We start from the raw sequence: 72,089 nt of genomic DNA on the forward strand, positions 1-72,089 counted from the left end.
CTATAGTGACTGTGACGGAGAACCGTGATGTGCCTTGGTGAAACCAGGGTGGGGTGTAATAAAAGTGTCCATTCGGGACATGAGAGTTGGAGTTGGCAAACATGGCGTGAACAGCTGTACTCATTCGGTGCTGATCCAAGAATGTTTTGTCGGTATATGACAGATGTTACGTCGGTGCTGACGGGTGTTCTGTTGGTGCATGACATGTGGGGGAACATGTCCGGGAAACATACAAACAGGCCGTCTTATGGGTAGTTATTTCGGTGTTTGGTACATCGTTGTAATGATTGATGCCCTTTGGAGGTTAATGTGTAGTGTTTGCACTCGTGTGAGATGTGTACACAGGTAGCGAACGTAACAGTGTCGTTCGTAGCGGTATTGTATACTGCGTGACATTGCACGGTATGTGTAATGGGGCTGCGATATGCAGTGGTTGTGAATGAAGTGCGATTCGCGAAGCGATGCGAGGAGTATGTTTTGCGCACTTGTACTGGTCTTCTCGCTAGCTGAATACCAGGGTTGCAGCTTTGATTGCTGAAAAGGAAGGGTACGTATCATCGTTTCCTTTATGTCATTTTATCAGATTAGTGTGTCACTTTCTGGTTATTTTGATCAGCATCGTTAGATATGGCTTTACGAGGAAATTGGCCTCGAGATATACGAGTGTTTGTCAGGTCTGAATTGCTTAGACTATTCTCGTAGTTCGGTACGCAGCGGAGTGTACTGTAGGAAGTTGCGTTAGCGACGTAGTCTTGAAATCTAGTCGGATAGCTAGATGTGAATAAATCATGGCAGCCAAGTTCGATGCTGCAGAGTTTGTGAAAGACGTCACTCTTGGTAGACTGAGAGGGTTAGTGAAAGCCCAGTTGATTGAGGTTGCAACTCATGTAGATGCTGATATCAGAGAGTGTAGTCGAAAGAAAGAAATTTTTGCAGTTCTGGTGGAGAAGCTTGAACTGGGTGGTGTAGAATATGAACACACAGACCAGAGTGAGAGTACAGATGAGATTGAGAGTGCTGGTAGAAGAACTTCTCCAAGTACTACTACTACTACTAGACCTAGTGAGATGAGGGTAGATTCCACACAACTAGAACTGGCTAGATTGGAGTTAGAAAAAGAAAAAATGAAGGCAGAAAATCTGAGACTCGAACAAGGGTTAATGCAACGTCAAATCGAGTTGACTCAGGCACAGGCCAGTAGCGTCCCAGGGGATAGGCCTAATGTTACTATGTCGAGGCCAGAGACGCCCGACATTGCAAAAATGGCAAACACAGTCCCCCGCTTTGATGAAGAGGATGTAGACTCTTTCTTTTTCTCCTTTGGGAGAATAGCCAGGAATTTGGAGTGGGAGAAGAAATATTGGTCTATGATAGTACAACAAAAGCTCACAGGCAAGGCACATTCAGTAGTGTCTGCTCTCTCGGATGAGGAGGCAAATGACTATGACACAGTTAAGGAAGCAGTCCTTCTTGCCTATCAGTTAGTCCCAGAAGCCTACAGGCAAAAGTTTCGAGGATATAGGAGAGGTTCGGGACAGACCTACATAGAGTTTCAGAGAGAAAAAGAAATTATGTTTGATCGATGGGTTCGATCAATGAAAGTAGATCTCACTTATGACAATTTGAGAGGGATAGTGTTGATGGAGGAGTTCAAGAAATCGACACCTCCAGATCTGAGAACATACTTGGAAGATCGAAGAGTACATGATGTAAAGAGTGCAGCAGTCACCGCTGACCAGTATGAGTTGACACATAAAGTGAAAACAAAAAGTCCTGAGGGAAAGAGTAAGTTTGATCAGTTGAGAAATCCTGACAATCAAAAGTGGCACGGTAGTTATAGGGAAAAGACTGAATCACCGAAAGAGCGCCCAAAATCGCCACGGCCTCAATACAAAGAAGTGAGATGCTTTTTCTGTGGGAAAACAGGTCACATTAAGTCTGAATGTAGGCGATTGCTGGAACAAAATGAAGCAAAAGAAAAACAAAAGCAAAAAGCAACACATGGTTTAGTCCATGCACGTTCACAGAACATTTCAGATGCTGAAACAAAAGAGAAACCGAACCAGACAGCCACCAATGGTTTTGTTAAGTCAAGTGTAAGTGATGAACAGCGTCATCCAAATGTTGTGAAAAGCAGTGTCTCAAAAATGACAGATAGGTGTTCAAGTAGTCGTGTGGATGAAAAGTACAAGGACTTCATTTCAAATGGTACAGTTACCATTGCTGAATTTAGAGTACCGGTTGTCATCCTTCGTGATACTGGAGCTACACAGTCCCTCATGGTAGGAGATGTGAAGAGTATGCCCATAGATTGTAACACGGGTAGAAAGGTACTGATACATGATGTCAACGGAGGAACGCAGGCGGTCCCTCTATTCCGAGTGAATTTGGATAGTGGACTGATTTCAGGGGAAGTGATTGTTGGAATTGTTCCATTTCTCCCTATGGATGGAGTTTCCTTTTTGCTTGGTAATGACCTTGCAGGAGGTCGAGTGAGTGTCCTTCCGGTTGTTTCTGAAGTCCCAGTGTACGAGCGGGAAACCGAAAAACTGGTCGATGAATTCCCAGAAGTATTTCCAACATGTGCTATCACCAGGTTTCGAGCAAGTGAAGCAGAGCGTGAGAGAAAGAAGTCTGAAAGTGAAATTTCTCTTGATGACACATTCTTTGGTAAGGTGACTAGTGAAGGTGAAAGAGAACAAAGTTGGGAAGAAGGTGTGTTCAGTCAGCCAGCTTTAATCAAAGCACAAATGGAAGATGAGGAATTGTTGAAGTTGAGAGAGGGTGCATTGACTGTAGATGAGGCGAAGGGAGTGCCAGACTGTTTGTATGTAAAGTCTGGTGTTTTGATGAGGAAATGGCGTCCTCCAGATCGTCCCGCAGATGAGGACTGGACGGTTGTCTACCAGATAGTTGTTCCTCCGCCGTATCGAAAGGAAATTCTACGTCTTGCACATGAAATTCCAATGGCCGGACACATGGGTGTCAAGAAGACTTTGTGTAGAATTAGAACTCATTTCTTCTAGCCCAAGATGAGAAAGGATGTGTCTGAATTTTGTCGAACGTGTCATGAATGTCAAGTGGTAGGAAAACCACAACATGCCATTAGACCTGCGCCGTTGATTCCTATTCCGGCTTTTGAGGAGCTATTTAGCCGTGTGATGGTAGAAGAAGGAGGTGCAGTTGTGAGTGAGAGTGTCGTACACAGTGCTGAGAAAAGTGCAGAAGAGTTTGAACATGATGCTCCAGATTCTCAGAGTGTGAGTTTCAAGTCAGGAATGATTCCGCGAGTAGAGAACTCAAAGGCACTAGAAAATCCAGAGTTACTGCTCAGTCATCTGTCTGATTCGGAGAGGCAAGATGTTGTCGACATCTTCCTGGAATTTCTGGAGGTCTGCAGTGATAGATTGGGCTGTGCACACGATACTGTTCATACGGTAGATGTTGGTGACAATGCACCCATAAAGCAGCATCCATATCGGATTCATCCTGCTAAGAGAGAACAGGTTGATAGGGAGATAGATTTCATGCTTGCAAATGGAATCGTAGAGCCTAGTAACTCAAACTGGAGTTCCCCAGTAGTGCTAGTCCCAAAGGCAGACGGAACGTCCAGGTTTTGTATAGATTACAGGAAGGTCAATACCATAACCAAGACTGATTCATTTCCGCTTCCTTTGAGGAATGTATTGATCGGGTAGGAAGTGCTGAGTATGTCAGCAAATTGGATTTGATGAAAGGGTATTGGCAGGTGCCATTAGACAAGGATGCAAGAGAGATCTCGGCGTTTGTCACGCCCTCCGGGTTATGCCAGTGTCGTGTCATGCCCTTCGGGATGAAAAACTCCCCCGCCACTTTTCAACGGATGATGAATCGAGTTATTGCTGGTCATGATAACTGTGTTGTCTATATAGACGATGTGTTGGTTTTCAGCAATACGTGGGAGGAGCATGTTGCTCATCTTCGAGAGCTGTTCCGGAGGTTGTCACATGCAGGACTCGTGGTGAATCTGGCCAAATGTGAGTTTGGGAAAGCTTGTGTGACCTACCTAGGTCACAAGGTAGGCCGAGGAAGCGTCGCACCACGAGATGCAAAGGTCCGAGCCATCGTGGACTTCCCAGTGCCGGCATCGAAACGGGAGCTTCAGCGCTTCTTGGGAATGTGCGGATTTTACCGGAGGTTCGTTCCCAATTTCAGTCACTTGGTAATGCCCTTGACGGACCTGTTGAAAAAGGGTACAACGTTCCAGTGGTCGGCGAGCTGCCAGGGTGCGTTCCAGAAGCTGAAGGCCATCCTCATGAACGATCCCGTGCTCATCGCACCAAACTTCGAGAGGAGCTTCCAGCTAGCTACGGATGCTAGTGACCGAGGAGTAGGAGCCGTGCTACTTCAGGACGACGACAACGGACACAGCAAACCCGTGTGTTTCTTCTCCAAAAAACTGAATCGCCATCAGGAAAAGTATTCAACTGTGGAGAAGGAATGCCTCAGTGTCGTTCTAGCGGTGCAACATTTCGAAGCGTATTTGGACGGTGGAAGAGACATCGTGGTGTACACTGACCATAACCCATTGACATTCTTAGAACGCTTCAAACACAAAAATCAGCGTCTCTTCCGTTGGAGTTTGATTCTCCAGCCGTACCCACTGAGAATTGTGCACATAACAGGAAAGGACAACAAATTAGCAGACGCTTTGTCGCGAGTTTGAAACTGTGCACGCGCTGATAATGTTGCCGAACGATAACAATCTCAAATCTACAGTGAAACCTACATCAAGCAGAACATTTCAAACAAGACTCAAAACATACAAGAAACTGATGTTGACTTTTTGTGTGTACATAACAATGTATACATGTGTTTATGTATTCTCTTTCAGTTTTTTTTCCTTTCCCAAGGATCTGTGAAGGAGGAAAGTGTATTCATGTCAATCATGTTTGTTTTAAACGTCAACAGTATATATGAGTGATGCTAGGAAGTATGAGAAAGTACTAGTACACAATATTCTGTCTTTATAAGGAGACGTTACTTGAAAATTTCATGATGTGTTACACGCCAAGCATTGTATGATACATGTATTTTGAAAACCCAACATTACAGGAAGCGCCAGGATACAACATTTTTGGTGTGTAAGATTACAGTGAAAGTTGTGCTTCAGTGGCACACTTATATTTTGATTTCATTCAATTTACCCCAAAGAGTCAAAGGATTCAGTTTTGTATGTATACCGTTACGTTACAGAGTTAATGCTAGCAAATGCAAAAATAGTATAGCAAACACAAACGGCCAGTCACAGGAAAACTGTTGATCAAATTATGAGTTTTATGTCAACCGATTTGTGTTAAAACAAAAGAATTTGTGTTGTTTTGTATGAATGAAAAGGTGTTGAGTGACAGTGAGGCATAAAGAAGCCAAGATATAATGTCACTTCTGTACATTAATAACCTGTATATAAGTATTTCGTTACAGAATGACAGAGTCACATTTGTGTGTCGAGTATGATCTCGATATTTTCCAGAGTTTGCACATATGTTATAACATGCTAACGAGTAACAAAACATGTATGTGTGGAGTGACAAAAAGAAATGTCCGATGGTTAATTTTTGTTGTTGCTTTGGCTAACTTATGACGCAGAGTTGACATAAGTATAAGATTTATGAGCGAGTACATTGAGTAGATGTACACATGTGTCATAGTGTTTAAATACGATGTTGTTATAATCAAGAGATGCGTGCTATTACCTCATTCAGTGAAACTCCAGTGAAAGTTTGTGTTGGAGAAACAGACATATCTTTGCAACAGTCAGAACGATTTCAGGAAGAAAGTGTATGTTTGGTTTTCACATTTAAAGATGAAGTGTATGTGTTATCAAAAACAAAAATACTATACATGTTTGAAGTTATGTAAGTTTATTGGTGAAGCATATGAGGATATATTTACAGTCGAGACTACCAGAAAATACAGTCTCAGTCAAAATATCGATGCTACTGGAAATATGATTGATTACATTTGGTGTAATCTTTCCGGATTATGTGCACCCGTATGTGCACCCGTTGAAAACAGTTTCACATGTGTATTACTGTGGACACATTGCGTAATTATTGTATTTACATGTTTTGTAGGGGGCTTGTCAAGTTTTCATATATCGTTCTAAAAGTGGACAATTGATGCCGGAGTTAGCTGATTCTGATAAGGCTCAAAATCAGTAATTATAAGTATAATTGTAGTATGCCAGGTGATGTTTTAAGAAAACAACACAAAACTATTTGAGTTTGTAATCGTGTAAGCTTAATAGTAAGCAAGAACAGTGAAGTAAGCCTTACAACGAAGGTGTGTATAGTCGAAAAGTTGCATTCATAACTTTCCTCTTGCTGGGGGGAGGTGTGACGGAGAACCGTGATGTGCCTTGGTGTAACCAGGGTGGGGTGTAATAAAAGTGTCCATTCGGGACATGAGAGTTGGAGTTGGCAAACATGACGTGAACAGCTGTATTCATTCGGTGCTGATCCAAGAATGTTTTGTCGGTGTATGACAGATGTTATGTCGGTGCGGACGGGTGGTTCTGTAAATTTACAACAAAATCAAGGGAATTCTGTAAAGGGGGGAGGGAGGCGTAACTATTATTTTTGGTGCCATTTCCGAATTTAATTTCATTTTTTCCTTTTTATTTCTTTTGTTTTTACCGGTAAATAAAGGGGGGGGGGGCGTGCGCATCTTACGCCCCCCTCTGGATCCGCCACTGAAACCACTCACACACTAGTACTGCTTACTGTACTCGTTACAAAACCAGTTCGTGGCAAAGATTATGGTATATGTCAGGTACGTTCGCTGGGCAAGTTCAAGACTGATGGACTTTGACATTGTGATGAATGTGAGCATTGTTTAAATGCTTGCGTCAGAATAAGTAAACACTGTCATTGAGCAAACAAACTTTGACCGTAATTTTGCTCTATCAATAATCAGAAATTTCCATTGCAGAGTAATGCGATTGTATCCCCCGGCACTAAAAAGGGGACACAAACACTATCACCTTTGACCCTATAAAAGAAGGAACATTGGGAGCAGCATTTCCAAAATCAATAGACCTGTAGATTATACTGGGGTAGAGCTTCGTACTGAATCGAACAAAATCTGTCAAGAGATGTAGCCTATAGAGCGCACACAAACCGTCCATGAACGATATGACCTTTGAAACTTTTAAAAATGGAACAAGGGGGGCGGCACATCCGAAATCTTTAAACTTGTATCTCATAATCATTGTTAGACCTTCATACCAAATTTGAATAAAGGAACACATTGCCACGAAAAATACGTGAACAAAGCAAAAGATCTGCATTTCGTAAATGCCTTGCAGATTTCCTACTCTAATAGATATTGTACTGTATCAAGTACTAATAGTTTTTTTTTTTTATGTTAGGAATGAATGATGTGCATTGTGTAAATATTCACAGTCAATTCAACTAACCATGTTATAAGTTTTCTTTTGTATTTAGCTTTAAGTATGAAGATCAAATATTAGTGTATTGATAATTATTCGTGTATTATAAATATCGCAATCGCAATTTTGCATTTTCAGTTTTGAAATTGACAACTTTTACACAAGAAAAGTGTCTTTATTGTTCATTTTGGTCTTTGAATAAGTGAATTTAAAAACCCGTTTTGCCCCCCCCCGAAAACACTTTTATTTATTCTTTTTTTTTTGGGGGGGGGGGGGTGGGGGTTGGGGCAAGTGCCCCTCCTGCCCCCCCCCCGCTTCGTTTGTAGATTATATCATGGTAGACCACCTTCATACCAAATTTGAACAAAATCCGTCAAGAAATGTAGCCTATAGAGCGCACACAAACCATCCTCCAACAATATGACCTGTGACCCTATAAAAGACGGAACACTGGGGGCAGCACATCAAAATCTACAGGTTTGTAGATTGCATTATAATAAACCTCCATACAAAATTCGAACAAAATCCGTTAACAAATAAGACCACTAGAGCGCGAACAAACTGTGCACAAATATATATATATATTTTTTTTTCTTTATTCTATAAAGTACTGGGGGTAGCATCACCCAAAGTAATACATGTGGAGATATCACTATGAATATGAACCTCCATACAAAATTTCAAAGAAATCCGTCTATGTATAGAATCCGTCTATGTATTTATTTTTTAAATTTTTTTTTTGCGGATCGGAATCGAAGCGTCTATTCAGTGTGGCTAATCGTCTCCTGAATCGTAAGAAGTCATCACCCCTTCCAGCTCATGTGAATGCTCAATCCTTGGCACAGCTCTTCATCCAGTTCTTCAAGTCAAAGATTAGTAACATAATGTAGCAAATTTCATGTAGATATCACCCCTCAACCACCCGTGCAAGCAAGTGCATCTTTGTTACCATTTGAATCTACCACTCCAGCTGAGATTGAGAAACTTCTGCGCAACATAAATATCACCAAAGTCCTGCGAGTTAGATCCGATTCATACCATTTTAGTGAAAGAGTGTGCTACAGTTATTGCACCTATAATAGCCAGCATTGTAATTTGAGTCTTCAGCAGGCATCAGTCCCAGTCTCATTGAAGTTGGCTTAGATTTACCCTTTGTTAAAGAAGCCATCTCTTGATCCTGAGGCTCTGCAGCATTACCGGCCTGTATCGAACCTTCCATTTTTGTCCAAGATCCTTGAGCGTGCTGTCTTTTCACGATTATCAGACTATCTGCTGGAGAATAATCTCTTAGATAACCGTCAGTCAGCATATCGGCCGCATCATAGTGTTGAGACCTTACTAGTTAACTTACCCAATGATATTTTGAGAGATATGGATGATGGAAAGATTACTATTCTCTTACTGCTTGATTTATCATCCGCATTTGATACTGTTAATCATACGATTCTGGTGAATACTTTGAAGTCATTAGGTGTTGATGGTAAAGCTCTTGAGTGGTTCAAGTCATACTTATCTGAAAGGTTTCAGGTTGTTTGTGTTAATAATGCAAAATCCGATCCTGCTCTATAGCCTGTGGTGTCCCACAAGGATCTGTCGGGGGCCCAACGCTTTACTCGATTTATCTGACTTATACTGGTTTGAAAGAGATTTTACATTGTCACTCCTTTAACTATCATTGTTATGCTGATGGTATCCAGATAATCATATACAGCATTTCTACCTATCCAAACCAATGTCGTTGACATCATTCGGAAACTTGAAGCTTGCATCCATGATATCAAAAAGTAATGAGCTCGCATTCATTGAAGTTAAATCAGGAAAAGTCAGAGTTATTATTTAATGGTTCCAAAGTTCTACTTGACAAGGTTAGTCTTCCTTCTTGAACGGTTGACAATAATGTGGTTATTGCTCCATCTAAATCGTATAAAAATCTTGGAGTATTATTTGATTCTACAATGTCCATGTCTGTTCAGATCTCTGCTGTCTGTAAATCCGTGAGATATCAGTTACGCAATTTGGGCATTATTCGCAAGTATTCAACTCGTTCAGCCACAGAAAAAAATATTTCATGCTCTTACATCATCCCGACTTGACTTTATAATGCACTCCTCTTTCAGCTACCACAATCTCAACTTTCACGGTTACAAAAATTGCAAAATTCAGCATCCCGCATTGTTACCCTTACCAGGAGAAATACTCACATTACCCCTGTTTTGTCCTCATTGCATTGGTTACCTGTTGAATCTCGCATTGTATTTAAACTATTTATTGCATACACGGATCTGCCCCAGAGTACAATGTTAATCTGCTGACATTTTATAATCCTCCCAGATGTGTCATCCGATTGTAGATTGCTTGTTCCAAAAACGAAGAAATCATGGGGGGATCGGTCATTTGCACATGCTGGACCTTACCTGTGGAATCAAGCTATTCGTTACATTTCGAATGTTGACTCCTCTAAAGTTGCCCTCAAGACTCATTTGTTCATGACCATTTTCCAGTAGAATTGTATATTATGATATATATATTTTGTCATTATCATTATTGTGTCATTCATTTTCGTGTGCATGTTTGTGTAAGGATTTTTGTATTTCATAAGTTACTTCTTCTACTGCACCTTGAGCATGCTAGCTATGTGGAATTGGCGCATTATAAGTACCCTGTATTATTATTATTATTATATGTTTGTGGCCGCTAGAGCGCACGAGAGAATGTGATGCGGCGGCGGCGGCGGCGGCGTAACGATGCTGAATCCAAAGTTTCCTCCAGCATTACATGCCGGGGGATACAATTAATAGTTAAAATACGGTCAAAGTTTGTTTGCTTGTTGATGTTAACAAACAGATCTCTTCAGTCGTACAATTAAAAATTAGGCACGAGATGGAGTGGTAACCATGGCAAAGTGCCAGAAATGAATATCTGTCATTAAAGACTCTGTTAAGATTGTGATCTCTTGATTAAGAATACGAGTTATTCCTTATCTACCACCATTTTGATTGCTTCTCTCAAAGCACCTTAAATATGTTCGCAATGCGCGTATGCTTAGTACTAAAGATATTCCATTTCGAGAATTTTAGTAGGTGCTGTCTGCAGAGTTTTCACGCACCCGGGCTTTGCCAATGTTGTCCGAAAACTCATTTTATGGCCACAGCCCACAACAAATAGTTTTCGGACTAAAAATGTTTGTACAACAATTTCATAGACTTATTTTTATATTTACTTTAATTTAAATTTCATTATGTGATTTATGGGGGCAACAAATAAAATAATGACTGCAAAGTAAAATTGAGATTGTTTATATGAAATATGTGGACATCATTACAAAGACACGTCATTGTGTGGAAATGTAGCACAATATTTAATTTCTCATTGTAAATTGCAGGTAAGATATGTGTCGTCGTGTTGCTAGTGACTCTTCTTCCCGCTGCTGTGTTATCTTGTGAGGGGACCAGAATTACAGGAGAAGCTGGCCAACAAGCACACATACCATGCACCTTCACGGGTGATACGAGAAACTCGTATTGGTTCTATCAAGAAAACGAAGGAATGGAACGGAAAAAAGTCTTAACCTACTTCAAACAAGAACTCACATACCATGAAAACTACACCTCGGACCATGTCCAACTGGATGTCGAAACATCGACTCTGGTGATCATGTCTGTTTCCATCGCGGATGAAGGGATCTACACGTGTGACGTAGACAGGATAAACCAGACAGCAGTGTTGGATATCGTGTCTTGTCTCGACGTCTTTGGTATGATTTTCCCAACAAGTGACAATCAGTTAATTACTGTATTCCCAACTCTCCCTCTCCCTCAACCTCTCTCTCTCTCTCTCTCTCTCTCTCTGTCACACACACGTATAATAATATAAAATTTAATTACATTTGATTATACAGCTACATTCGTGGATATTGGTTTTTTTTTAAGGCAATCAAGTTTGTCTTTAGATAGTGCTCCTTGGAGTAACATGATGAGACCTTCCGGAATTTAAGAAAACCGAACCAGATTGACCATCTATTTCAGGACAATAGAAATGACTGACTTTCTTGTTTGGTTCATGAACCTGTCATTAGAGTAAATTGTATATTTTTCTTTACTTGGTATCGTTTCTTCTTCAGCGACACCATCCAAACCGTTTCCTCAGGTTACGGAATGCAACGCCTTTGGCCAGGACGAAACCTGCAACTTATTATCTGCAGAAACAGAAACTAATATCACGTGCATTTTGTCAGGATTCTACCCCGACGGCAAGGCGACACTAGAATGGCTTCATCAGGACCTTACTCCTGAGTCTTCGGTTCAAGAAGATGAAACGTACATTCTAACCATCAGAAGTACCGTGCCCCGTGAAGGAAATTACACTTGCGAAGCGTCATATGTATTACCTAATGGCACAGTGACCACAGGAAGAAAGCAAGTCTTCTTCAAAGAAATGGAAGGTGATGAAGAAGGTAATCCAAAGCAGGTTTCTTGTGATTTTCATTTTGATTTTGATTTGATTTGATTTGATTTATTCACGAAATGAATATACATCGGCCTACATTTTACACAAACATGTACTTAGTTTGTAAATGGAATAGGTTATATGTTTTGCGTGGATGGTCATAAGCTATGAAAAGCTTGGCTGGGACGTCCAGTAGGGTTACAACATATAATAATATGTAAATAAACATCGTTTAAAATGTATCATGCATGTTCTCTAATGAATTTATAGATAGAGAAATGAGAGAAGGAGAGAGAAAGGAAGAAAGACAGGGAGGTAAATAATACGACAGGTATACTCTATAGCTACACTCTACACGATGACAAACAAAAAACAACTTGTGAACTTGGGGTGTAGGCAAGAACCATGCAACTGGTATTGCTTAAACATTGCATAGACGGAGATTCTTTACTTGTTTTCTTAAAATATGACTTGTTTTAATAACATGCGATTAATAGTGGTGGGGATTTCATGTAACGAGGTGGGGGAGGGGTACGGAAACGAGTATGCTCTCGCCCGGGGGAAAACGCACATTTTACGGATAATTTTTTTTTTAAATTTAAAATGGGGGGGGGGGTAGGCAATAATGATAATGTTCAATATTCTTGGGAGCACACATGCGAGGGACAGAAAGGAGGGGAGGGGGTACGCGAAGGAGCTTTACCATTTTTACAATACAAAGATCTGGTGTACATTTCAGACAGACAATTTTAAATAAAAATCGACGAAAGATGTGTTCTGCACATCTCAAAATTATACTTGTCGCGTAATTCTTCGTAACTTGTCGTTAACGCACTGCCCTGCACATTGCGGACACTAATGACTGCATTACAAATTTCAAATTAATCACTCGAAAAATTTAAAAAGGTAAACTGATGGGCAGATTTGCAAAAGACCTGTAATACCTACCGACCGATAGTGATTCCCTCTACACACCCTTCCCTTGTTTGAGTGTTCCCCCAAAAGAACATTTAGTCCTGCGCCTCCATAGCTCAAAATATTTCTGCGTACGGCCATGGGCTGCACTAAAGAAGTCGTGCACATTATTACCTGGAAATTATATAAGTGAACGATGTGGTTGAAATTTTCAGCAACACAAATTCAAGAAGGATGATGATAGGCTAGTTATATGAAATTAGTTACATAGGCTAGTTACAGTCTAAACAATTAAGAACCAGGAAAATAAGTCAAGCTAAACTACGGAAGGTACAAATTTAACTGATTATTTTTTTTACGCTTGAAAATGTACTCCGTCCGTATCAAACCCGGGAGAAATATATTTTCATAGAAAAATTCCACTTTTTTTCGGATTTTGAATCCCCATAAAATTCCTAGTTCTGGATGGATAGTATATCCCCTTCAAACTTCTCGAAAGATATGGGGTGGGTGTCCTGTGATAAAAAAAAAAACAACAAAAAAAGAAGATAAGTATTAAAATATATTTGGAGAATACACTATCTGAATATTACAATAACAAATATCTAGGATGTATTTAACCTATGGAGTTCTAGAGTTTTAGGGTTTCACTTCTTAAATCATCCATCAGACATTCAATGAGTAGAAGACAATAAATCATATTTGTCACCAGGACATCATCATTTTATATCCGGAAGGTGATTGGGTAAATTAAGGTTTTATACACATTTTATTAGTGAATATGTTCCCAGGTAAAGAAAGTCCATCATGTAAATTATGTGCAAACAAATGGCAAAAAGAAAAAAAAAACCTTAGAATGGGGGGGGGGGAGCAGGGTGTGAAGAAGTCTCCTGTCCCTTTTCCCGTCGAGATCACCGCTGTGGTCTTGAAGTACTGGGGGAAGATACCATAAATACATTAACTACCATAAGTATGTATTATGTATAATTTTTCCTGAATTCGTGTTAATTAAATATTATTGCCAAGTTAATCGACTTTTCCGAGGTTCTCGCAAGACGTTGACTGTAACATTAATCATGGCTTCCATCTGCTTGAAAATTATATCATTGGGAAGACGAGCTGTCGGAGAGAATATTACATAACACACCATGGTTGAGATGTGATAAAACTTTCGTTGGCAGTATGGTTATCAGTGTGGAAACATAACGGGTGTATGCGGGATACCACTAGAACTGTTGGTAACGTGTTCGTGTGTATGCTTGCTCGCTTGAGGTTGTGTACGACATGGATAATCACAAATTCATTACTCCTGAAACGAGGCTAGCAACCGCCTGATTTGAACTATGCTTGTGTTTACATATTCAACGCCTAAATTGCGCAAGGTCAACAATCATACACAAAAAAGACCCCAACAACAAACCAATAAAACAAAAAACCTCGTCGGTAAGAGCTTGTATCACTCACTGATATTTGTATGTTAAAATTAGAATTGTCTACCTTTCGCATTTCATTTTTGATTATTTTAAAGAAATACGTCTCAAGAGGAGAAACAAGCCCTTTCATTTTGTACTAGAAAGGGAGAGAGAGGGAGAGAGAGAGAGAGAGAGAGAGAGGGGGGGGGGGGGGGGAGGAGACGCACCGATCCGTGCGGCAACTCATAAATAATTATTATTCATGACTGTAAAATCCCGTTCAGAAAAGTGGGAGTGTGCCTCAGCGGTTATTGGTTATAAACATATTATCATGAAACACACGAATATAAATACATAAGTGGTTTGTAATAGAACCATTCCCTCTTAAATGACCCCAGATAATTATTATGACACGTGTAAAGAATAACTACTAAAGAGAGATCTGTAAAAATTTCATTTTAAAAGAGCCTCAGCACTTAAAAAAAAATTGTTTGGGGTTCTCATAGTGAGTGCCCCATACTAGCATGCGATGGGAAGAATCTTGGGTCACAATCCTGGAAGAGTCTTCGATGTTTTTGCGCATTCTATATATTTTATTTTTTTTAGAAGCCAAAAGTCATTGTGTGTGAGTGTATATATATATATATATATATATATATATATATTATATCATATTATATACATGTTATGCCCTCGCTCTTCCAATAAAATACGTGATGACGAAAGGAAAAGTAAGTAACGGGTAACAAGTAATTTAAAACGCAATGATTTATTTGCATCGATTTGTTTTTCTACCAACACAAAGCTAGTTTTACACGCACCGATATCGTACATAACGCATTGGAAACTTTCTTTTCTGTCTTCGGTGTTTTGCTTTTCAGTCAAGAACGCCTGGATCATAATTGGACCAATCGCTGGAGTGTTCGTCGCTATTTTGACAGTCATCATCATCATCACCATATTGATACGCTGGAGGAAAAGAAGAAGAAAAGGTGTGTAACCAGAAGGTTTTTGGTTACAAAGTGATAGATACCGATGAAAAGCTGCTCTGTCATAGAATTTCTCGGCAACTGCACTGTTTTCATTCTATTTGACATAATATTGTTCACATTATACCAGTGAAGGGCCTATGCAATTGTAAGAATGATTCGTTGATATTAAATTCACGACGCAGGATACAATCGAATAACCAAGTAGTTGTATTTGACAGTGGCTAAACGGTATAGATTTTTGCCATGAACATTTTCTTTTTGAATTTATCACTTTGCTCCCTATGAGTTTCTTATGATCATGTTAGCGTGTTTAGACCTCATAGGCTCCATCTTATTACTCCTACTATACTTGATTATAGTATGAAAGTTCCCGATACTAGTGTTAATTGACCACTACGTTTATTATAAGTATCGAGATAGATGTAGGTTCAGATGAATGTTTCAAATAATTTGCACTGTATTATCTTCTTTATCGGATGATAGTATTTCTATGTCATTCTCATGAGAAGTATGAAGTGAATCAAAATCAAATGAAATGAAAGACCTGAGAGGGTATACCTCTCTGAATTTAAAGAATTCTGAATAGTTTCTGTGTAATGGATGTACTGGAAGGGGAAGACTTTAATATCAAGGTATTTCTTTGGACTCAATGAAATTAGGTAAATAGAAAAATCTATATCAAGTTCGTGGTCTACACATTGTAATAATTTTTGTGGGTAAATGCAATAATATTATGGACGAAGTGAAGCTGTTGCAGAGGAATCATTTAGGTAGTAAAATTAGTTAGATTAAAACAATAAGAGTGATCCGATGATTGCACACAAATTTCCATCGTCGACTCATAGCTGGCGAGAATTGTACTCTTTTATGGATGAGTCCGAACTGCATTGCATATTAGCATTACTTACACACTGTCTCATTTGCCATCACGAACCAGTGATACATCATCTTGTTCTATTCAAGCCTGTTTTTGTCATGAGTAGTTAAACTTTGTCTTGTACACTGTGGGCTTTATCAATTTCACAATCCTGTTGGCAGAGACTCCAACCCCAAGCACCTTCTGATCTGGAGATTCTCCCGCCCAAAACCCCTAGCAAACGGGAGACTCTAACTTGATGTGCGCTTCGCGCACATCACGAGCGGGAAGCTCGAAGTTCCGTACGGCCGGGGTCCACGGCCCGCTTAAGGGTCCTGGAAGCTCTAACGGTTCTAGATGCTCTCTCGTGCTATCTAAGGCTTATCTTTCAACATACGATGACACTTAGTAAGAAATCATTTCAAGCTGGAGACACAGAGCCGGGGGGGGGGGGGGGAGAAAAATTTTAATCTCAAGCGGGAGAAGGGGAGATTTTGCAAAAATGGGCTTTCGGCGGGAGATCTCCTGTCGAAAGCGGGAGAGTTGGAGTCTTTGTGTTGGTTTTTCTTTGTATAGCAGTGACTAGCAGTTATGAGAAGCCGTTCATAATAACTTTTTTTTTCGTACAATCAAACTCCTATGGGTGCTGAAGAACGAACACAGAACGAGGAAAACAAAAGGCACAGACAAAGACAATACAAAAGGATCATGTAAGTTCCACACAGGGGCATCATTTTTCTGCCTTTCTAGCTGAACTGGATTGCCTTTCACTTGAGATTTCCGTTTACATTATAGCATTACTTTATATTGTTGACGCTTATACATACCTGAAGGCTCGTTGCTATCACTTCCTTGTGCATCTTCTGGTTCATGTTTCTCCCCATTTTTTCTGACAACAGGTAGGACAGGAGAAAAACAAAGGAACGAAATCAGATAAGTTCAGAACATGTCATGTAGCGTTTACACTCGCCGTAATCAAGAGTCATTCAAGTAATGCTAAAAAATGTAGGCAAAACAATCTATGCCCACTGAATCTCATTTTGGGGGCCAGGAAGTGATAGCAACGAGCCTTCAGGTATGTATAAGCGTCAACAATATAATTTGTTCCTTCCTCAGTCCCTTTCTATTTCCTTTGAATATCGGCTGTAAAAAATAACAAGAGGGCGTTAATGGAATTGAATCTTTTATGTGTGTATTCCTGCAAAAAAAAAATCATAACATAGGTACCGGGAAAGAGAAACCCTACGAGAAAGACCGTCTCGAGTTACCCGGACAACCAGGCGACGGAACGTCAACCCCAGAAGAAAGGACAACACACACAAATGATACAAGGAGGTATTTATGACTTCGCCTTACATCGATTTGATGGTCTTTTTTTTAATTTTTGTTGAAAACTTGCTTTTCCTTCGGAATATAAACACAGGAAACTTCCAAATAAGAAATGCAAGTACACTCACTTAGGGTAGTTGGAGTAAATGTCACAAATTTATTCATTTTTTTTTAATTAGAAGGCTAGACTGACATTCTGTCATCGTTTCTACAGCGTTTTTTTACATTGTTGCTCATAAATGCAAACTTTTCTAAAATCGCACCTGGATATTCTTCGAGAAAGGACTACTAAAACACCTTTTATCCATACCTTGGAAACTACTCAATGTATACACTTATAAAAGTGTCAAAGGTCGAGTAAAAATCCTCAAATCCCCCAAACCTGCCATTATACCAAAATAGCCATTTATCCAATAAAAAATTAGTTCAAGGAAAGTGAACACTCAACACATTTGTGACAAACGTGTCATGTGAATATTTTGCCACTTATGTGAAACTGTCGTCACACATTTTCAAGACGTACCATAGACCTACAAGGGTAACCATGCATACTGACGGAGACATACGAGTCGCCGTAGCGACATTTCCATTTCCAGTAATAAACGATTCTACCAACCTTGAATATTGTCATTAACAAAACTGAAATTTTCTCTAAAATCGAACATTGATATGCGTGTGATAATTATGAGCCCTTTCAAGGGATAATTTAGTCACTTTGATGAAAGATGAAAGTCATCTGTACATAACTGAGATTTCAATAAGATATATGATAAAACGTTAGTAAACGACATAAGTGATTCTCAAGAAAATCAATTCAAGTTTATGTTCAATTTGATATATTGAGTCATAAGTAACAAGTTGTAATGATCCTATAACAGTCTGAGAAAGAGGATGCGAATGATAAACCTGTATCATACACATTTTATTTTTACAATCATCGTTCAAAGACTTGAATCAATTTATTCAGCTTGATCTTTTTAAAAAGAAAGATGTCATATATCCATATCTCACATGGTATTCTGAAACCATTTCGTCAACGCAAATCAAATTGTCAAGATTACATATTTTTGACTGAATATTTCAAATGAAGAATACTAGTACTAATATATTATATATAAATATATCTATTATACAGATAGTGCATGCTCTATGATGCACTATACTGGATTAGAGAACGATAAATACTAAATTATCCCTCGTGCAGTTCTATTCACCTCGGCCTGCGGCCTCGGTGAAACAAAACAGCACTCGGGATAATTTAGTATTTGGAGTTCTATAGTCCAGTACTGGTGCATCAATAGAACATGCACTAATTGTTATAGTAAATAGATCCCTCGATCTACATGTATTTCCGTACTGCACTTGTTGCACGCAGAGTTAACCGCGACCTACCGTAGTTTACGTATAAACTGTACACAGCGTGCGGCGCTAGTACAGCCGTGTATGCGTATATAGCACATCACAGAGCAGACTCGCTTATAAACTCCTACATTCTGCGTCCAGTAGCTTTACGCGCGCATGACGTTGAAATGCTTGGCCTTGTCTTACTACGTCCATCGGCCCTCCCTAGACCACCTTGCGCGAATCTCTTCGTACATAAAGCGTAGGCACGCACTGTAAGCGTTATAGTGGCACGGTCGTGCCACTATAACACAATTTTTGCACAATCACGTGATACTATCCAACCAATCACAACGCAAATTTCACTCTACCTATTTACTATATATATATATATATATATATATATATATATATATATACACTCAGCAAAAAAAGTAAGTTCCCCCCTAGCATTTGTGGATATATCTCAAAAAGTATTCAACCGATTTTCATAATTCAAGCGGAAATGGATAAAGAATTTTATTACTCATAACATGAGTGGCAAATCATTGCCACCAGATATCATTATTGGTGTGAAAAAATGCATTTTATTTCAAAATGCATGGAAACAAAAGTTGCACTTTAGTGATTTGCAATGACTTTTACACAAATAATCAAACAATCACTCATGATTCTGAACATTTAAGCATGGGTTATTGCATATTTCTCTATCTCTTTCTTTTCATGAGCATATAGTGAAGTATTTGATAATTGAATGTCAACCACCCGCAATGACCAGCTGCCATCTCCTCCTCATACTGTTAACTAAAGTTTGTACTTGGCGCATGTTGGTGCATGTTGGTCCATGCTCTCTGCAAGATGCGCTGAAATTCTTGCAGTGAAGTATCATCTTTCAACGTCTTGCTCGCTTTCCACTTAATGATATCCCAAAGATTTTCTACTGGATTAAAGTCAGGGGATCTTGCAGGCCACTCCATACGTTCGATGTCATTTCCCTCAGCAAACTGATCTACAACTTGAGGGCATGATGCAAAATGCCCACAGGCACATTAATGTGATCAACCTAAATTGGAATTACAAATCACATGGCTTCTACCATTATTTTCATATTGAGAAGGCTTATTGTTCAAAAAGTATGCATAGCATCTGTTTAATAGGGAAGCACATTGTCCTGAAGAAATTCTTGAGAATTACACAATTTAAAAAGATCATTTGATAACTTACATAGGAAATGTATACAATATGCTCTCTATGGCCTAAAGTGCAACTTTTTCCCCCATGCATTTTGACATAAAATGCGATTTTTTACACCAATGATGATATCTGGTGGCAATGATATGCCACTCCTGTTATGAGTAATGAAATTCCCTATCCATTCCCGTTCAAATTATGAACATCCGTAAAATACTTTTTGAGATATATCCAAAAATGTTAGGGAGGAACTTACTTTTTTTGCTGAGTGTATATATAAAGAAATTTCTTTCAATTTCTTTCAATATATATGCAACCAACAATGTGGTACCGCGCACGTTCGGGACCCAGGGAACTATCTCTCACACAATCTCCATATGTATATATATATTATATCATGACAAAAAGGTTCCACTCAAATCTTCTCTCAAAGTGCTGCTTTTAATACCTTGAATAGTAATTTCTTATCGCACAAATCCCATTCAACTACTTAGAGATCAGCTTCTTATCAATTTGCAAGATGATTTTTTTATGAGAGGCACAGAATATCCTGTTTGTATTAGAAAGAGACATAAAAAACGTAAATAGAAAGGTGAGGATAATATGAAACGATATATACAAGTCATTGAAGAAAAACTACATTTATTGCAATATTTTGTTAAGTTAAGTTACTTCATCAGGAATATATAATTCCCTATTTAAGGATAGCAACAGCAGTATAAGATTTTTTTTTTCACGTAAAGGCACGAGAGAAAATAAAGTGGCATCATGAAACGGGATAGCACTATTTTTTAATTACTCCATGCTTGAAGGCTCCCGAAATGAGATTCAGTTGGAAAAGATTGTTTCCTCCCCCCCCCCCAAAAAAAAACCACAACAACAGCAATTGCTAAAAGGGGCTGTACAGTACTAGTTGAGGTGGAGATTCATGTTTTTTTTTTTATTTCTAAGTGAGATAATGAGAAACCTCTTATGAAATATGAAAGAGCATGTAGTTTTAAGAAGGATTCAACATTTATTTGATGAAAATTGGTTTTCAAAAGGCTGAGATATCCAAAAAAGTGATAATAATAAAAGACAACATGTCACAACTTTATTAGGATATCTTTGTTTCACCTTGTATTTGGATATCTCAGCCACTTCAAAACCGATTTTCATCAAATAAACTTTTGATACCCATTAGAATTACATGCTCTTTGACATCTCACAGAGTGATTTCTTAATATCTCGCAAAATGTTAAAAGCTAAATCCTCACCTTGACCAGAGCTGTACAAACCCTTTAATCATATTTATGAATTTTGGTACCTCATAGCTCTCGGCAGTGCATAGGACTCATATTAGTTAGCTCATAAATAACAAGTTTGATTACCTCATAAATAGCAAGTATGAACCCTTAACTCTGTGCAAAACCTGAACTTTACACAGGAAGTAATGATGTGTATGTGAGTGTGTACTTACAATGACCCTGAACAATGGACCTGGATACCACCTGTTAAGAGCTCTGCTCCAAGGCACGTGAATGCTTTATCAATTATTCATGATGGATTTCCCTGGGCACTGCTGGTCCGAATTCCTGGCAAAAGGGCATGCACATCAAAAAAGTAAGCACATGTTTCCATGTGCTTGTATACACCACATTTCAGAATGAATAAAGACTAGCTGTCATAGTGGAATTCCTCATGAAAAAATAATGGAGCATTTAAATCTTGGTCATTGTCCAGGACCATTGTCTTGGTGTCAACTACACACTCCCATACACATCAACTGACTTCTGTGCAAAGTGAAAAGTTTTGTACAGAGGGTTGAAAATAGAACAAAATCTGAAACCTAATAGAAAAATTAATGTTTAATTAAATTTAATTTTTCATCGTAAAATTTCCTCCAACAAAATTGTACATTGTTCAGCTATTGCTCATATGTATGTCAGTGTTATCTGATAAATAGTTTTTGAACTATTAAGGATAGAAAGTGGGATTTTTTTTTTTGTGACACCTAGTACCATTAAGAACTGCTATGAACGCCGTACGAACGATTTTTAAACAATTTCGTAAGATATTCTTAAGAAGGTCGTACGAAACGTGCGTTGGTAGACCGTTTTTTTGTTTCTTTTTTGTTTTGCTTTTTTACTTCGTACGAAACCCTCTCTTCGTAAGGCGGCCGTACAAGTCTCTACAAACTCCAGAATTCGTACGGAAAGTGACGTTCGTACGAACGCAACGTATTCACGGTATCATTGGCCGAATGTAGTTGACCCTCATTTTTTTTTTCTTTTCAGAAAAAGTGGTAGGAAACAACAGCCAGAAGATGCACAGGAATCGGATAACAATAGCCCGACAGGCGAGTATTCTTTTGTCGATTATAAATGACATGTGATTTATTCCTTCCGCCGTCCTCTTGTTCTTCTTTCATGTCCGTCGTAAGAAATAACGAGAAGACAGTAATTGATAACTATCTTTTTCCCTATCCCTATCTGCGCGTAATATTATTAGCTGTGTCTGATTAATAATTTCCTAAAAATATCTTTTTTTTGGTCTGTCTCAATCGTTAAAATGACGAGTATCCGTCCACTGAAGATTTTATGTACCGATGCACGTGAAATCCGTTTATAGGTACCACGGAACAAGAACCATCTGAGAGCAGTGCTCTCCTGCCAGGAGGACAGGCAGAAGGAGGAACCTCAGGGCAGGAAGAAAAGACAGAGAACACGAAGATTTCAGAAAGGTATATATGTATCTTGACCAGTAATATGGGTCACACTTTAATTTGAAGTTTTAATGAGGTGATATTGTCATTACCCCACCACTTTCCCATTGCCTCAGAAGTAAAAAAAAATTGTTAACAGTTTGTCACTTTCTTTCTTTTACCTGTTATAATAGACTTCGGGAAACATAACCTCCTCCCTATAAATTGAAGGTCATAAGTACAAACTTGTTATGATCATAAAACAGTCTGAGAAAGAGATTGCGAGTGATCCATGTGTATACGCATATACACAGACAATTACAATCATTGGAAGACGTGAATCGATTCACTCAGCGCTAATATATGTATAAATATATATATATATATATATATATATATATATATATATGTATATATGAATATATATCACATCATGATAAAAACTGGTATTCGGCAATCATTTGGTTTACGCAAATTAGTTTTTCAAGATCACATTTTTAAAGCAAGTTTAGCACTTTAGCAAGTGTAAATACGATGATTATTCATGCGCTGATTGTAGTTGATTTTCGTTTTATTTTTTTCTTCTTTGTAGAAAAAGTAGGGAGAAGCAACAGCCAGAAGATGCACATGAGTCTGATACCAATAGCCCTACAGGCGAGTATTCCTTTGTCGATTATAAATGACATGTGGTTTATTCCTTCTGCAGTTCTTTTGTTCTTTTTTCATGTCAATCGTAAGAAATAACGAGAAGACAGTAATTTTTAAAATCTTTTTTCCTATCCTCTGCGCGTGAGTGTAATACTACCAAGCTGTGATTGAGTAATGACTTCCTACTTTATTTTTTTTTGTCTGTCTCAATTGTTAAAAAGACGAGTAGCCGTCCACTGATGATTTTATATTTCTGTGCACCCATGCACGTGAAATCTGATATTAAAGGTACCACAGAACAAGAACCGTCTGAGAGCAGTGCTCTCATGCCAGGAGGACAGGCAGAAGGGGGAGCGTCCGGACAAGAACAAAAGACAGAGAACACGAAGATTTCAGAAAGGTATTCATGCTCTCTGACTATTACGTTTTAAACGTATAACAACCGATATTTATACAGCGCCTTTTATAGACTCTTCAACAATTTCGACTAAATACAAGATAATAACAATATCTTACTGTACATAGCAATAGAGAGAAAAAAAAAACAATGACTTCATAACTTGTAAAATCATGAACAAACTATATATGTGTCGGAATTAAAACACAATTACAAAGAAGTCTTACTTCTGGAACAAATAGGTTTTTACCTTTCTTTTGGAAACATTTATAATCTGTGTTTACTGCTGACTGGATACTTCAGGGAGACTGTTCATACAGTCATACAGTCACATAAAAATGTTGTATGCCAATCTTCATTCAGTGTTAATGATTGTTTACAGTTTTGTTGAAAAAGAAAAATGGGCAAAAATTCTTTGCAAGGAAATCCTGAGTATGAATAATATTGCAAGAAAAAAAATATGCCTACTGATACAACGGGATGATAGAGCGAGTAGATTGAGAAAATTAGAAATTAGAAAGATTTAAAAAGATTTCGCAATTTTTTATGAACCATCATTATCGATATAAGGTTTCAATGACGACATATCTATCACACATTATGGCAGTAAATCACTGTTCGAAATATTAGCCTCATGACATTGTTCACTACTCCGGGCAATCACTACTATCTTAGTGACACGAAACTGGGATAACTGGTCGTGGAGAGGGTACACGAAATAAATTTAAAAATGCCCGTAAAGCAAAAGGAAATAGATGTCTTTTTTATCATCTTTGAGTCACCATTTGTATATTGACTTTCGTATGATATATGAATGTATGAGTAAGGCAAACTGACTTAACTTTTGCCCATTTTTATCTTTTTCAACAAAACTGTAAGCAATCATGGACACTGAATAAAGATTGGAATACAAAATGCTTGTGTGATTGTAGGATAAAGGTAAAAGCTTTAAAAGCTATATCACATGGACCTAATTAACTTTGCAGCAAGCAACGGATTTAATAAGACTGTGCGATTTTTACCTGGGTAAACAAACAAAAAAAATCTAAGCAACTATTGCTGCTCTTTCAAGAGTGCTATAGAAAGTTGCGTCATATCCTCTTCGTATACCCCCTGACCTTTTGCCCGATATTCTGCGTTGGCTTATACACTCTCTGTAATGAGGTGTATTAAATTTAGGGTCGTAATTACATTAAGCGTTGAAATGTATTACATTTAATAGGGTTGACATGAATTACATTTAGGATTGTTATTACATGTAGAGTTAAAATGTATTACATTTAGGGTTGTTATTACATTTATGGTTAAGATGTATTACATTTAGGGTCGATATTACAGTTAGCGTTAAGATGTATTACATTTAGGGTTGAAATGTATTACATTTAGGGTTATTACATTAGGGGTTAAGGTGTATTACATTTAGGATCGATATTATATTTAGGGTTAAGATGTATTACATTTAGGGTCGATATTACATTTAGGGTTAAAAAGTATTACATTTAGGGTCGATATTACCTTTAGGGCTGACATGTATGACATTTAGGGTCGTTATTACATTTAGGGTTGACATGTATTACATTTAGGGTTGTCTCCGGTTATTACATTTAGGGTTAAAATGTATTACATTCAGGGTTGATTCGATTATTACATTTAGCGTTAAAATGTATTACATTTAGGGTTGTTATTACATTTAGGGTCGATATTACATTTAGCGTTGATATTACATTTAGGGGTGATACAGACCACAGGTTATCCGTTGACTAGCGGATGTGGAGGAGTTCAGAAAGGTACGCAGGTAGTTCGTTATGGAGGGCTTTCTACACCAGCGTTGCAGGCTTAAGCCCGGGTAGCGTTCGGGTAACAAAATTGCTTCAAAATTCAGATAAAACCGCTGGAGGAGAGCGAGGGGTACCGTTTTAAAAGACACACACCGAAAACCTTTCACGGGTAGGTATTGTGTCCACTGATGTGACTACCCACAAACTCTGGCCAGCGCCACATGTCTTAAACAAAACGCATTTACAATCAGCATGCAACATTTTGCGGGAACCGTTTTAACAAGCAGGGTGAAAAAAAGAAGAAAATGATCCTGACGTTACCCGGATGTTACTGCGGTAACTCTGTAGTTTGGAAGGCTCCTTTAAACATGTTAAAAGGGACTTTAAATTCCATTCTCCGTAGAGATGGAAAGCCAATGCAGATCAGTCAGGAGGGACCCGTGTAACACGGATGAATATATGGGCTTAAATTATTCTATACACTCCTTTAGCAGCATGGTTTCGGACAAGCTGTTAGTATTGGAGCGTTTGTGATGTAGTGCCATACAACAAAGTATATGCACTGTATTGCAGTAATTTAGTCTGGAGAGTGCAAGCGCTCTTACTGCGTCATGCACCGAAGACTCGTCAAGATTTTGTCTCATATATACCACTCGGGTTCCTCATTTATAACATCTGATATTGCACGACACATTGATGACCTGGGGGTGTTTCATCAATTTGGTCAGCGCTTACAAGTTGTCAGTCTCTGACAATATCAGCAAAATCCTTGGTTTTGATTGGCTAAGATGCTCTGGTAACTGACTTTTACCACGGTGATTGTCAGAGACTGACAACTTGTGAGCGCTGACAACTTTCATTAAACGGTACCCTGGTCATCGGTAGAGTTTGGCTGCTTAAGACAACACCCAGTATGCGCACTGATGGCAAGGGCTTTAGTACTTTATACGTCATCTTGTGCAATGCTCGCATCCGCGGATGTTTTCGATGTGATCCGGAAAATATGACACATAATTCTTCCTATCCTGATTCAATTTCAACTTATTCTGAAACATCCCTTCTTAATCTCAGACACAGCAGTCGGGAGGGATCACAGGTCAAGTAGATTTTTGTATCATCATGCGTACTTATGAAAACGAATGCTCTGCCTCTTGAGAATATCAGCTACGTGTTTGAGATAGAACGTAAACAGGAGAGGACCTTTCATTGGGCCCTGCGAGACTCTAAATTCAAGTGGAACATCCACTGACGATTCATCATCAATTCGCAAATGGGTTCTCTGTGAGCGGGATATGTATTTAACCGATTCAAAGCAAGGACTGTTACACCATAATATCTTTACATTCTGGTATCATCAATGAATGATCTAGCGTGCCAAAAGCGGACCACATGTCAAGGTAGGGAATAAGATACTGCTTTCCAATTATCAGTCACTTGTAGGAAGCTATTCTGTAGATACAGGAGAGCGATCCCTGCACTATGGCTCAACTTGTATGCTGATTGCAGGGGAAGGCTGAACTTGTGTTCATCGATGTAAACTGTCAATTTTTTTAGACACTCCTTTCTTGATTAGCTTCTCCAGAAACGGATGTTAGAGATAGGTCTGTAGTAATGTTGGTTCATATTCGTTAAATTTGGTTTCTTCAGATTATTTGAAATAATATATGCTGATCCAAGATATGATGGAAATGCCCCTGATGTCAGCGAATCATTGCTGATCTTTTTTTTTTGGCAACCTTGGTCATAAAAATACAGAGATAGTGCTTCACAGTAGCCACGTCGGAGTAAGGTCAAGATGGCAAGTCTTGCTGAGGAGGTTGTTGACGAGCTTCCTTACTTTACCCGTCTTTAAAGTATGAAATTGTAGCAGACTGACATTAGGTGAACGCAAAGTTGATATTCCAAACTGTTCAGACGAAAAATTCAGGTACATGTTCAGGTCATGTGTTTGATCTTGTCTAAGGAGAACATTGCAGAGGATTTAATAAGCAGCTGTTCAGATGAGTGGACATCAGGAAGAAAAAAAAAAACCTTTCTTATTTGCAATTAAAGCCTTTAAAAGTTCCAAATACGTCCACAATAAAACGTTTGTGAACACACTTCTATAGTATACCTTCGCCTCTATAGGCGGGTTTGTATCATGTGGAATATAGTTTCCATGTATGATGTGTGATTGTACTTTAGACTTTAATGACTTGCGGAGTTTCATTCTCTTTTTTTAACCACTGCTCTCTCTTAACCGGTAGTTAATCAGCAATGGGTAATATGCATAAAAGGTAGCACATGCTTGCAAGCAATTGCCTCAAGTACAAGCACAAGCTTGTTAAGCAAAAGATCAAGATTAAGATATGCGGAAACATTTCTGACAGAGCAGAAGACCTATATGATACTCAAAAGGCACATACACAGATTCACACACACACACCTGTGCACACTCATACTGGCTGATTTCCATCACTCCCCTAGCTGTTAGTTATACGTATCTGCCAGGTCGTACGTGGAGAGAGGTGTCCGAGTTCTCCACATACTCGTCAGACCTAACCGTTTCTCAACATAGTTTGTGTGCTTAACCACTGAACATATTCCCCACTAGAACAGAAAAGTTTCCGGCACATCTTCGTAGAAATTTCCTGCTGGATTATACCACCCCTGCCCAACTTTGGCCTTCTTTTTTTGCGAATATTATGAACAGCATGCGAACATACTAGCTCAGCAAAAACTCAAACTCGTTTTACAGAGCTTGGAAAAACGAAAGCAATTGCTATCACGAACAAGCAAAAGGTCAGTTTTATGCATATGTTTTTAAGCAAGTGAGAGCCATTGATTTTGCTTGCTAGCAAAAATTTTTGCTCGCAAGCAGTTCATTTTTTTTATGCATACGGAATCAAGAAAGACTAGCACAAGCAGATTATTGCTACCCCATTCTACCATTTTGGCTTGTGACGGACAGTTGTTTTTCTCTCACATATAGGAACATGAGCGTCCAGTACCGGCGTAGCTGGGATTTGATCTTCGTCGGCCGGGGGGGGGGGGGGGGGTTAGTATGCGAGCGGAACGAGCGAGGGATTGGGAGGGTGCGGGAGGGGGTTCCCCCCGCTCCTTTACCGTGAAAACTTGTTGCATTTTGATGTTGCAAGTGAAGCGAGCGAGGGATTAGGAGGGTGTGGGAGGGGGTTCCCCCCGCTCCTATACGGTGAAAACTTTTTGCATTTTGATGTTGCAAATGGTGCAATTTTGATGCGTTTTATGCGTGTTTATCGACTTGAAACAGTCCCACTTATTTAAGATTAATGTACTACATGATGTGAAATTATGAAAATCGTCGGGATGTCCCTCTAAGATAGAAGTGTATTTTGATGTAAATTATTATTGAACAATTTGACTATAAAATTGCATCATTAAAATAAACTTCTTGTATTAATTTTTACACTGAATATTATGAACGCAACCGAGCCCGAGCAAGCGGAGCGAGCGAGGGGGGATAGTGCGGGAGGGGGGGGGGGGGATGTTCTCCCTCCCACGTGAGAACTTTTTGAATTTGGATGTTGCAAATGGTGCAATACGAGCCATGTTTTTGCGTGTTTTATCGACTTTAGACAGTCCCACTTGTTTATAGGAGACCTCCGGATGATGTTCAGATTTGTTTTTACATTTGAACAACTATAAATTAGCTATACTGAGGACAGAGTTTCAGAATTTGTGATAATTTGGAAGAAGAATAAGAATGTTTTCAAAATTTAGAACAAATTGCAATGAACCTGGACCCCGTTTACAGTGCGAGGTTCGGCCGCGGCCGAGCCCACCTTCATTTCAGTGTAAACGCGCAAAAGGCCAAATGCGAGGCCAAAATTGGCCTCGCATTTGGCCTCGCTCTGGAGGTGGTCTCGACCTTTTCTCAGTGTAAACGCAAACTGAGCCAAATGCGCGGCCAATTGTAGCCTGGCTTCCAAACCCTCTGCCTGTATCTTTCGCTATTCAGGATATTAACCCCATCAACTTCGAAAACTTGTATAGTTAAAGGTGGTTTTGTCCTGCAAAGGATTTTTTTTTTTCCTTCGGCAAAGGCCTTTGCCCGAACGGCGACTTTGTCGACACGGAATTCAGTTGGCAAAGGGTCTGAAAACCAGACAATACCAAATTGCGTTTGTTTACAAGCAGTGCGCCACTACGAAAAAATATTGAAAGGTTTGAATCAAAAGCACGGCCGAGCCCGGCAGTGTAAACAGACAAAATTGCGGGACTCGGCCGCGGCTCGGCCTAGCCCCGCACTGTAAACGGGGTCAAGGATGATGACATGGCAGAGTCACCATTGGAATGCATGAGTTGGGGCTCAAGAAGCAGAACAAAAGAAGAAGGCATGCGTGGATTATACACAGGTGAACTCGCAAGCAAGCGGTATTGTAATGGAATTACACTGCTACATTTCTGAAATATGTGAACCTCCTATGTCATCATTCTTGTTCAGTGTAATTTGTTCAAGGTTTTTCAAAGTATGGTTTCTCTGCTCAAGAACCACAATAGATATCACAAATCTATACATGGAGTTGTTGATTTATGTACTAAATAATGTGAAATTACGAAAATCGTCTGGAATGTCCCTTTAAGATAGAAGTATATTTGATGTAAATTATTATTGAACAATTTGCCTATAAAATTGCATTTAAATAAGGATCTAGGGCAATAATTACCCCCTGGGCAATTACCCCAGACCCTTCCCCAGGACCCAATCCTTATCCTAACCCTAACCCGAACTCACAATCCTAAACCTAACCCTAACCCTAATACCTGCCATAATCTTACAAGCAACCAGAATTAACTTTAGTCGGGGGGGGGGGGGGGGGGGGGGGTTAACTGCCCTCTGGGGGTATTTACCCGGATACGTTTAAATAAACTTCTTGTATAAAAGAATACACTGAATATCATGGACGCGACTGAGCAAGAGCGAGCAGAGCGAGCGAGGGGGGGGGGGGGGGGAGAGGTTTGGAAGGGGGTGTAAATTGTAAATGTTGCAATTTGGTGCATGCTTTTGCGTGTTTTATGAAATGGTATCATTTAGATAAACTTCTATCATTCTTACAATGAAAATTATGAACTCTGTTTAAGGAATCAAACAGAAAGAGCATGCACACGAGGGTGTACATAAGGGCATTTCTCCTCCCACACGAAGGGGATTTTACATTTTCATACCTGAAATGCAGCGATCTGGTGCGGATGCAACACTTAGAATTTTTCCAGCCCCCCCCCGAAAAAAAAAACAACCAAAAAACAAAAACAATAATGGAAGCAAATAGGGCTTTTTTTAATTGGAATGTTGAAAGCTAAATCACGGAATTTAGCTCTTATTCTGAGTGTGCATCATGTCTGTATATGTACAAAGTCTAGAGAGATAGAACTTTAGAGGGAGGATGTGGGTGGGGCTAGACGGAGCCTTTGCGTTTTTAGAATTGAAATAAAGCGATCTGAAGCACACTTTTTTTTTGAAAATTCAGAAATTGTCATTCCCCAAAGTGTACTAAGTTTATAAAAGGGACTAAGCAATGGGAGGGTGGCAAGATACATATCCTATATACTCGGGGGAGCTTTTTTTTTCAGTTTCAGAACTGAAATTCAACAATCTGGTGCACACTTTTGTTGGAATATCTGGAAATTTGTCAATCAGAGAAGTGTAAGTCTGTGGAAGGAGACAAAGCAGGAGGATGTGGGAGGGGATAAGCCCTATTCACCCTCCTACATGAGAGAGATTCTACACTTTCTGATTGCAGTTAAACGTTTTGGTGCAGACATTTTGTGACATATTTAGAAAACTGTCTATGTTTAAAGTATAGCCACAGTCTACTTGTATGCATGGGGGGGGGGGGGGGGGGGAGCGATCAGGGAGAAGGCGTGGGAGAGTGCTATCACCACCCTTCCCACACGAGGGAGCTTTTGCCTTTTAAAGTTGAATTTGAGATATCTCGTATACACATATTTGATGGAATATTTGGGAAAATATTTTATGTAAAAACTAGAAATGTCGCTATGGCGACTGGTATGCCTCCGCCATAATGCATGATTCTCCTAATAGGTCTATAGTACATGTGGAAAATGTGTGATTACATTTTCACAAAATTGGCAAAATATAAAAGTCGGACGATCGTAACCCCTAATGGTATGTAAACTCCCGAACGAACGAAGTTTGTGCATGCAATTGCGCAATGCCAGACTGCAGTGGTATATCCATAAACTGTGGGACAATGCTGCCACTGAGACACGTGTGTGTGTGTGTGTGTGTGTGTACGCATCCTACACAAACATTGTGACCGCGAGCTGCGGTGATTGGAGAAGAGAGGCCAGAAGACGCGTGGCTCTTGTGGCCTCTCTTCATGCGCATGCGCACTGTGAGTGTGCGTCCATTCGGAAGCTCGCGTGGCTCGGACAGCCATTTTAGTCTGGGTGCCAAAGCCACTTTTTGGGCCTAACCTTGTTTTACCGTCCACCCAATGTTTTTTGATGGTTTTACCCTATTTCGGGATTGCTGAATCCGAATCTGGATGATGCAACTCTTGCATCCTTGAGGGTTTTGATATATTCAAGATGGCCGCCAAAATGGCCGCCAAAACCGGAAATTCCCATGTATTTCCTTCTAAATGGTGAGATATTGAAAACAATTGAAGGTTTCACCCCTATTTCGAGGGTGCTGAATCCGAATCTGGATGATGCTACTCTTGCATCCTTGAGGGTTTTGAGATATTCAAGATGGCCGCCAAAATGGCCGCCAAAACCGGAAATTCCCACGTATTTCCTTCTAAATGGTGAGATATTGAAAACAATTGATGGTTTTACCCTATTTCGAGGGTGCTGAATCCGAATCTGGATGATGCAACTCTTCTACCCTTGAGGGTTTTGAGATATTCAAGATGGCCGCCACCCCCACCATATTTACACAATGGAACAAAAGGTTTCCAGGGGTTCCAACTGATTGTGTCTGTAGTGTGTATTAACTTCATTTGTCTGTATCATATTTTCAATACATGTGTAATCCTTGTTGGGTTGTACTTTGACCAGTTGAGGAATATATTGTATTTTATAAACGACCCCCCCATCCATTTTGTTTTTGAAATGATTACTACTACAAGTCTGATCCCCCTCTCAATTGTGATAATTTTTGGAAAAGTTACAAGTTTTTATCCGTACGTTAGATATTCATCGCTTGTCTGCATATTCATATGCGCACAATTCCTGCGTACTCATCATTCTGCCAAACTGGTGTACAGTGATGTGAAGTACAGTACTTGCTTGTACAGCAATTGTTCACTTGTACGGTCCCAGTATCGTCTGCACTGAACCGAACCCTTTCCTTATCTGCCTACACTCGCAGCCACGCCCACGTCAAACACGCACACGTTAAGACACACACACACACACACACACACACACACACACACCCAAATCTCACACTCTCAAGCACAATCATACTCTCGCATGTTAAAACACTGCTTACACACGCCATGCATACACACACTACCACTGTTATAATGATGCCATTGGCGGCATTGGTGTGAAAATATGTTTCGTATTCAGACCTGCGGTGTGCTAACAAGTGCCCGAGAAGGTACATTATTGGCCTGGGGTTTTTGGAGCTATTCTGTACTTATCGTATATTATTGATGATCCGGAAATTGATCGAATGTAATAGCCAAGCCACGTTTGTCCTTGTCTAATGTCGGCTCAAATTTTTGTGTATGTATGTTTTTGCTGTCGTCTCGGAAGCCCACAGAGACACTGGATTTATTCTTATTATGTTGTGTGTGTTCTATGTCTTTTTCTGTCCATGCTTCTCAGTGTTCTTACTTACCTTATTCAGCCCTTTCTCGTTTCACGTTCTACGTCTCTTCAGCGATCTTCTGCTTATCATAATTTTGACGTCACCCATGTTCGTAGATTACTCCAGCGTCTTGCCACATCCCGGCGACTGGGTATTTTCTTGTATCGTCCACTTATTCACGACATCCTAGTTTTGTTAATAACGCAGACTTTTAAAAATTCGTCTCGTATTTTTAATTATGGCTAATTTTCTGAATGTTCCATTTCATTCCGTATCGAACGATGATTTTTTTGAATTGTTTAGGAACACAAGCTTAGATTCTGACCCAGTTAGTGGGTTAACCAGTACACGAACCACCCCTTACGATGATTTTGTTACCGATAGCCTGAATACAGCTGCAAATGAATTGCCTCATGATCTTAGTAATGATTTCACTCAAAATATGTTGTGCAATTATATTACAGTGAATCAATGCAAAGATATGATTCATAATTTTTCTGAGGACACGTTTTCTTTGTTACATTTAAATATAAGGAGTTTGAATAAACATTCTGATGACTTAAAATTTCTATTAGAATCTGATGCAAGCCAGTCGCTATCCGTTATCGGATTAAGTGAGACATGGTTAGCTTCCAATACAGAAAATTATTTCGCAATTGAGGGTTATAATCTGTTTGTTAACAATAAGCTTGATAAGAATGGAGGGGGCGTTGCATTGTACATATCACGTTCCTTTGATACTATTGTTCATGAAGATATTTCTAGAATGGACAATGTTGTTGAATCTTTGTTTATAGAAATTCTTATCCCAGGATGTAGAAATCTTATGGTAGGCATTATATACAGACCTCCTAATTCAAACGCCAATGATTTTTTAACTTATTTTTCAGATCTTGATAATTCACACGTTTTCCGAAATAAGGATTGCTTTTTACTCGGTGTTTTCAATATTGATTTGCTGAAGTCTGAGCATGATAATATCTCTAGTGATTTTCTTCACACACTTCTGTCCTCGTCCTTTCTTCCTCTTATTTCTAAACCCACACGTGTTACAGATCGCTCTGCCACCCTCATTGACAACTTGTTTTGTAATATTCTACCCCTCCCTGACTCTTTTATAATCCTTTCAGATATGACTGATGATTTTCCAATAATGACTTGTTTTACTCTTAAAACACCAGTTAATATTAAACCTATTTCACCTCTTTTGTTTAGACGTAGAGTTTCACCTGAAAAGTTAGCTAGTTTTGATGTGGCCCTGGAGAATGCTGACTGGTCAGGAGTATTTGGCAGCGATGATGTTAATATATCCTTTTGTAATTTTATGGAAACTTTTAATCATCATTTAGATGATGTAATCCCAAAACAAAGAAATAGAACAGAGTATAAAAAGACACCTAGATTACCTTGGATTTCCAGATCAATTCTTCGTTCAATTAATAGGAAAAATCGTCTGTATTACAAGTACAAATTGGAAAAAACTGAGCGATCGAAGAATAGATATACATCATATAAAAATACTTTGACAATGATTTTACGTTCTGAAAAGAAAAGATATTACTTTAAGCAATTATCGAAATATAAGTTTGATATGAAAAATACTTGGAAAGTCCTAAAACAGGCCATGAATGTTCCGAGTAAACACTCTGACATTGATAAAATTAAATTGAATGATGAATTGATTAATGATCCTCTTTATATTGCAAATATTTTTAATTCTTATTTTTCAAAAATAGGCGAAAATTATGCTCAAAACATTCCTGCAACAGATTCTCATTTTACTGAATTTTTAGGTCAGCGTAATTCTGATTCCATATTTTTTATACCAACTAACAGATTTGAAATTATTGATATAATTTCTTCTTTTGAAAATAAACGAAGTTCTGGTTATGATGAGATAGATAATTTCATACTTAAGGGTGTTATTTTCTTGATTGCTGATCCACTTGCTTATATATTTAATCTGTCAATTTTTAATGGTGTGTTCCCTGATAAAATGAAATTAGCTAAAGTAATCCCAATATTTAAGGCAGGCGATAAGTTCGAAATCAGTAATTATCGCCCAATTTCATTATTATCGTCATTGTCTAAAGTTTTAGAAAAACTTATTTACAATGATCAATTTTTTGAAGGTACACGACGTTTTTACGAATTTTCAGTTTGGTTTTCGTGAGAAACATAGTACTACGCATGCTCTTTTGCATTTTGTTGATAGAGTTGTTCACGCAATCGATAACCATTCTCATTTAGTTAGTATTTTCTTGGACTTCTCCAAGGCCTTCGACACTATCAATCATGATATTTTACTTTATAAGTTATCGCATTATGGAATACGTGGGAAGGCCTTGGAGTGGTTCAAGAGTTATTTAGTTGATAGAAAACAATTCGTTACAATTAAAAACAATGATTCCGTTGTCAGAGAAGTTACATGTGGTGTCCCACAGGGAAGTCTCTTAGGGCCGTTATTGTTCATTATTTATATCAATGATTTTTGTCGCGTATCCGACGACCTCTCTTTTATTCATTTTGCAGATGACACTAATGTATTTTTTGCCCATAATGATATTGATTTTCTCGTTCATAAAATCAACATTGAATTGAAAAAAGTGACAAATTGGGTCAGGGCCAATAGGCTATCACTCAATGCTCAAAAAACAAAATATATGCTTTTTAGTAATATTGTTGATAGTTTAAGTACAAATATAGTATTAGATGACTCTCATCTACAGAGAGTCTCACATATCAAATTTTTGGGTGTCATTGTGGATGAAAAACTTTCCTGGAAATCACATGTTGATAATGTCTGCAATATAATTTCACGTAATATAGGCATTGTAAATAGATTGAAATTTCATATTCCACAAAAATCATTACTTATGCTATATTCTTCGTTAATATTGCCTCATCTTAATTATGGAATATTAGTTTGGGGCAACACGCATCAGAATTTATTAGAGAGAGTGTTCCTCTTACAAAAGAAAGCTCTCCGTGTTATCTGTTATTCCCCTGTACGTTCTAATACAAATATGTTGTTTGCCTCCAACAAGCTCTTAAAAATTGCAGATTTGTTTTTGTTTAATTTAGGGCAATTTATGTACAAGTATTGTAATAACTTGCTTCCGTCTATTTTTGACTCTATGTTCCTAAAAAATCAATCATTTCATGAATATCCTACTAGGCGTTCCAATGAATTTCACTTACCTCTTTTAAGAACGATTTTTGCTAAAAACACACTTATTTATGTAGGCCCAAATTATTGGAATTCTTTGAATCAAGACATAAAAAACGCTCCATCCATATGTTCTTTCAAGAGGAGACTGAAGTCTTTTTTATTGCAATCGTACGACTCTACAATACCGAATTAACCATTTGGCCTTTTTTCTCAGTTACACTTACCTGCTCACTTTGTCCCCTCTTCAAAGAATTAATGGTATCTTTTTCCTGGATGCTCGCAATGTTGTCACCTATGCCATTTTGCCCATAGCGTCTTGAAGCTGACTTTCCGTATGTTACTCCTGTTCATACGTCCCTCTATTTTCTATTTTCTTGTCTTATTTCAGGCGTCAAAATATTACTTTTCCCCTACAACTATCCTCTTATTCTCTTGGCATGCTTCTGCCGAAGATCGCTGTTTCTATTGTTCTGTTTCTGTTTCTGTTGTGCATTTTTGTCTGCTATTTTATCTTCAGTTTGTCAGTCTTGTCCATTCCGTTTGTCTTGTACAACCTTTTTTTTCAGTAGTTGTCTCGTTGTCTAGTCCTGTTTCATGTTTGTTCGCGTCTATGAAAGTGTATATCTGGTAATCTAATTTTTAGTGGGCTTCCAGACTTCTTCCACTTTATTATCTTTTGTATCCAGACTTCTTCCACTTTGTTATCTTTTGTATCTACGATGATTCGATTCCATCAATGTTCTTTTCCAGAGGGGCCCACACACTACAAGCTCTGTCTTTTTAGTGGGTCCCTCCATTTTTCCATTTTTCGCACGGTATACATGTACTTCATTTCGATCACTTCTGTTTCTTTTTTACTATACAATGTATGATTACTATAGGTCCTCAATTATTGTACAGTCTTTTCATTTCACTATGTTCTATTTACCTTGTTCTCTGTTATCAAAAGAAGTGAAACATATGTTATGTCGAAAAATGAAATAAACTTTGAATTGATAATTGATAATAAAAAAAAAAAAAAAATGGCCGCCAAAACCACAAATTCCCATGTATTTCCTTCTGAATGGTGTGATATTGAAAAATAATTGATGATTCTCCCTATTTGGAAGGTGCTGAATCCGAATCTGGACGATGCAACTCATGCATCCATAAAGTTTTTGAGATATTGAAGATGGCCGCCAAAATGGCCGCCAATCAAAACCGGAAATTCCCATGTATTTCCTTCTAAATGGTGAGAAATTGAAAACAATTGATGGATCTACCCTATTTCTAGTGTGTTGAATCCGAGTCTGGATGATGCAAACCTTTCATCCTTGAGGGTATTGAGATATTCAAGATGGCCGCCAAAATGGCCGCCAAAATGGCCGCCAATTAAAACTGGAAATGTCTATGTATAAGCTTTTAAATGGAGAGAAATAGAAAACAATCCATGGTTTTACCCTATTTCGAGGGTGCTGATTCCGAATCTGGATGATGCACCTCGAGATAGTCAAGATGGCCGCCAAAATGGCCGCCGAAACGGAAACTCTAATGTATTTCCTTCTTATAAATGGTGAGAAATTGATAACAATAGATGGCTTTATCCCATTTTTTTTTTGACTGAAAGATTTCAGGTTTTCGTCAATGGCACATTTTGAGCTTGCTGTATATACAGTGGAACCAGCTCTACCGGATATCTTTGAGTTGGTAGGATACAAGTGTGCCAGCAATGAACCCTTCAAGACTACAGATGCGGTTGAATAATTGCAAGATTACACTGTTTCTTCTACATGTAATGGATAAGTTTTGAACACTAACAATTAATGGACAAGCCATGTTCATATCATATTGTGATAGCGATGTAGAGAAGTGTACTGAAATTACCCAACATTACCAGTCTTAATCCATGAGCAGTTTTAATCTCTTCATCCATGAACACTCAAATTGGTTATTTGGTTTATATTGGTGGTCTTGATGACATTGTTGAAGACACGAGTGGGACATTTTTATAGTTATGATTCAATTTTTTCTTCAATATGATGTAACATTATGTAATATATATATATATATATATATATATATATATGAAATATGTATATGTATATATAATCTATTACAAATACACACGAGGGGACGGACAAATCACAGGTAACGCGCCGTGAAAAAAAAACTGAAGAAAAAAACAAATGACAACATGAAAGGTTGATAGTTGATAATCCAGTACTTACGAATATCATAATCGCGCAGAGTGCTTTTGAAATTACTCTTATGGATATCTACTGTAGTGGTCATGGATGCAACCATTTCCAATGACCTAATCAGAATATGCGACAAGTTTCATAAGAATACGTGGCGAGACTCGACAGAATACAAGACAAGTTTCAACACCAAATACCAACATGCCATAATTTAATTTTTCTCTATTGATAGCCGAAAAGGATTAATTTCACATCTGTGGAGCCATATTATTGGCGACCACAAACATTGTTTTATAACAATTACGCATAAAGACATTTTCAGTCGTATCTTTCTTTGTGTTTGTACGTTTCAGAATCATGTCAATATCACTTCTTTTTTTTTTCCAGTACGTGTTAAAGTTTCGTTTGAGACATATTGGAATATCTCAGTATATTACAATACCATTGTGACAGTCATTTTGGATGTCAATAACTTTTTGCTGATTTGACAAATTCGCTCAACTGAGTTGAATTTAAGAATACGAATTATTGCTTTTCACCCTGCATGGGTTTAATCCCCCGCGTCGCGTTAGAGCACAATACTTCACCATTTCAGTATAAGAAAATGTTAAGGAGTTTCCGTTCATACATGACATTTATAGATGTTCGAGAACCTTCAAAGACCTTCAGCACTCTCGAAATAGGATAAGACCATCAATTTATTTTAAAATTTTTACCATTAAGAAACAATATATTAACATTGGAATTTCTGCCATTTATTTTGGCTGTGATCTTGAACGCCTAAAAACCCTAAAGAATGGACGAATTTCAACAACCAAGTTTCGAGGGTGCTGAATAGGGCCTAAAATTTACCAATTTTTGACAGTTATTTTGGCGGTCATCTTGGACATCTCAAAACCCTTAAATAGAACACGAAAGTTGCATCAACCAGTTTCGGATTCAGCACCCTCGAAATAGAGTAAAACCGCCAATTGTTTTCAATTTTACACCATTTAGAAGGTGATATAAGGCTTACATGGAAATTTTCGTTTTTGACGGCCATTTAGGGGACATTCTGGCGGCCATCTTTATTATCTCAAAACCATCAAGGAAGTAAGAGCTGTATCCTGGAGCTTCAAATTCAGCAAACTCAAAATAGTATAAAACCACTAACTGTTTTATATTTTACATCATTTAGAAGAAAATAGGGGGTCTACATATGAATTTCCGTTTTTGACGGTCATTTTTGGCGACCGCCTTTATCATCTCAAAACCCTTAAGTATTCAAGAGTTGTATCCTGAACTTCGGATTCAGCACACTCAAAATAAGATAAAAACCACCAATTGCTTTCAAATTGTCACCATTTAGAAGGAAATACATGGGAACTTCCGTTTTGGGCGGCCATTTTAACGGCCATATTGAATATCTAAAAATCTTCAACAATGCAGGAGTTGCACCATCTAGATTCTGATTCAGCACCCTCGAAATAGGGTAAAACCATCAATTGTTTTCAATTTCTCACCATTTAGAAGGAGATACGTGGGAAATTTCAGTTTTGGTGGCCATTTTGGCGGCCATCTTGGATATCTCAAAATCCTCAAAGATGCACGAGTTGCATCATCCAGATTCGGATTCAGCACCCTCGAATTAGGGTAAAACCATCAATTGTTTTCAACATCTCACCATTTAGAAGGAAATACGTTTTTTTTTTTATTTATTTATTCTCCACTCATGGGACGGATAGCCCTGGTCAGCTAAGAGCTGTTTTTCACAGGGGTCCGTGGGAATTTCCAGTTTTAATTGGCGGCCATTTTGGCGGCCATCTTGAATATCTCAAAAACTTCATAGATGCAAGAGTTGCATTATCCAGATTCGGATTCAGCACCCTCGAAATAGGGTAAAACCATCAATTGTTTTTAATTTCTCAACATTTAGAAGGAAATACATGGGAATTTCCAGTTTTAATTGGCGGCCATTTTGGCGGCCATCTTCAATATCTCAAAAACTTCATGGATGCATGAGTTGCATCATCCAGATTCGGATTCAGCACCTTCCAAATGCGGAGAATCATCAATTATTTTCAATTCCACACCATTTAGAAGGAAATACGTGGGAATTTTCGGTTTTGGCGGCCATTTTGGCGGCCATCTTGAATATCTCAAAACCCTCAAGGATGCAAGAGTTGCATCATCCAGATTCGGATTCAGCACCCCCGAAATAGGGTAAAACCATCAATTGTTTTCAATATCTCACCATTTAGAAGGAAATACGTGGGAATTTTCGGTTTTGGCGGCCATTTTGGCGGCCATCTTGAATATCTCAAAACCCTCAAGGATGCAAGAGTTGCATCATCCAGATTCGGATTCAGCACCCCCGAAATTGGGCAAAACCAGCAAAAGGCATTGGGTGGACGGTAAAACAAGGTTCGGCCTCTGGCACCCAGACTATTTTGGGTAAGGGGATTTTGAGACTCAGTGTTGTTCGCTGACACACTGAGCCAACGTTATTCTCACTCGGTGTCACGACATTAATACAGAATGGGTGGGGGGGGGGGGGGGGCAGTGTGTTGCGTTCGTCTCCGTGCCGCACAAACCACTCGCCACGATTGTAAGGCTTTAAAATGACATGTCTGTCACAAATATGTTGAATGTTCACCTTCCTTGACCTAGATTTAATCGGATGAATAGGAAAGCATGTATTTGGGGATTTAAGGACTTTTACTTGACTTTGACCCTTTCATAAGTTTATGCATTGAGTAATAGAATTTTCAAGGTATGGAGAAAAAATGCAATTTCTGTATTGAATAGTACATTGTTATCATTCTCATCTGACCTTTGACCCTGAAATTCACAAGAGAATCACTGTCAGGCAGAACATGCATATGTACTAAGTTTCAAGATAACTTGAGCCACTTCCGAGATATGGAGGAAGAAGTAAGTTTTGAGAGAATTCACTGCTGCTCTGAAAAGGATGGCTAAAAATAAATCCTCCGGAAATGATGGTCTGACGATAGAATTTTATATTAAATTTTGGGATAAACTTGGGGCTTTTTTCGTAGGAATTATGAATTACAGTTTTATGTCTGGTAAATTATGTTCGTCGCAACGACAAGGAATGATAACGTTGATAGCTAAGAAAGGCAAAGATAAATTATCTATTGAAAATTACCGTCCGATTACTTTATAAACGTTGATTACAAGATATATTCGAAGGTGTTAGCGATGAGGTTAAAGAAGGTTTTACCCAATTTCATTCATTCGGACCAGGTAGCCTTCATCAAAGATAGGTATATATGTGAAGCGGTTCGCACCGTTTCAGAGACACTCTTTTATTCTAGATTGAAAAATATTTGTGGTTTTTTTGTTAGCCTTGATTTTAAAAAAGCTTTTGATTCCCTCAATCATCAATATTTATTTGAAGTGTTAAAATTCTTTAAATTTGGAGAACAATTTTGTAGATTTGTGCGTGTGTTTTATAATGATATAGAAAGTTGTGTATTTAATAATAATAGGTCAACTGGGTATTTTAGGATTGGGAGGGGCGTCCGCCAAGGTGATCCTTTGTCACCTTATATGTTCATTTTAGCCATAGAGACACTTGCACTTCATATTAGATCTAGCCCAGAAATTATGGGAATAAAGTTAAGTGTACAGGAGGAAATAAAACTTTCTATGTATGCTGATGATATCACAGTTTTTTAAACAAATGATCAATGTTTTCTTAATCTTGCAAAGATTTTAGATGATTTTGCTATCTGTTCGTCTTTATCAATTAATTATGATAAGACAAAAGTGATGCGAATTGGTCCATCGGTGTTTACTACTGCACCTAAGACGGACGTGCAACAAATTAGGAATGTAGAATTTGTATCTGCTCTCACTGTTTTAGGAATAGATATTTCGTATTCTTTTCACGACCGGAAGGCACAATTACAACGAATTTTGATGAATATTAAATCACAACTGCATAGGTGGAGATTTAGAGATTTATCCCTCTAGGGAAAATTCAGATTGTTAAGACTTATGCTTTATCTCAGTTGCTATATATCGCAAGTATAGTTTCAGTGCCAGATTCTTTTATACATGACGTGAATAAATTTATTTATGAATTTATTTGGAGAGGCCCAGATAGAATAAGGCGCGATGTTTTAGTAAAAAAATTATGAGGAGGGAGGTTTGAAAATGTGCTGTTTAAAGTCAATGATGGAAGCTCAAAAAATAAAATGGGTGCAGAGGTTATTTGGGTCATATTCAAAAGGGTGAAAATCCATTTGTTTGAATTTGTTAGCATCTGTAGGAGGAGAATTTTTGTTCTTCTGCAACTTTGATGTTTCAAAGTTAAAGATTAATGTTTCACGGTGGTTTAAGAGGTATTAGAAACGTGGTCCCTCCTTCAGAACAGAGAATTAAGCATACCCAATCAAATAATCTGGAATAATAAATACATTTTGTTTCACGGGAAGTCTATGTTTAATACACATATAGTAGAGAAAGGTTTTTTGAAGGTAACTGATATGTTAGATGAATACGGCCGACCTCTGCGTTGGAAGGATTGTAAGGGTAAAGGTTTACAGTTTACTCAGTATTTCACTCTTCTTGATTGCTTCAAGAAGATGCCAAGTGAATGGAAGCTTTTTTTTCTTCGTCAAAATTATCACCCCTTTATTAAACCCCTGAGTATTATTCCTTTAATTTGGATTAAGGGTAGATGGTTGGAATTACATAACGTAACAACAAAGCATTTATATAATATATATCTGCATTTGAATAACCCTGGAAAATCGAGTGTTTTTGATCGTTCTGATGTTATGTATGACATTGGATTTGAAGATGTTCAATCTCTTTTCAAATTACCTGCCAGTTTGACAATTGATACAAAATTAAGAATAACGCAATATAAGATACTGAATAATTTGATCCCCGTTAATTCGTGGCTTGTTCGAGTAGGGAGAAAAGATGACTCAAGATGTTCCTTTTGTGAAAGTGAACCGGAGACAATAGAACATTTGTTTTTTGATTGCCGGAAGGTGTCAGTATTCTGGGAATCATTATTTAAAGAGGAAAAAAGGAAAATTGATTCCTTGCAATTGTTTTCATGTCAAAAGGTGTTATATGGTGTTATACATCCGAGGAACGATTTTGTTTTTTTATACAATTTCATGATATTATTAGGTAAACAATTTATTTTAAGTTGTAAGTATCAAAGTTTATGTCCTCAAAGGCAACATTTTGTGCAGTATATAAACAAAATATAGTTTGATTGAAGAAAAAATAGCTACAAGCAAAAATAAATTTGATTTGCATGGGGCAAAGTGGAGGAAAATAGAACAAATTATATCTTTATAGAAAGTCAAATGCCCTTCCCACTATCTTCTTCCTTTCCCTTGCTGTGATGGTCCTTTCTTCCTCACCGCGGTTTATACTCCTTTTTCTAATTCCCTCTCTCTCCCTTGTCATGGCGTTCACTGTAGTTTATATTTATGAAACAATTGTTCTCTCCTGCATTATCACCTCAAAGATTGCAGTGTCGAATACCCCCCCCCCCCCATGCCGGGAGAAGGGACAGGAGACTTCGCATCTTCAGCCCAGGGCTGGGTGTATAATTATGTTATCGTAGAAAGGAAGTTAAAGTCAAATCCCCTGTCCACATTTTTTTTTTTTTTTTTTTGGGGGGGGGGGGGGGGGGGGGGGACGGCCCCCATCGCCTTGGCTACGCCAGTGGCGTCCAGAACAGTCAATGACCTTCTCGTATACAGCTGGTATACCTGGATATTATCGTTGAAATCATTGATGTCACATGGCCCCTCTAATTCAGAACATAAGACGACTGATCTATTCCAGCAACTATGTGATACTGTCTATTTTTGTTTGTGCTAGATTCAAGTAATTTGATCCTGTTAAATTGAAAAGTGAAACTAGTTTATATAATTTTATCACTGATTATGACGCATCCTTATTTAATCATTCAAGCCACTTTATTTGTGGAAAAAGTGTTGAAATCTTCTCTTCCCTGGTTTTAAGGGGAGTGAATTCCACCGTGCCCAGCCCCAGTGGCGTACCGTGGGTCAAGACATTGGGGGGGGGGGGGGGGGGGGGGAGGGGGCACCTCGTGGAAAATTAATTTTGAGGGTGTGTATGCTAGTGCGTGCATGCGTGTGTATGTGTGTGCGCGCGTGTGTGTCAGTCTGCAAACTTAGTGGGGACTACAATACATAACGGAATGTAATACATTCCACAGCGCAGTCATTGAGCAACATTGTAAGTTTTCCTTACATGGATTATGGAATGACGGTGTGAAACGACAAATTACTCTCAGCGACATCAGGAGAATGGCATAACAATTAAATGCGATCGAGCGGAGCGAGCGGGCTTGAAAATTTTGACATTTTACAGTCCAAAAACTACCGTTTGTAGCTATATTTTTTCGCTTTGGAATTTCAGGGGGTGGGGGTGGGGGTGGGGGAAGGGGAGCACCGGGCGCAACTGCTGGAAATTATTGGCAGCAACATCAGGAGAATGGCATAACAATTAAATGCGAGCGAGCGGAGCGAGCGAGATTGAAAATTTTGACATAATTATTTCAATCCAAAAACTGCCGTTTGGTACCTATATTTTTTTCGCTTTGGAAATTAAGGGGGGGGGGGGGCGCATCGAGCGCAACTGCTGGAAATTACTGGCAGTAACATCAAGAGAATGGCTTAACAATTAAATGCGAGCGAGTGGAGCGAGCGAGCTTGAAAATTTTGAAATATTTCAGTCCAAAAACTGCCGTTTGGTACCTATATTTTTTTCGCTTTGGAAATTAAGGGGAGGGGCGCACCGGGCGCAAGGGTTACTCCTGGCAATTATTGGCAGTAACATAAGGAGAATGGCATAACGATTAAATGCAAGCGAGTGAAGCGAGCGAGCTTGAAAATTTTGACATTTTACAGTTGAAAATTTTGACATTAATTTCTACAGTATAAAAACTGCCGTTTGTAGCTATACTTTTAAGCTTTGCAAATTAAGGGGGTGGGGCGCACCAGGCGCAACTGCTGGCAATTACTGGCGGCAACATCACACAGGAGAATGACAGTGATTGAATGCAAGCTTGAAAAGTTTAACATTTTACAGTCCCAAAACTGCCGTTTGTAGCTATATTTTTTCGCTTTGGAAATTAAGAGGGGGGGGGGGGGTGGGGGGGGGGCGCCTGATGCGCCCCCTGGATTCGCCACTGGTAGTCAAGGATGTCGGTTTATGTTCATGATTGGGGGAGGTATGTCCATCGAGGGGGCGTCGAAGTGACCAAGCAGCTGAAGAATGTCCAATATCTGCACTTTAGAGCATACCCTAATTGTTTGTGTTTGTGTTTGTGTGTGTGTTTTATATACATGGGAAAGTTAGGAAACAGCCTATAGGTCAAGTCTTATTATTGGCAATGCAAGGAATTTTAATATAGACTAGTATGTAAAGCAACACTGCAAAATCAATGATCTGTATAGCTTTGATACACTACGCACATCCTGCTTATATTCAGAATGCCAACCAGGAATCACGCTGAATTACTATCTTTTGTCGGCTCCGGGCTTTTTGAACAATGTTTCACACTATACAACTCTTTAAAGGACAAGTTCACCTTCATAGACATGTGGGTTGAGTGAATGCAGCAATATGTAGAGCACATTACTGAGAGTTTGAGGAAAATCGGACAATCCGTTCAAAAGTTATGGATTTTTGAAGTTTCTGCTCAGTCACGGCTGGATGAGAAGACTACTATAACTGGTGATGTCACATGAGTACAACGATATAAAGAAAGCATAAAGAAAATTCAACATATTTTCACTTTTCTCGTATAACAAAAGAACACTTGACTTCTCTCTTTCAGAAGGCAAGGGGAATAATATTTCCCTTAACATACATCAGTAACGAGTTGAAGAAATGTGCACTTTATTCAAAAAACAAAGTTTTGTGAAATTCTCTTTTTATTTTCCTTATACTATTGTACGCATGTGACATCATACACTGTAGTAGTCTCCTCATTCAGCAGTGATTGCGCAGATGCTTTAAAAATTCATAACTTATGAACGGATTGTCGAATTTTCCCCAAACTTTCACTGATGTGTTCTACTAATATTGTTGCATTCACTCAATCCATATGTATATGAAGGTGGACTTGTCCTTTAATTATGCATGGTTAAAAGAAAAAAATATCATATTTCTTGATCACCCTTTCATGCCCCCCATACCCCCCCCCCCCCGTAGTTATATGACGCCACTGCCCAGCCCATTTTTGTAGGGCATATATCTTTTAGGTTTGACGTTGTCCTAGGGATGCTGTGAACAGAATTTGCTTTTCAGATCTATGTGAAAAACTATGCAAATTCTGTGCATGATTAAATAAGTAAATAAATCACAGAATCAAGACGTAGTAGCATTAACGTGAGGGACTCGTTGATTTCGTTGATTTGATTGCATATAGATTAAAAAACTCGTATAATCGCAATAACAAAACATGCTTCAATGTTTTGTTGAAAGTTGTAACCTTCTTTATGATTTCATTGCATATAGAGGATTTGGTCAATAGGTATTAATTAAGTTATTATAATTTGTCCAGGATTTTGTGCATGTAAAACTCAGCAAAAACAAAAGAAAGGACATGTAAACACTTTTTCAAGTTCATATTTTTCATGGAAGATTTTGATGAAAATCAATGTATTATATACTATATTACTGGCAATTTGATTTGCAATCAACCTAGTTTACGTCAATATAGAAGGAAACTTTACCCATGAGTGAACACAATAGTTTTTGTCCTCGAAAGGTAAAATTGCAAAAATTGACATGTTGTCTTTCATTTGCAAATGCCCTTCCAGATAGCAATGATAACAAAGTGCAGTTTAACACAACGAGAGGCATGAGTGACATAGCAAGATATTTTTCTTTCTCTTTATATCTTTATAACCTAAAACACAATCAATGTGGGAAACTATATGGGGAAAATAAGAATTTTCTGTACAAAAGACGTAGGGAGTAAAAGCACAAAGATGATTAGATGAACAGAATATCTTTATTTTATTATTTTTTTTAAATTTTGTCACTTAAGAACTCGTGAGACATATTGGGGAACCAAATATCATTTGCAATTTTCCTAATTTCAGATATCAATTTAAATTTTTTGCCATTTTTGTTGATTATTGATTCTTTTCTCATTTCATTTGAATTTGACAGAAATTTTTTTCAGTTTCCTCCAGTATTTTAAGCTTTTATTGACCTTTTGGGCTTCAAAGATATTAAAAAGATCATCAGTTGTTTTTTTTTATTGTGTCAAAGGGATGGTATGGTATTGGTTGAAGTGAGGATTTAGCTTAAAACTTTTTGTGAGATACTTGGAAACCACTCCATGAAATGTTTGAGAGCATACAATTCTACGAGGAATTCAAAGTTTATTGATGAAAATTGGTTGGGAAATGGATGAGATATCCAAAAACAAAGTAAAACAAAGCAAGACCCACCCTATATTGGGATCGCTTTGTTTTGGGTATCTCAACCATTTCAAAACTGATTTTCATCCAATCAACTTTGAATTCCTTTTAGAATTGATATATGCTGCATGTTTCATATTACATAACAGGTTTCTCATTATCTCAAAAAGTCATCATCAAAAAGCGTTCTAAACCCGAAGCCCCATCTCAAAAGAAATTTGTACCATTCCTCTAAATTTGTCTTTTTTTTCTTGTTGTTACATGTAATTTTGCAATTTTACTTTTATGCCTTGGGAGAGAAAAACAGCATTGTTCACTAATACGTAAAGTTTCCCTTTTTATTGACCTTCCAGGTTGAAAATCAATCACAATGGTAGGCCGTATATGATGCATTAACTTTTAGCCAAATATTCTTTTAGAAATATAAATATGAAAAAGTGCTTATATTCTCTTTTTTTCTGCGCGGTGTATATTACAACTGGTGGGATCCACAAACTTCAGTCAAAAACTACAAATTTTCATCTCTCAGTATTTAAGTATTACTAAGATGTCTCACTTTTTTTCTTAACTCTTATCAGAATTATGACAGACCTTGCGTTTTTATTACTTTTTTGACATTTTTCCATTGTTTGAATTATACGTAAGTGGTATTTTTATTAAGACTGAGAAAAATTTTTCTTGAACTCGAACATAAACAACAAATGAACGGAAACTTGAATTCATCAATGGTGACTTATAACATGATCTACAGCAATCTCATGCTGAAGTTATTGTCACTAGATGTCATCTTACAATTGACAGACGCATAATCTCCAGTGCTAGAAAAACGGACCTTTCTGACAGATATTTTGCACACAATGTCATGCTCAATATTTCAATAAACCATCAACATCTTAGAGAAAGAGAGTAGCTTTCAAAATAACAGTATTTGAAATAACGTCTAAGCAATTGTATCTTTCAGTATCTACATCTTTGAATTCAAAGGGTTCTGTATCATTTTCTTCGTGATGTTATATTCCCCTTTAACTTTGTATAGAACATACAGTTCCAACGTGCAACAATTCATAAAATATTAAACGGCTTGAAACAAGATTCAAGTATGAAATTGTCGAGTTTAAGATCTCTTTAAATCAACAATAACAAAAAAGACAAAACTAAAAATGCCCGGATTGAGGCCGCTACAATGTGATAGTTAGAAGGATATACCATTAGGCTACAGAACATCTCCATAATAATTATAAGGAGCCCAAGATTTTAAACTCTCAGTTGGAAATTTTTGTACCAAACATATATTTGGTTAACAACTCTCAGGATATCACATAGTCTCATTTACAACATACCAAAAGCCTGGAGACGTATAGAAATTCAAATCAGTATTGCTCGAAGAACCAAGTCATGTAGATTGACTTTCCTGGGCTTAACACGCAATTAGTTAAGATTTCACCTTTCTTTTCTAATTGAACACTGGTTCGACCATTATGACGTCGTTTTAGCTACAAAGTATGAGAATTCGCCCAAAACCAGCTACTGATTACCGAAATAACCTCAAACGAACATAACAGAAAGAAAAAAAAAATCATCATTCCAAAATCGACATTTCGAGTACAGAATCGACATTTCGAGTACAGATACCCATGATATGACGTAACAATGTTAAATCATCCAAAAAGAAACGTGAATCCATATCCTATTCACAGACCTAAAAATGTTCTGGTGACGTGTCCTTCCTAATTTTTCCCAAATATTTCCATTGGTCTTCGAGTTGGTTTAAGAGATTGCAATTATCTAATATTTGCTTTCCTTGTACTCAACTGCACAAATTGCCGTTGTTTTTGTGTCTCCCGTGGTGATTATCTCTTCTTTATCCTAGTATGAGGTTTTCCTTTGAGATTTCCGTACATACATTGTGTGTGTGGATGGTAGAATCAACTTCCCTCTGGGAGCGAACTTTATAGTATTATTCAAGATCACAAATGTAGGCACAAACTGTAACATCTTATTTATTCACTCATTTTTCAATTTCCGAGAAAAACATATAAATATTTTAAAGAAATTGAAAACAAATTTCATCACCATTCGTAATAACAAATGTTTACAGAATATTTTAAGTATACGGAAATGCTAATGGTTGGAATGCTAAGAAACAGTACTTGTAAGGGGATTCCCCCCATACGTAATATAACAAATTATATGATTAATATACTGTTGTACATAAAAGGCGGAATTACAAAGATATACGAAATAAACACCCCGGAAAATCACTACACTAAGTCAATGTCATGCAGGAAGAGAAAAGAAAGAGAGAGAGAGAGAGAGAGAGAGAGAGAGAGCGAGACACACACACACACACACACACACACACACACACACACACAGAGAAACTGATTATGTGGTGTGAAGATAAAAGATAGAAGACTATAACAAGACGAGAGATAAAAGATGGTTGAAGCAGCTCAGCAGTGAATGCTTAACTTTAACAGAAAATGAAGTTGGATTTTCCAGTTCTTTGCAACCATTAAAGAATTCATAGCACAATTTTACGATTTCGTGATGTTGATATATAAGACATTAATTTTGGTGGTGAAACTCAGATAAACTCTTCTAAATAATAATAATAAAAAAAAAACAACTTGGGGACACCATTGAACTATCACAGATGTTATTTCAATAGTTAGGTCCAGCAAAATGAAATGTTAATTTAGATTGTGTAAAAATAGTACTAGTAAAGGCGAAAGAAATTCATCAGAGCGACCAGCCGGGTATTTATGGAAGGAGTGGTTTCTCGCAAACATGGTGATGAAAACGGACGGTAATAAATTATTACTGACTTTTTCCTAAACTGGCCAAGACTATAATAATAAAGATCGGTTATCTTTATGCCTCCGCCACGAAGTGGTGCTGGAGGCATTATGTTTTCGGGTTGTCCGTCCGTCCGTCCGTCCGTCCGTCCGTCCTTCCGTCCTTCCGTCCGTCCGTCCTTCCGTCCGTCCGTCCGTCCGTCCTTCCGTCCGTCCGTAATGAATTTTGTGGACAAGGTAACTATCAAAACCTGTTGAGGTATCCTAATGAAACTTGGCATGTATGTGTATTAGGGGGTGAAGTTGTGCCTATCAACTTTTGGGTGCACATGCTCAAGAACAAAGGTCAAAAGGTCAAGGTCAAATACATAAAATTTCACTATTTCCACCATATCTATTGAATGCCTGAAGATATTTTCTTGAAACTTAGTGTATACATGTATTACCCAATTAAGATTCTCTGGTGAAAGTTTGGGTCATGAGGTCAAAGGTCAAAGGTCAAAAGGTCAAAGGTCAAATACATAAAATTTCACTATTTCCACCATATCTATTGAATGCCTGAAGATATTTTCTTGAAACTTAGTGTATGCATGTATTACCCAATTAAAATTCTCTGGTGAAAGTTTGAGTCATGATGTCAAAGGTCAAAGGTCAAAAGGTCAAGTAAAAATATTAAAACTTCTTTTTTTTTCTCCATACCTTGGAAAATTGTTCAAGGTATCTTCATGGAACATAGTATATACATATACTGACTGGAAGTGATTATCTAGAGAATGTAGGGTGCATGGGGTCAAAGGTCAGGGATCAAAGGTCAAGTGCAACACTTCAAAATTTTACTATTTCCCTCCTATCATGCAATGCCAGCAGGGTTATTTTTTTTTTACACTTGGTGTATGCATACATGTGTAACCTAATAGAAATTCTCTGGAAAGTTTTTTTTTTTCTTCTTTTTTTTGCCTCAAAGGTCAAAAGGTCAAATATCAAGTGAAAGTGCTGAACTAACTTTTTCCTCCATATCTCGGAAGTGGCTCAAGTTATCTTGAAACTTAGTACATACTATGCATGTTCTACCTGAAAGTGATTATCTTATGAATTTTAGGGTCAAGGGCCAGATGAAAATGGTAACAATTTACTATTCAATTCAGAAATTGCACTTTTTCTCCACACCTGTACCTTGAAAATTACTCAATGCCTAAATGTATGAATGGGCCAAAGTCGAGTTAAAGTCCTTAAATCCCTAGTTACATGCTCTCCTATTCATCCAATTAAACCTAGGTCAAGGAAGGTGAACATTCAACACATTTGTGACAAACTTGTCATTTCAAGATTTTGCCAATTTTGTGAAAATGTTATCACACATTGTCCACATGTACTATCTAGACCTATTGGGAAAATCATGCATTATGGCGGAGGCATACCAGTCGCCAAAGCGACATTTCTAGTTAAAATTTTGTTTTCGAAAACAAAACTTCGGTGTGAGATTTCCAAGATACGTGGCAAATTATTGTAATTATTTTTTTTTTCTGGAGACAGGACAGTCTGTCGGGATAAGTTGGATGAGTATTTCCCCCAAGCTATGATACCATAATATATAGAAATAGCTGAATATAACATAAACAGGGTCGGAGTGGAAAAATAATATGTCACTCTCTTAATAGCACCAAGCGTAGCTGTCGAAATTAAGCCTAGCTGTGGAAAAGCTGAACGGAAATGGCGTACTAAAAACAACCTAGGGATAGATCGGCAGCTGTACTCCCATTAGAGACAGAGTGTTCATTCCCTTGTTTGCAAGGCCAAGCGTAATTACATGTTAGTCCCGTTGAAGACTGCGGATTGGATTCGAAGCGTCTATTCAGCGTGGCTAATCATCCTCTGAATCGCAAGTCATCACCCCTTCCAGCCCATGTGAATGCTAAATCTTTGGCGCAGCTCTTTATCCAGTTCTTCAAGTCAAAGATTAGATGCATACGTAGTAATTTTCCTGCAGCCGTCGACCCTCAACCATCCTTGCAAACCCATGCATCTTGGTTATCATTTAAATCTACCACTCCACTGAGATTGAGAAACTTTTTACAACATATCACCGAAGTCCTGCGAATGAAATCCAAAGAGTATGCAGCAGTCTTTTAAGCTTTAATACCCAGCATTGTTAATTTGATACTTCAGCAGGCATCAGTCCTAGTAGCCTCTTTGAAGTTAGCATACATCCACCCTTTGTTACAGAAGCCATCCCTTGATCCTGAGGTTCTGCAGAATTACCGGCATGTATAGAACCTTCCACTTCTGTCCAAGATCCTCGCGCTTGTTGTCTCTTCAAGACTATCAGACTATCTGCTGGAGAATAATCTCTTAGATAACCGTCAGTCAGCATATCAGCCGCATCATAGTGTTGAGACCTTACTAGTTAACTTATCCAATTATATTTCAGAGATAATAAATATGGATGATGGGAGGATTACTGTTTTGTTACTCTTTGATTTTAGTATCCTCAGCTTTTGAAAGTGTTAAATATGCAATCCCGGTAAATATTGTGAAGTCATTCGGTGTTGATGGTAAAGCTCTTGAGTGGTTCAAATCATACTTCTTATCTGAAAGGTTTCAGGTTGTTTCTGTTAATGCAAAATCTGATCCTGTTCCATTAGACCGTGGTGTTCCACAAGGATGTATCGGGGGCCCTACCCTTTTCTCGATTTATCTGAGTGGTTTGAAAGAAGTTTTAGATTGTCACTCTTTTAACTATCATTGTTATGTTGATGATATCCAGGTGTACAGTCAACATACCCTTCCTACCTACCCAAACCCTTGTCGTTGATATTATTCAGAAACTTGAGGCTTGTTTTCATGATGTCAAAAAGTGGATGGGCTCTCATTCATTGAAGTTAAATCAAGAAAAGTCAAAATTGACATTCATTGGCTCTAGAGTTCTCTTTGACAAGTTCAGTCTTCCTTCTCTTACGGTTGACAATGATTTGGTTATTATTCCATTTAAATCGTGTAGAAATCTCGGAGTATTATTTGATTCTACAATGTCCATGTCTGTTCAGATCTCTGCTGTTTGTAAATCCGTGCAGTATCAGTTACGCAATTAAGGCATTGCTCGCAAGTTTTTAACTCGTCCAACCACAGAAAACTAGTTCATGCCCTTATGTCGTCCCGACCTGACTTCGGTAATGCACTTCTGTTTCAGCTAACTCAATCTCAACTTTCACAGTTACAAAAATTGTAAAAATTCGGCAGCCCGTATGTTACCCTCACCAGAAGAAATGCTCACATTACCCCAGTTTTATCCTCACTGCAGTGGTAACCCGTTGAATTGTATTTAATTTTTCATTGCACAAACAGATCTGTCACAGAGATCAATGTAATTCGCTGACACTCTATAACCCTCCCAGATGTTTGAGGTCATCCGATGGTAGATTGCTTGTTGTTCCAAAAACGAAGAAATCATAGGGGATCGGCCAATTGCACATGCTGGATCTTTCCTGTGGAATCGGTTGCCTCAAGCTATCCGTTACATTTTTTCCATGTTCATGTGTGTTTAAGGATTTCACTCTTTCTACTGCGCCCCATTAGTCATGTGGAATTGGCGCATTAAGTACCCATTATCATTATTATTTATTTTATTGGGGAGACTATTCAAATTCAAATATTACTAAATAACATAAAGTTAGTTTTAAGAAGGTTAAAAGATAAAATTGTTTGACCTTATCAAAAATAGCCTTTTTTAACGTTCAAAATTTGAGGATCTGAATGGGAAAGAAATACATTGGAGTCATCAGCAAACAGTACAAAAGATAAAATATTAGAAGCATTTGTTGTATAATTTATGTACAGAATTAACAAAAGAGGTCCTAGTAAACTACCCTGAGGAGCTCCACATTGGTTGCCTGAGTTCTGATCAGATAACGAAACGTATTAACTGTCTGCGGTCCGATAACTCCTGAACCACTCCAAGGCCTCACCACGAATACCATAATTATTATAGTGACATTAATTATGAAGTGATGTTTTATGATCAATGGCATCGAAGGCCATAGAGAGGTCAAGACACCCACTGTATGATGAGTCCTATTAACAGCTTTGGCTACTTTTTCAATACAGGATAGAATTGTGATTTGCGAAAACCGAGTTATGAATCGGAAATGATATCATAACAATTAAGAAATTTGAGGAGTCTTGAATAGGCAACTTTTTCTAACAGTTTAGGAATCGATGACAACAAAGACATTGGGCTAAAATATTCTTTATTTATCAGAACTTGTAATGCTTCAGAAAAGAGCCATTCGATTTATAACGCACTCTGTCCGTTAACACTCCCATTATTCAAAGAAAATAACATTCTTCAATTTAAGGAATTGATTAAATTTAATACTTCAATATTAATGTATGACTTTCATATTGGTAATGTTCCTAGTATATTTGAAAATATGTTTAACTGCAACTCATTTCTTCTTACCTATGATACAAGGCGGTAAACGCTGTCACATAAACCAGTACTACATACGACTCAAGCATTGATATCATTAACATAAACGTATGGAATGACTTAAATGAGAATATAGAATCATGTTCCACTTTGTCAAGTTTTAAAGTATCATGTAAAAGTGAAATATTGAACAAAATGTGAATTGGGGAAATACTCGTGTGTGAGTGGGTGGGTTTATCTGTGTAAAACTTTTAAAAGTTTGGGTAATATGATGCTTTATTCGTGTCAGAGTAAGATTTTGTTACAGGGTCCGATCGGTACAAGCCCTTCTTCACAGGGGTCCATGACCTTTCAATGTCTTTTATATATGTACACTTTCCAATATAATTACATGCATTTTTGCTTGCATGTGTATACGTATGTTTTGACTGAATGGTTGAATACAATCAAATTGAAATTGAATTCAATATTATCTTTCTTAAATCTTGGAATTGCTTTAGCGATTTCCATTCGTGACGGAACACACCAACCATTTTCGGGGTTTAGTCAAGCGTCACATATTCTCTTATAAACAAAATCATGCTTGATGAATAAATCAACAAATTCATTAATTTTAGTGTTAACGACTTGTTTACAAATATTCACCAGGAAATACTTTCATTTTTATTGAGGCTCCGTTTCCTCGAGGCGAGTTCTAATGAATACTGCCTCCTAACAGTAAATCTAATTTAATATTATCATTATGATATTACAAATGTCTACTCATAATACTGATCTCGTCACTCAGGCATAACTTCTTTTATTTTGTTAATGAACAATGACGATGATTTTCAATAGTAAGTACGAGTCAAGTCAAGTACCCCTAACCGACCGACCTTTCTTCTGCTCATGCGCAAAGTGGAACTGCGAACTTGCTTATTATCATTGGTGCCAGCGTCATTATTGTTTGTATATCATTTGTTATTTTACAGGCCAGAACTTGTTTCAGATCGTCAGATCGTCGCCCTGTCTGCAATTTTTCCTACCGGAAATTATAGCGACCTAGCAACAGCGCTTAAAATAGATCTCGTCCATGCTGATAATATCAAGAAACAATTTCTGCTGGACAACAAGGAAGCAACGAAAACACTTTTGACAACATGGAAAACTAAAACCGGGGGCAGAATTGACGAGCTCGATAAGGCTCTGACGATGGCCGGTTGTGCCGGATTGATAGACAGGTACAAAGAATCTTAATTTCGTCCATTGATGGAGTATGGAAAGGTAACTCCCTCAACCATGTGTTTTGTTTAGTTCTGGGCGAATGGTGAAGAGCGATTTATGTATATGGAATGCAGTATATTAAACTGTTGGTTAAAACTTGTGCGCCTTGTAGAAGACAAACATTACAGAGGGGACATTTTATTAAAAATACTGTGAAATAAACATACACATCCCAATGCATACAGAAATTATGAAAGTCTTTCGACAGCTGAGTAATGAGCATTTGTTGTGCTTGAAATGTATTGTCCCCGAAAGTATGAAAATTGCAAAAGTCATCCCTTTGTTTTAAAAAGATGACAAATTAGATGTTCATAATTACCTCATGAACAGGAAGCAATATGTCTCTTTAAATGATTGCAACTCGCAAATGTTAAACAGCTAATGTGGGGTCCCACATCTGAATGGGAAAGAAATACATTGGAGTCATCAGCAAACAGTACAAAAGATAAAATATTAGAAGCATTTGTTGTATCATTTATGTACAGAATTAACAAAAGAGGTCCTAGTAAACTACCCTGAGGAGCTCCACATTGGTTGCCTGAGTTCTGATCAGATAACGAAACGTATTAACTGTCTGCGGTCCGATAACTCCTGAACCACTCCAAGGCCTCACCACGAATACCATAATTATTATAGTGGCATTAATTATGAAGTGATGTTTTATGATCAATGGCATCGAAGGCCATAGAGAGGTCAAGACACCCACTGTATGATGAGTCCTATTAACAGCTTTGGCTACTTTTTCAATACAGGATAGAATTGTGATTTGCGAAAACCGAGTTATGAATCGGAAATGATATCATAACAATTAAGAAATTTGAGGAGTCTTGAATAGGCAACTTTTTCTAACAGTTTAGGAATCGATGACAACAAAGACATTGGGCTAAAATATTCTTTATTTATCAGAACTTGTAATGCTTCAGAAAAGAGCCATTCGATTTATAACGCACTCTGTCCGTTAACACTCCCATTATTCAAAGAAAATAACATTCTTCAATTTAAGGAATTGATTAAATTTAATACTTCAATATTAATGTATGACTTTCATATTGGTAATGTTCCTAGTATATTTGAAAATATGTTTAACTGCAACTCATTTCTTCTTACCTATGATACAAGGCGGTAAACGCTGTCACATAAACCAGTACTACATACGACTCAAGCATTGATATCATTAACATAAACGTATGGAATGACTTAAATGAGAATATAGAATCATGTTCCACTTTGTCAAGTTTTAAAGTATCATGTAAAAGTGAAATATTGAACAAAATGTGAATTGGGGAAATACTCGTGTGTGAGTGGGTGGGTTTATCTGTGTAAAACTTTTAAAAGTTTGGGTAATATGATGCTTTATTCGTGTCAGAGTAAGATTTTGTTACAGGGTCCGATCGGTACAAGCCCTTCTTCACAGGGGTCCATGACCTTTCAATGTCTTTTATATATGTACACTTTCCAATATAATTACATGCATTTTTGCTTGCATGTGTATACGTATGTTTTGACTGAATGGTTGAATACAATCAAATTGAAATTGAATTCAATATTATCTTTCTTAAATCTTGGAATTGCTTTAGCGATTTCCATTCGTGACGGAACACACCAACCATTTTCGGGGTTTAGTCAAGCGTCACATATTCTCTTATAAACAAAATCATGCTTGATGAATAAATCAACAAATTCATTAATTTTAGTGTTAACGACTTGTTTACAAATATTCACCAGGAAATACTTTCATTTTTATTGAGGCTCCGTTTCCTCGAGGCGAGTTCTAATGAATACTGCCTCCTAACAGTAAATCTAATTTAATATTATCATTATGATATTACAAATGTCTACTCATAATACTGATCTCGTCACTCAGGCATAACTTCTTTTATTTTGTTAATGAACAATGACGATGATTTTCAATAGTAAGTACGAGTCAAGTCAAGTACCCCTAACCGACCGACCTTTCTTCTGCTCATGCGCAAAGTGGAACTGCGAACTTGCTTATTATCATTGGTGCCAGCGTCATTATTGTTTGTATATCATTTGTTATTTTACAGGCCAGAACTTGTTTCAGATCGTCAGATCGTCGCCCTGTCTGCAATTTTTCCTACCGGAAATTATAGCGACCTAGCAACAGCGCTTAAAATAGATCTCGTCCATGCTGATAATATCAAGAAACAATTTCTGCTGGACAACAAGGAAGCAACGAAAACACTTTTGACAACATGGAAAACTAAAACCGGGGGCAGAATTGACGAGCTCGATAAGGCTCTGACGATGGCCGGTTGTGCCGGATTGATAGACAGGTACAAAGAATCTTAATTTCGTCCATTGATGGAGTATGGAAAGGTAACTCCCTCAACCATGTGTTTTGTTTAGTTCTGGGCGAATGGTGAAGAGCGATTTATGTATATGGAATGCAGTATATTAAACTGTTGGTTAAAACTTGTGCGCCTTGTAGAAGACAAACATTACAGAGGGGACATTTTATTAAAAATACTGTGAAATAAACATACACATCCCAATGCATACAGAAATTATGAAAGTCTTTCGACAGCTGAGTAATGAGCATTTGTTGTGCTTGAAATGTATTGTCCCCGAAAGTATGAAAATTGCAAAAGTCATCCCTTTGTTTTAAAAAGATGACAAATTAGATGTTCATAATTACCTCATGAACAGGAAGCAATATGTCTCTTTAAATGATTGCAACTCGCAAATGTTAAACAGCTAATGTGGGGTCCCACATGAAAGTTTATTAGGTCTGCTCTTGTTTATTGTCTATATAAATGATTTTTGTAGATCATCAGATGTTCAGTCGTTCATTTTCTTTGCGGATAACTCAAATTTATTTTTTTTTTCGCCCAAAATATTTTTACCCGTGTAAATACAATATACTCTGAATTAGAAAATGTCGCCCGATTAAAAGCAAATGAATTAATCTCTCTATATTCGGAAAACAAAATGTATGTTTTTGAGCAACTCTACAGAGGCACTACCTGCTGATATTGTTTTTGATGTTTCCTATGTTAAATTTGTTGGAATAACAGTCGATAATAAGCTGTCATGAAATTTCGTGTTGATAGTATAGTTATACAAAACTATTTCACGAAACATATTGGTTTAATTAACATGCTTAAATTTTGTCTTTCTTTATGCTCCCCGCTTACATTATATTCATCCGTTTTATTGCCTTATTTGAATTATGGTATTCTCGCATGGGGAAATACACACCTAACGCTCTTAGTTAAAATTTACAAAAGAAGTCACTCCGTATCATATGGCATACAACATTTTTGTCTCATTCTTACCCGTTATTTTTCGACCACAAAATATTGAAAATAAATGATTTGCATTTGTTTAATCTACGACACTTTATGTATGATCAAAAAGAAAATAATCTTCTACATATATATGAAACAAGGTTTCGAAGAAAGTATCCAACTAAGCGGTCGAAGGAATTCCATTTGCCATTTTTGATAACTTTGCTGGCTCAGAACATTTTCATCTACGATGGGCCAATTATTGGAACTTACTTCATAACAATATCAGCTAAAGCTTTGAACTTTTTTTCAGAATGAATTAACATTATGTCTTATTGGAATCTTATAATAGTCTACCGAATACGGTTTGTTTCATCATCTTAATCAAGTCACCATTTCTTAATCTGTCAAAAACAAGACTTCCTCAGATTTTCTTGTTATTGTACCGTATACACCATTGTGTCTATTCTCTCCATCTTTTATCTCCGCTCTTCTTTATTCTTATGGGTTTATATACACAAATCCTTGCAATATATTCAATCCAGGTTGTATTTTATCATTACTCTTACATCATGGAATCTAGTTTGCTTTTGTCCGTGATGGTGTACTTGTTGTAGTTTCATTTGTCTTTCTTTTTCCTTTTCCTATTTTTTTTTCATTGATTTTCAAAAACAATCCTTTTCCTATTTTTCCCTTCCTAATTTGATTTCATTCCACTTGACATTGGTTCCTTTGATTTTGTTTTATATCTGTTTGTAGTTTCATTAATTCATTATTCGTTTTCTTATGCATTTTCTGAGGGTCACATATCGTATTGAAGTTTTGCTTTAGTGGGACCCTCTGTTTCCATTCCCAACCTTATTTAATTTTTCTACTCTGCATATGTATGTACAGTATATATATAAAAATACAATTATGTTTTTTTCAATTTGTTACTCATTATCACATGTATTTGGTTAATTTACGTTTTTGCAATTACACATTGTACACTGTATATAATATTCTCTTTTTATTGGAAGAAAATGAAAATAAATTTGAATTTGAATATTAAAAGTTTCAGATATCTTTTCCTGTTGCCTACATAACCGTCCTCAGTTCCAGTCCCCCGCCCCCGCTCTTCTCAACCTGCGATAATCTGAAAACACGAACTCGCCCTAAAACAGCGACACGAAAATCAAATTTAACACTAGCGTAAATAATGTTAATAATAACAGTAATTGCATCATCAATTTATCTTTTCTCCCGAATTCCACAAATATTGCACATAATCATAATACAAATTACCTTGGATTTAATATGATTATGAATATAATCATTATGTATGTCAACCTACCAGATAAAAAAAATGTAAACACAAAGGGAGGATTGACAGAAGAGGATTAGAAGGAAAGGATCAGAAGGAAGAGGGAGCACAACTCATTAAACATCTACAACTGTCATAATCATGAATCATGAAACCGTAATATCCCAAGATTAGGTGATGATAATGATGACCGTTATAATTACTATGACGATGACATAATCGTGATGGTGAATGTGTGACAACGAAGATGGTGATAATGTTATTGTGAAAATAATGATGATGATGATGATGAAGTTGATAACAGTGGTGATAAGGCATGGGATCTTCGGTGCAGTTTTACTTACTCCGGTACTCTACATCGGTTCCAATTGATGGGTACCATGGAAAGCTCTAATTGCAAGTGGAATAAAAGAATTCAGATATCGGTTTGTCCTGCATTTTGCAGAATGCAGTCGTTTGCCAGATCTTCACCAAGGGAAGCATTGATAAAAGGGGTGTAGGGGATTCATCATGATATTCTCAACTTTCCTAAGAATGCAGACAGTGCACACGCCATCTATGCTGAAATTTTCTCTATACAGGGAGATATTTATATTTTAGAACAATTTCAATAACTGAGTTGTGAATGACAACTAGTCCTAAAACAACTATTTGCTTTTTTGTTAGTGTCGAACTCGTGGGTCTTATTTGCCCTGTGTGGAGCTCATGACATGGGCTGTGTGACTAGTGTACTGTAACTATGACTCGTGGGTGTCGAACTCGTGACATACGTACACCCGATAAAACATCCTCTTGGGTGCCCTGCAGGAGTCGATATTTGGGAACTTTAATGTATTTGAAATAAATGAACCGGTATATTCATCTTTGTTGCTCAGTTGTTGTTGTTGTTGTTGTTTTTTTTTTTTTTTGCAAATGATACGAGTACAAAATCGCTTTGTCTCATAAAATCTTACTTACACTAAAGGGGTATCTCACCGGGCTTGAAACTAATTCGCGACTAGTTCGCGACTCCAGATTTTGCTAGTTGCAGAGACGTCTCCGCGACGTCTCCGAGACGTCTCCTGAAAATTACAGAGTCTCCGATTGGTCGCAAGAAATTTAAACATGTTCAATTTTTCGCAACGTCTCCGAGATGTCTCCATCAGTTGCGGAGACGTCGCAGAGACTAATCATATCCGCGACTGCTGAGACGTCTCCGCGATGTCTCCGAGACGTCGCCGAGACCTGCTGGAGACCAGAAAAACTGGTAAGAGGTCGCGGAGACGTCTCCGCGACTCTATTTGACGATGTTTGACCTACTTTAGAAACCACGTGACCCATCTGCGTGCTGACATCCTGCCTAGATCAAGTCAGGTGATCCTGTAACGGCTTCCTCATATTTGAAATTTTTTGACACCTGCCATAGCTCGTCTCAGGGACGTCTCCTTGGTGAGACCGCAAGACATTTTTATGTTGGAGACGTCTCGTCGACTGCTGCGACTGATAAGTTGGAGACGTCGCGGAGTCGTCTCCGTTGGTAAGATACTAGCTTAACTACAATAAAATTATCTAACGTTTCAAGGTATTAAATCGTAATTTACTGGCAGGAGAAATAGTTATAACGAATCATATTCTTCCTAAGAAATGATTATGCATGCACCATTACAACATGTCATTATTTACATAGATGTAATTACTGAATTAAAAGTATGTTAAGACTAATAATCGCTGGTTTTCATAATGCACTCTGCAAAAACTGAATGCTTCTCAAAATCACTGCTGTACAGACATGACATGGTAACCGGCAATAGCGATAGGCTAACCTTAAACTTCATCGCCAAATCCTACTCGTCATTTAGACTATATCCGTCATTTAGCAAGTCACATAAAGAATCGATTTCATAGCGCATCTGTTGTGTCATAACTTTATGTTGCATCAATTGTGTTGTCCTCCTAGGCAAAATGATTGTGAAAATACATGCAACACAATCCGCTAATAATTCGACCACAACGCAGTTCAAAACTCGACCGCCTGTTTCTCCATGGTTTTGCGCACGGTCGAACCTTGGCCCAGACCCTTGGCACAGGAGGTCGAAGGTGCAAATAATCTATAATGTGTGTGTGTGTGTGGGGGGGCTGGTTTCTTCCAGTTAAAAATATCATAATTACAATATATCATATAACAGCCCATGAGACCTATATCCTTGTCTGCTTTTCAAGCAAACTGATTGCAACGGCGTAGCCAGGATTTCATCTTAAGGGGGGGGGGGGGCGGTTAGTGTGCGAGGGAGCGAAGCGACCGAGCCCGAGCGAGCGGAGCGAGCGGGGGGGAGGTTGTGGGGGGGGGGGGGGGGGGGAGGGGGGTGTCCCCCCTCCCACGGTAAGAACTTTTTGCATTTGGATGTTTTAAATGGTGCAAATTTGATGCATGTTTTTGCGCGTTTTATCGACGTGAAACAGTCCCACTTGTTTATGGTAGCAGTTTATTTTGATGTAGATTATTATTGAACAATTTGCCTATAAAATTGTATAATCTAGATACACTTTTGTATTAATTTTTTTCACTGAATATCATGAACGCGACTGAACCCGAGCGAGCGGAGCAAGCGAGGGGGTAGGGGAGGGTGTAGGAGGGGGGTGTCCCCCCTCCCACAGCAGGGGCGGATCCAGGGAGGACCGCAACCGGCGCACGCCCCCCCCCCTTTATTTTTTGTTGAAACAAAACAGATAAAAAGAAAAAATGGGGGGAGGGGTGCGTGCGCCCCCCTTAAATTTTGTAAACGCGCCCCCTCTTTACGGAATTCCTGGATCCGCCCATGCACAGTAAGAACTTTGTGCATTTTGATGTTACAAATGGTGCAATTTGATGCATGTTTTTGCGCGTTTTATCGACGTGAAACAGTCCCACTTGTTTATGGTAGCAGTTTATTTTGATGTAGATTATTATTGAACAATTTGCCGATAAAATGGTATACTTTAGATACACTTCTTGTATTAATTTCTTTTCACTGAATATTATGATTGCGACTGAACCCGAGCGAGCGAAGCGAGCGATGGGGTAAGGGAGGGTGTGGGAGGGGGGTGTCCCCCCTCCCACAGTAAGAACTTTTTGCATTTTGATGTTGCAAATGGTGCAATTTGATGCATGTTTTTGCGCGTTTTATCGACGTGAAACATTCCCACTTGTTTAAGGTAGCAGTATATTTTATTGTAGATTATTATTGAACAATTTCCCTATAAAATGGTATAATTTAGATACACTTCTTGTATTGATTCTTTTCACTGAATATCATGAACGCGATTGAACCCGAGCGAGCGGAGCGAGCGAAGGGGGAGGGGAGGGTAGGGGAGGGGGTGTCCCCCCTCCCACGGTAAGAACTTTTTGCATTTTGATTTTGTAAATGGTGCAATTTAATGCATGTTTTTGCGCGTTTTATCGACGTGAAGCAGTCCAACTTGTTTAAGGTAGCAGTATATTTTAGTGTAGATTATCATTGAACAATTTGCCTATAAAATGGTATAATTTACATACACTTCACTGAATATCATGAGTGCGACTGAACCCGAGCGAGCGGAGCGAGCGAGGGGGTAGGGGAGGGTGTGGGAGGGGGGTGTCCCCCCCTCCCACGATGAGAACTTTTTGCATTTTGATGTTGCAAATGGTGCAATTTGATGCATGTTTTTGCGTGTTTTAACGAGTTGAAACAGTCCCACTTGTTTAAGGTTGCAGTATATTTTAGTGTAGATTATTATTGAACAATTTGCCTATAAAATGGTATAATTTGAATACACTAGTCTTCTTGTATTAATTCTTACACTGAATATCATGAACGCTGTCTGTTCAGCAATCAAACAGAAAAAGCATGCACACGAGGGTGTAGATAGGGGCATATCCCCTCCCACACGAAGGTGATTTTGCGTTTTCAGACCTGAAATTCAGCGATCTGGTGCAAATTTTTGGTGCAATACTTTTTCATCGAAGTGTTAAAATCACGGAATTTAGCTCTTATTCCGAATGTGCACCATCTGTGCGTATGTATAAAGTCTAGTGAGGTAGAGCTTAGGGGAAGGGGATTCCCCCTCCCGCTCGCGGAGCTTTTGCGTTTTTAGAATTGAAATAAAGCGATCTGGGTATAGCCACAGTCTACCTCTTTGCATGGCGGGGGGGGGGGGGGGCGAGCAGGGAGAAGGCGTGGGCGAGTGTTATCTCCACCCTTCCCTTCCGATGGAGCTTTTATCTTTTTAAGGTTGAAATTGAGATATCTCGTATACGCATATTTGATGGAATCAACATTTGGGAAATCATCCAAAAAAAAAAAAAAAACTGATGGGGGGGGGGGCTGAGGGAGGAAAGGGTCTATTAAAAGGGGAAATTCCCCTTAAGATACATAGGGAACCTTCAGTTTTCAGAATATAAGTGATAAGTCTTGTGCACTCAGAATTATTCAGATTTTTTTTTTTAAATAAAAAAAGTGTACTTAGCTAGGGAAATAGGCACAGAGGGGAGGGTTTGGGAGGGGGGTACCCCCTCCCAAGCACGAGAGATTTTGCATATTTTGAATTGAAATTCAACGATCTGGTGCACACTTTGAGTGAAATATCAAAAAAATATACATCTTATTTGATGAAAGGTTGCAAAGGAGACCCGCTTCATGTGCATGCATACAGTATACACGCATTTTTTTCCGCCTCCCAAATCCCCGGTCCAAATCTTAGGGGGGGGGGGGCGACCGCCCCCATCGCCCCCGGCTACGCCAGTGGGGATCACCTTGGCCGAGCTGTAGGGAAGAGGGTCACAAATCCAACGACATGGGCAGGACTCCGTCAGACACTGGTTGACGAGTGGAACGCCATTCCTCAGCAGCGGAATCACGAAGCTAATCAACAGCATGAGGACACGGTGCCAGGCGGTGGTGCAAGCACTTGGGTCGTCCACCATACACTGAGCCCCGATCATGTTCATTGACAATTATAAAGACAAAGTGAACATAAAGTAAAGACAAAATAACGCAAACTGAAGACAAAATAAAGATGAAACTCCAATAAAACCAAGACCATCATTTCACCTCTTTATGTCTTTGTTGTGGTTAATGTGGCGTGGTTCTGTGAGATAAAATGGTTTGAGTCATGATCGCCTGTATTTGTGTGTGTGCGTGTGTGCGTTTGTTTTTCTGTTTGGTTGAACGCATACATGTGTCACTCCATAAAAATGCTGATGTTACAGTAAATGAACACCAAAGAAACAATGGGGAACTCACTCATAACGAGGAAACTCCATTAGGAACGTCAAAAATTGGGCCAATTTGCAGCTTTTAAATTCTGACTTTACCTCATATTTGTAAGTACTGCACCTCCATGTGTACGATAATCATAACAAGTATGGTATCATTTTAAAGAAAATTAAACAATTTTTGTGTGGTACTAAGCACAAATAAATTATTTCTAAGGAAAAATGAGAAATGATTGATCAAACTCAGATTTCCAAACTTTTTTTTGAAGGGTTTATATATATATATATATATATATATATATATATATATATATATATACAATCATGTTATACCCTCGCTCTTCCAATAAGAAACGTGATGACGATAGGAAAATTAGGTAACGAGTAACAAGTAATTTAAAGCGCAATGATTTATTTGCATCGATTTGTTTTTCTACCAACACAAAGCTAGTTTTACACGCACGGATATCGTACATAACGCATTGGATACTTTCTTCTCTGTCTTCGGTGTTTTGCTTTTCAGTCAAGAACGCCTGGATCATAATTGGAACAATCGCTGCAGTGTTCGTCGCTATTTTGACAGTCACCACCATATCATCACCATATTGATACTCTGGAGGAAAAGAAAAAGAAAAGGTGTGCACCCAGAAGTTTTTTTTAGTTACAAAATGAGAGATACCGATGAATGGCTGCTCTGTAATAGAATTTCTCGACAATTGCATTGTTTTAATTCTGTTTGACATAACATTGTGCACATATACCAGTGAAGGGCCTATGCAATTGTGAGAATGATTCGCTAATATTCAATTCACTACGCAGGATACAATCGAGTAACCAAGAAGTTGTACACGACAGAGGCTGAACGGTATAGACGATTGCCATGAACATTTATCACTTTGCCCCCCCCCCCCCCCCGATGAGTTTCTTATTATCATGTTAGCGTGCTTGGTATAGACTTTGTTGGCTCCATCGTATTACTCCTACTGTACTGGATAATACTATAAGTCACCGATACTAGTGTTAATTGACCATTACGTTTATTATTAGTATCGAGATAGTTGTAAGTTCAGATGAATGTTTCCAATAATTTTTTACTGTATTATCTCCTTTATTGGTTAATATTATTAATATTATGTCATTCTCTTGAGAAGTGTGAAGTGAATAAAAATCAAATGAAATGAAAGACATGAGAGGGTGTACCTCTCTGAATTCAAAGAATTCTGAATAGTTTCTGTGTAATGGATGTACTGGAAGGGGAAGACTTTAATATCAAGGTATTCCTTTGGACTCAATAAAGTTATAGGTATATAGAAAAATCAATATCAAGTTCGTGATCTACACATTGTAGTAATTGTGCGTAAGAGCAATAATATTATGGACGAAGTTAAGCTGTTGCAGAGGAATCATTTAGGTATTAAACTAAATTAAAACAATAAGAGTGATCCGATGATTGCACACAAATTTTCATCGTCGACTCATAGCTGGCGAGAATTGTACTCCTTTATGGATGAATCCTGACTGCATTGGCATAAAGAAAATAGCATTGATACTTACACACTGTCTCATTTGCCATCACGAACGAGTGATACATTATCTTGTTCTATTCAAGCCTGTTTTTGTCATGAGTAGTTAAACTTTGTCTTGTAAATTATGGGCTTTATCATTTCACATTACTTGTTGGTTTTCTTTGTAGAACAAAGACTATAGAGAAATTATGAGAAGCCGTTTATAATAACTGATTTTTCGTACAATCAAACTCCTATGGGTGCCAAAGAACGAAAACAGAACGTGGAAAATGGACAAGACAAAACGACAATGTAAGTTCCATACAGGTGTATATATAAAGTTTTCTGTCTTTCTAACTGAAATGGATTACCTTTCACTTGAGTGTTCTGTTGACATTATAGCATTCTTTCAGGAACAAAAAAGAAATGTAAACAAAACAGTTACAAACAAGTTTTAGAGTTCATTCATTCTTTCAGGCTTTATTCTTCATCATTATATAGTAAATATTGATTCAGCTTCACGATTCATTGTGAGATCGTACTACATTTTGATATTATATCAAGTATATGTATACTGTCTTTTACCAATACTGTATGGTTCGTTCATGCTATTGAAATATGAAAATATATAAATGAGGTAAAATGTACAATGCGGGTGAGGGATATATTTGCAATTTCTTCTTACATTCCTTCGGGGTTAGTATTCACGTTTTCATTTTTGTAGACATCTTTTTGTTGCACCTTCGCAAAAAAAAAAAAGCTTTCAACTGAGTAATGTTGATACTCAGCTTTAACTGAATGAATGTCACATATTTCCCCCTAAAAAGACTATAGCGTGAGATTTAATCCATGCTGGGGAAGGCATTCGCACAATATTTTTTCATTTGATGTGTATAACCTCCCAAATGCATTTATGATTTAAGAAACTTTCGTGATAGAATACATGTTTGAAATTGCATAGCTAAATGACTGCATCGTTCACGGTACATTTATTATTACCCAGAATGCCTTTCCCTAGTTTGCATAATACATCGTTCAAATTATATTTTAGCATGTTCTGGTTTTCCGTTTTATCATAATGCGATGTAATCACGAAAATTGGACATGTTCTGAATGTAGTTACTTGAGTTCATTTGTTTATTTTTTTCCTGTTGCCGTCAGAAAAAATGGGGAGAAACATGAATCAGGAGATGCACCCGGAAGTGAGCCTTCAGGTGAGTATAAGCTTCAACTATATGATTTATTCCTTCCTCAATCCCTTTGTCTTTACTTTGAATGTCGGTCTAAGCACTGAAGTCATTGATCGTAAGAAATAACAAGAGGGCGTTAATTGATTTTAAACTATCATTTCTGTATTCCTTCTTTATGAATTCATAACGTAGATACCGAGAAAGAGAACCTGTCCGAGAATTATCCTCTCCTGCCACAAGGACAACCAAGCGAGGGAACGTCAAGTCCAGAAGAAAGGACAACAGACACAGATGTTTCACTGGGGTATTTATGACTTCGCCTTACATCGAGTTGATGGTCTTTCATTTTTTTATTTTTTGCAACCCTGCTTCTCCTAAAAAAAAACCAAAAAAAAAAAAAAACCAAACGAGAACACTTTCAGATAAGAAATGCGAGTACATGTACTTAGGGTTACTGCAGTAACTGTCACACATTTTGTTTTTTCTGAAGGAGAGAGCTACGTCTAATTTCTTTAACTTCTCTAAAATCTAACATGGATATTCTTATGAAAATAATAATGTCACACAACTGAAGTTTTGTTAAATGAAGTTCACCGGTACGTGAGTGAGATTTCATGGAACGTAATGAAATATCAATAAGAAATGAGAGTGATTTAATGGTGAAAACAAATCATGGTTTGCGTTGTCCGTGGCATAATGTTTTATCAAAGAGCGAAATGAAGCAAACATAATGTTATGAAGTTGTAAGTTTGTACACGATTCAGCAGGCCACTATCCGTCACAACCAGATTTGTAATTTTTATGAGATGGTGTTGGCAGTAGGTGTCCCACCACTGTAAAATTGCTTAAGACATCAATCAAAATATTGAATGAAGTGTGCCATGTTTTGTAGTCTATACTTCAGCAATTAGAATCTTTTCCTTTTCATAGTAATAATTGCCAGGTTTACGATGCTAAAACAGTTTGAGGAAGATGACGGAAATAATCAATGTTTAAGAATTGACTGGTGCACTTCGGGAGATCGACAACCATGAATGATGCAGCCCACGAATTCGACACTAAAGATAACAAGGTCCTCGACACAAAACACATCTACACAATAAGGCTCGTATTGTAATGTCGAACTCGTGGGCTGTTTCTTACCTAGTGTCGAACTCGTGGGCTGTATGACTCATGGATTTTTCTTTCAATATCGAACTCGTGGGCTGTGTGACTCGTTGGCGTCGGTCTTATGGGATGACCCGAAACTGCAGTTGGCATAAACTGTTTTCCCTTGAGCATTTTGCATAATTGTTTGTATGACTCCTGGTACATCATTCCGCTCCGCAGTGTCAACTGAGTGGGAGCGTTGTGGCATAGTGGATAAGACTCCCGACTCCCAATCGGAGGACCCGAGTTCGAATCCCGCCCATCAGTGCTTTACGTTCTTGGATAAGATGTTTTACCCATTGTGTCCCTCTCGACCCAGGTGTATAAATGGGTACCTGGCAACGCCAGGGTAATAATAAGAGCAGGGCCCTCTGGTAGAGCAGTGGCAACACTGAAGAGGCTACCCTGGATGGGTAAATAAGACCTTACTATCATCATTATATCATTATCAATCATTGAAAGCTCATTGACGACAACGGCGAGTTTTGCTACGATAACTATAGGGCCCTACATGCCCAGAACTATCAGTTGACTATAGTTCCTTTGCTCTTCTTTTGTGGTCAGAACAAACGAGGAGAAACAACAGCCAGATGCACAGGAAAATGATAGCAGTGACCTTTCAGCTGAGTACATTGTACATGAATAATTTTGTCCCCTGCATGACGTGCAATTTGTTCCTTTTTAAATCATTTTGTCTTTCCTTTGTATCTCTCTCGTATGAAATAACACGAAGACGTTAATTAATGTTTATTCTTCTTTGTTCCTTGCAAATAAATTCATAACAAAGGTACCGAGAAAGAGGAATCGTCCGTGAAAGGCTCACTCCTTTCTAAAAGCCCCCTCACACCTGAGCGAATGTAGGGGGACGAAGAGGGACGAATGGGAAAAACGCACGAAATGTGCGCGAATTCAACGATTTCAAATTAAAATGCCTTCAAATCATCCGATTACAAAGTAAAATCAAATATGATTAACGAACGGTAAGCGAAGGATAAATATGACGTGCGAAGGATAACGATTTTTCGGTTCACTTCTTTGAGTAAATTGCGGCCGAAAGCGAGCGAAGGGTTGATATGACCCGATAAGACGAACGAACAATGAGCAATGGTTTGATATGGCGTGCGATTGGAAACGAAGACGAAAGAATAGATAAGGCGTTCTCGTACGTGTGTGTGCGCTCCTCGGGGAGTATAAAAGCGACCAGGTCCATCCAGATTTCAGTGCGGCCAGAGAAATCATCCACGCAACATTCACATTTAAAGGACGACAAAGATAAACGGTAAAATCAGCCGAAATATTCCAGTATTGTTGGCACTGTAAACATTAATGTTTTTTTCGCAAAAAATGTGCGAGTACGTGGAAGGTGATAGTCATCACGATGACGACTTGGGTAGATATGAAGAGAGTTATTTCTTATGAACATATGTGCAAAAATGTCAGGAAGCTCATCAATTGAAAATTTATACATAAAAATACCAACATTATCATGAAACAAATCAATCAATTTCAGATTTTTGCTTCTACACAAAATATCATTTGTTTGAAATAAATATCCAATATTATTGATTATTCTTAAAGCACGTTTTTGAAGAAGAAAAAGGGTATCAGGCAAAAACTGAGATGAATTGCACCAATTGCTATCATTTTAGCAAAAAATGAATAAATATTGAAACAGTAACAATGGAGGTGAGGTGGTAACAAATCTGACGTACCCCTAAATTGACTCGACCTACCCCCTTTCCCCTTTTGTATCATACCTACCACCAACATCGCACCAGATAAATTTGTAGTCACAGTCCACTATACCCAACAGGATTATACTAAAAAAGCCCTTGTAGTTGCAGCATAGCGAGCCGGACAGACGAGGCTTTCTGATTCATGGCCACTCATGCTTGCCATCAATAGCTGCCACACAGTGGGGAAAATTCCATCGCTTGTAGAATCCACCAGCAAGTTGTTTCCATCCATCAGGGGTTGAAGGG

The 72,089-nt window shown here is 38.0% G+C and overlaps 1 protein-coding gene and 1 long non-coding RNA gene across 2 annotated transcripts; both read left to right on the forward strand.

The window, feature by feature from the left end:
• The first annotated feature begins 10,824 nt into the window (after window positions 1–10,824).
• On the forward strand, window positions 10,825–22,374 carry LOC139714469 (uncharacterized). Its single transcript, XM_071626175.1, has 5 exons — window positions 10,825–11,186; window positions 11,553–11,885; window positions 15,087–15,197; window positions 17,277–17,388; window positions 22,191–22,374. The coding sequence occupies exons 1-5, from the start codon at window positions 10,979–10,981 to the stop codon at window positions 22,279–22,281; spliced, it is 855 nt and encodes a 284-aa protein (XP_071482276.1). The 5' UTR covers window positions 10,825–10,978; the 3' UTR covers window positions 22,282–22,374.
• A 208-nt stretch (window positions 22,375–22,582) lies between these two features.
• Window positions 22,583–23,594, forward strand: LOC139714470 (uncharacterized). The gene is made up of 3 exons (XR_011709702.1): window positions 22,583–22,636; window positions 23,190–23,251; window positions 23,534–23,594. It is a non-coding gene; the product is annotated as an uncharacterized lncRNA (long non-coding RNA).
• Window positions 23,595–72,089: the final 48,495 nt, after the last annotated feature.

The sequence above is a fragment of the Diadema antillarum genome, unplaced genomic scaffold (assembly GCF_040938485.1).
Source record: "Diadema antillarum isolate AM-2024a unplaced genomic scaffold, OU_Dant_1.0 seq00002284_RagTag, whole genome shotgun sequence".
Taxonomy (NCBI): Eukaryota; Metazoa; Echinodermata; class Echinoidea; order Diadematoida; family Diadematidae; genus Diadema; species Diadema antillarum.

What these genes read in the sequence shown, in the direction of transcription:
- LOC139714469 (XM_071626175.1), top strand. Translation starts at nt 10,979, where the DNA reads ATGGAACGGAAAAAAGTCTTAACCTACTTCAAACAAGAACTCACATAC. An exon ending in AATGGAAGGTGATGAAGAAG is followed by an intron (nt 11,886 to 15,086) that starts GTAATCCAAAGC and finishes TTTGCTTTTCAG; the next exon opens with TCAAGAACGCCTGGATCATA. An exon ending in GAGGAAAAGAAGAAGAAAAG is followed by an intron (nt 15,198 to 17,276) that starts GTGTGTAACCAG and finishes ATCATAACATAG; the next exon opens with GTACCGGGAAAGAGAAACCC.